Source organism: Arachis hypogaea, chromosome 16, assembly GCF_003086295.3.
Source record: "Arachis hypogaea cultivar Tifrunner chromosome 16, arahy.Tifrunner.gnm2.J5K5, whole genome shotgun sequence".
Classification (NCBI taxonomy): Eukaryota; Viridiplantae; Streptophyta; class Magnoliopsida; order Fabales; family Fabaceae; genus Arachis; species Arachis hypogaea.
In genome coordinates, this window is record NC_092051.1 from 141,813,482 (window position 1) to 141,884,737 (window position 71,256).

Below are 71,256 nucleotides of genomic sequence, written 5' to 3' on the forward strand. Positions count from 1 at the left end.
AATTATTTAGATACCGACGGCTTCTTTGTCTGTATTTTTTTGTCTATTTTATATTTAAAAAGCGACAACGTTACCGTCGATTTTAATAGCTATATTTTTTATTTTTTTCTATTTAAAAAAATAGTAGACAATTAATACAAATAAACTTTTAAATATAGAAATAAAATTTATACAAAATATTAGATAAATAAACTTCTAAATATAAAAATAAAATTTATACTAAATATTAGATAATGAGTTTACAAACTTATCAAAATAATAAATAATCCTCTAACATAAAGACTCAAGGGCTTATCCTTAAACGCTCCTTGTTAAGTAGGGAGTATTGCACGCCTTGTTAGTTGGTTAAATCTGAACTCTTCATTTATTATATTTTATTTGAATGGCATGGATTTAAAAAGGCAACCTGTTAATCAGGTTAACCACTTTTTTTTTTTAAATTTAAATTTTTTTTGTAAGTGTTACATATTGGGCTAAAGTCCAAAAAAAAAATAAGCATATGAATATTAATTATAACATGTTTGTACAAAAAATAAATTTTTGGGCTTTAGAATTAAAATAAATAATACATAAGAAATAAGTTAAGAATTCATACACCAAATTCATAAAAAAAAGATATATTAGAATCTTAAAAAAATTAATATTAAATATATAATACGTATATAATATTAAAATTTAAATAAATTTTATTTTATGTAAAAAAATTGTAATATTAAATATAAATACAATGATAAAATATTTTGTGTTATATAAATTTAATTAATATATATATATATATATATATATATATATATATATATATCATGTAAAAAACAAATAAATATATAATGATTTTATTTTGTGCAAAACAAAATTATAACATTCAATATGAAAACAATGATAAAAGATTTTTTTATTATATAAATTTAATTTAAAAAATATATATACTCACTTAAAAGTATAATTTGTTTTTCTTATTTACACTTTAAATAGAGATAATATTTTTATAATATACTAAAATTAAATTTTATAATTTATTATCTAATAATAAAAAAAATTCATACCAAGATGACTTTAAAATCTTTGTTAAAGTATTTACTTTTTTCATAAAAAAAAATTGAACAATAAGTTGTGTAATGATGTTTTTTGGCTTTACCAGGTAAGAGGATTAACTTACAATGATTTCAAGAAAGCAATGACGGTCATCAGACCAAACTTAAAGAAAAGCAAGTGGGAAGAGCTGGAGCGCTGGAATGAGGAGTTTGGCTCTAATTGAACTTGCTTTTAACTCATCCTCTGGTGCATTATCATGCATGAATGTGCATATAAACCTCTATTTACTTTAACCGAATCAAACATGACAAGGATATCAATTATCATGGTTGGTAGCTAAAATCATGATCAAATCAAGGTGCTGCTAATTTTATAAATGGCAACCCTAAAATGGAATAGATACCATTATTATTTCAAGCTTCATTTGTACATTTGTACAATTTGTACATCTTTCTAAGGACAATAAATTTGGTTTTTAGGGCTCCAAGGTTGCCCATTCGAGCATATGAACATTGAAACGATTATAGTTGATTTTATTGTAAACAAAGCCAAAGTATATTAAGCGTGTTTTCTTTTGGCAATAAACAACTTTAATACTCGTTGATTCTTTATCTTTAGCATGTGCCTTTTTTCCATTCTTTTTTTGAGGAGCAAGTGTCCATTTAACAAAATTGATCATAAATATTTATTTGTGTTACAAGATGTGATTAAAGTGTTATTTTTAATTTCCATTTGTTCCTTGAGCATTTTTTTTAATCTACGTACAATAATTATTTTATAATTTTTAGTATAGGAAATTCTTATAGCTAAGACCTGTCAACATATCCCATATACAAGGTGGATTAGATTAACAATTAATGCTTCTAGCGAGGTAACGATCTCCTGATTCTATATTGGCAACTACCTTGCTAAAAACTCAACTACCATTTTACGTTGTTAAGGAAAATGTACACAAGGCAGAGAAGTAAAAAACACAGATTGGCATGATTCAAACTCACTGTTTCAAAGAAAACAGTACTAAATTGTTTCAGCTACAAGAATGTAACCATGATCATCGAAATGAAACTGAGGTGGTGTATCACTTCATCTTAGCCTCTGTAAAGAGAACATGGCAGTTAACCCTTGGATCGTACTAGCGAAACTCGAGCTTCTCTGTGAACTGCCTTGGCTTCCTCTTCACATAGAAAAATCCAGTCCCAGCAGCAGACACTAGTTTGACAAACATTTGAGCCTTCTTCTTCTTGTCCCCCATTCCTTACTCTAAACACAACGAAATCATTTACTTCAGTTTTTTTCCCTCCTCTTTAAATAAGAATTTGATTTTAATGAAATATAAAACAGATTCACACTTGCATTTAATTATATCTCGTCATGTCAATAAAAAACAACTATCTTTTACACCCACCATGTGAATAATAATCCAAAAAGAAGATTGTAATTATATGATTGAAAGGTGAAATAATTAATAATGCACACATTTGGTAAAGTCTATTTTATCTTCAGATCCTTTCTTTCCCTCAAAAACCCTAACTCAAGAAGCACACTTTGGAAATTTGATACAGCAGCAACATAATACCTTTAAATACAATAATTTCCTATGATATCAATGTACAATAGATAATGAGTTCCACAAGATACCACATCAAATCTGAGTGTCTTGCGGGGAATATCATGAATTTTATTCTGTTTCCAACAAACACAGAGGTAAACGGTAATTTCTATTCTATTTTTTGTCTGCTTATTTTTCTTTCGTAAATTAAAATTATTAAAGAATGTTAATATGTTTATTATGATGACAATATAAACATGTTCGTAATGAGAAAATTACAAAAGCATGATTACCAAATGGTCAATCCCACTGAATGCTCTATAAAATATGCTTAGAGATCATGGTTTCAAAAATTATAGATACAATGAAACCGAACGAGAAAGAGAGAGAGACCTTAATTGTGTGAGGCAGTGGCGTGGGGTGTTGGCGCAACTGCAATGAGCGACGGCACAATGAGATGTTTTATTGTTTTAATATTTTAGGGGTTTTCCGTTTTCACTTTTCAGGTTCCAAAGGCCAGAGCCACATCACATTGATATATTCAATTCATGGATGCATTTTAATATTGATTTGTATTAAATAGAATATATAATACATCAAATGGTGTCGTGGTGTAGTTGGTTATTACGTCAGATTAACACAGTGAAGGTCTCAGGTTTGAATCCGGGCGACGCTAATTTCTTTCTTCTTTTGCTTTTTGATACACTGAAGGCATGATGATGTGTTACTATATTTTTGCTCATGTTGATTAGTAATTACCCATATTAAATAATTCTTGCATGAGTTATTTTTTAAAATTTTATTTGTCAAATATTTTTCTTTTTACTTTTTCTTTCTAAATGTGTATAAATTTAATTTAATTTTTGGTAATTATATATACAGAATAAAATTCAAAAATAACCAATTAAGTAGAATTAACTAGTTTTTGCTGTGGTGTACGTCATAAGATTGTAGAAAGAAGTGAACTCGATATTCAGATATGAAATGAACAAACTGAAGGTTATGATAGGCTTAGAGAAGGAGGAGTTGAATCTATGCCTTCCTTTTAAGTTACTGAAATGACCCTTTCAAACAATCTTTCAATTCTGATTCTGTTTGAACTTAGCAGCGGAATTTTATGAGACAATTTTTTTGTCTCATGAATATCAGAAAACAGAACACAGCAGAGAAGAGAGAAGCTAACACCAGCATGTTTGAACTTCTTCAAAGAACACTTCACAGAACAAAACCTCAATACACTGATTATCTCTCCTTACTTCTGAATGAACAGAAAATCTTCTTTTATCTCCTTGCATGTTGCTTGGTTGCTCTTCCTAGGTCAACTTCTTCAGCCTTGAGCTTCACCAACCCACTGTCTCACTTTTTCCTATTAATCCTCACAATGGAAAATTTGTTTCTGACTTCTCTATCTTGACCGAAAGCCATAAAGCAGCAACCACAAAAGTCTTCCAATGGTAAATTGAATCTGAACCCTTGAAAACCAACTTGGTCCCCAAGAATCACTTGTGACCGTAGATACACAGCAGTAAAGAACAGAAATCCTCTTTTCCATATAACACAAAACGGAGTGGTAGAGAATTGAAGATGAAGAGAAGAAAGTGTGTTGCATGTTTAAGGAAATGGGTTACCTTTAACCTTCTGATCTTTTCTTGATGTGGTTTGAAAATGGTTGACTAGACCTTACCCTTCTTTGCTTAACCTTCTCTTTCCTTCTTCTTTCATGACTAGCTTAGGAACTAAGCTCTCTTTCTTACTTTTTCTGAGTTCTGTGATTTGATTGAGACAGGGGAAAAGAACGTTGCTTTGGAAGCAAGATGGGGAGATTTGAAATCAACTCGGGCTTGGATCGGATATCCATTAGGCAACCCTTTTAATTTCTTTGTCTTTGTTTCTTTTGGGCTTCACTTGATTAACCAGCCCACTAGCCTTGATGTTTTTATTTTCATTCCAATTTGGGCTGCTAGACAAAGTTTTGGCCTGCAATGTTTTAATAAATAATTAGCAACATACAATTATCAATAATCAAGACTAATTATTTATTTTGCCCAAAAATAATGTTTGTCATCACTAATTAATTTAGTTAATTTCTTAATTCAACACAAACTACTGCGGCCGTAAAGCTTTCCTTCATTCAAACTTTAATTTTGTAGTAATGGTTACTATCTTTGTTGATAAATTTATTTTTAATTGATTTTTTGCTATCTTTTCAATTAAAAATATGAAATAAAAGCGCAAGTATGAATTTTATTGAGAAAATCAGACAAATAGTATGATCTTTTGTAAAATAATTATTTTGTTTTTATATGTTAATGTGTTATGATTTCGTTTAAGTGAATTTTAATGAGAACAAATTCTACTTTATTTTTAAAATGGTTTCTTGAAGCTTAACTTATTACTCTGTAAAGTTTTTGCAATTACCATAGAGTATTAATATTTGTTTCTCAGTATCTATTGATTGGACAAAAGTACTTTTGTTTTTATAACTTTATATACTAACGAGTGTTCTAAGATAGCGCCAGATTATTAGTGTCGGTTTTGATTTTATTTTTTAAACGCTATAAGAATCTTTTACAGCCTGTTTGGAATGCATCTAATTTGAAATCATAGATGAATTGAATTCTATTCCTTGCTTTGGAATAGAAAAAAACATGAAGTTGAATTCCGGTGAGAATTCCAATTCTCATTTTACCCCCATTTACAAATCAGACCTACTTTGGTCTGATTTCAAAATCAATTCTCACCTAAATCTCACTTAAACTGTGCAATATCAAAAATACCCCTGTCCAAATTATAATATTCCATAATCCCTTCACTTTCTTAAACCCTATTTTGCTTATTTGTTGGAGGATTGAAGCTGCACACCATGAAGCCCTGTTTGTGTTCGTCAGGGTTGTTCGCTACTTTCACCATTCTCTGACAAGGTGCAAGCTCTTTGTTGCAGTGCCGTGAAGCCTTCCTCTTCGAGCAACGCAAACTCTTCACTCTGTCAATTTCTAGGAGCTAGAATTAGAGGTAGGGGAATGTTGATTACTTTGGCAAAAATTTGTTACCCATACTCTAGATTTCTGTATTTGTTTAATGTGCACAATCTGTTTGATGAAATGTCTAATTTGATTTCTAGTTCCATAAATTGTCATGATTTTTTGGCTTGTTATTGCTGATGGTCATAATTTTCAATCTTTGTTTTTATTTTGAGCACACGATTCCAAACTATGGAATTGAATTCCATTTCTTTAGGAATTCATTTCTTGATGGAATTGAATTCTAATTCCATCATTTAAAGGTGTCCAAACAGTCTGTTAGTCTCTTGAAATAGAATCTATGAAAAAACTTTAAAATTTCTTTTAAGTTTAACTTTATTTGAGTTATAAAGAAGGTATTTTGGTTTTTTTAAATGAACTAAAAGTGTAATTAACATTTCTTTAAATCAAAATTGAATTTTTAATTTCTAATACACGAGGGTGATAATGAGCATTTTGGACTTTGGTTGTTTGGTTAAGGTTCCTTTCCTCTAAACCAAACAGCGAGATTTTGGACTGTTGGGAGAAAATTGGCTGAATCCCAATTTAGTTTGACCGACCGACTGTGGTTTCTGAATCTTCCTGTTATAATATCTAACTGATTCGTTGTTTCCACCTGTTTATGATTCGATCAGCCAGTTTGAACTCTCAGAACCTTGCATTACAGTAATAACTAGATAAGAATATATGTATATCATCATATAATATATATATATATAATGTTTAATATTGTTGACAATAATAATAATAATAATAATAATAATAATAATAATAATAATAATAATAATAATAATAATAATAATAATAATAATAATAATAATAATAATTGATCCGTCACCTTATAACTCAGTTTTTATTATGCATTATAAGTTATAACTTGGCATTAACTATCATTCATTCTTTTGCTTGTAACTGACACCTTCATTACCAACTTAATGACCATCATTTCTATCTTAATGACCAAACGGTCATATCACCAATTCTATTCATCAATTCTATGCCTATAAAAGGAACCTTCTATATCTAATCTCGGAGGGCAACATGATAAGTTCTATATCATGTCTTACATTCTATATTCATAGAATTATTACACACAACACATGATAACTTATATTTCATTTCTTACATTCTATATTCATAGAATTATTATATACCTCTTAAACACTTACTGACTTGAGTGTCGTAGTGTCTTTTGCAGGTACCCACCCCCTTGTTCTCTTATTGCCGACGTATACCTCATCTTGACGGAGAGCTTACAAGTATTCACCGGCGGACGAGTTATACACCGGACAATGTCAGCAAGAACAATTGGCGCCGTCTGTGGGGACGAGTAAAATAATTCCTACTCCCCTCAAATTCATAAAACTTGATTTACATTCAAATTTTTGAACCAATCTCAACAATCTTGTTTAAGATTTTATTTAATACCTCTTATTAAATTTTAATCTATCGTAACTTTTTATAAAGTATGTACTTTATACATTCGAATTGATTTACTTTTACGTATCATAATATTTCACATATCATAATCGACAATGACCTAATTCGAGAACAAACTCGTCTTTTAATCAATCCGAGAACAAACTCGGTTTTCAATCAATCCGAACACAAACTTGCTTATCAATTTTTCTTACTTTTTCAAAGTTCTCTATTTACACAAGTAAAATTATATATTTTATTCACACATATTTTTGTATTTATATTTTGTATAACTAATGTTTACTAATTTATTAGTTATATTCAAACCTCAATATCTGTTCTATACAATAATGACATATAACAACCATGTCAATTGAATTTTTATTTCATCATGTATTATATTCTTATTACTTGATGATTTTATTTATACAATTAAATGACAGTAATGATGAGTTCAAATCTTAAAATTGGATTCTATAAAAAATCAATTGTATATAACTATTATACTATTTACTTTATGCTATTAAATTTTATGTTACTATTGATTTAATATAAAAAGTTAAGTAAAAATACGTGCAAACATTCAAAATTTACTATTATTGTACGAGAAATATCTCTCGTCATACTGTAACTGCTAAAAATATTATATTAAATGTATTATTCAATGACTGTTATTTTATTGCTTTATTATCAAATTAAAGCATGTCCTACACAACGAAATTCAAATATTCACATTTGATATGTATGACATTCATATATGTCGTCTTCTTCTCTACAATTATCAACTTTCAAGGTATATTTTTCTACTTTGATTTTTACAATATATATTATTCAATATATGTTGCGACTTTGTACATATTCATTTTCTCAATTTATCTTATTCATGTCATATGACCTTCACTATAAATTGTAAATATTCAATAACTAATTGCTTTGAGCGAGAAATTTATCAATAAGTTGTTGTGGGTTGGAAAAATTTCCAAGACAATTAACCATTATATCCTCGGATCATACAATCGATTCCGTCAATGGATATCTATCTCTGAACTTTTCAGTTCATATACAATCAAATGCTAAAATTGTTCTTAAGCGGAAAAGTATCCCCCACACAACTATCTTGATTGAATGACTCTTATCACTCAATTATTTTTTGAATAAGTACCGACACAATAACCCGACTAAGCTTGGGGGCTCACCATATCATTATTCACTTATCTTTTAACCGAGTTATAACTCATTATATTTTCTAAGCTTAGCCTGGATCATATGATCGGCGGACAAAGCTTGGGGGTTGTGATCCGTCACCTTATAACTCAGTCTTTATTATGCATTATAAATTATAACTCGGCATTAACTATCATTCATTCTTTTGCTTGTAACTGATACCTTCATTACCGACTTAATGACCATCATTTCTATCTTAATGACCAAACGGTCATAACATCAATTCTATTCATCAATTCTATGCCTATAAAAGGAACCTTCTATATCTAATCTCGGAGGGCAACATGATAAGTTCTATATCACGTCTTACATTCTATATTCATAGAATTATTACACACAACACATGATAACTTATATTTCATTTCTTACATTCTATATTCATAGAATTATTATATACCTCTTAAACACTTACTGACTTAAGCGTCGGAGTGTCTTTTGCAAGTACCCACCCCCTTGTTCTCTTATTGCCGACGTATACCTCATCTTGACGGAGAGCTTACAAGTATTCACCGGCGGACGAGTTATACACCGGACAATGTCAGTGTCAGCAACAACAACAACAACAACAACAACAACAACAACAACAACAACAACAACAATAATAATAATAATAATAATAATAATTTATTTTGTATATAAATTTATGAATTTTCTTCTAACGAAATAAGTTTGAGAAAATAAATAAATTTAATAACTTTATAAATAAGTAATCTTTAAATAATATTAGTCAAATTTAAAATTGATTTTGTTCATATAATAACAACCTATTTTCTTAATCTTATTTTGTTAATTTAAATTTATTTATTATATACATTTTACATGTTAAATAACTTAGCATATTTTATTGTTTAAAATTTGTTTTCAATTTTAATGTTAAATTTGTAATTTTAAGAATTAAAATATAAAATTAAGTATGTTACATATCTAATTAATTCGTTTAAAAGAAAACTAACAACAAAAATAGAAGAATTAGTATTGATTATTTTCCACACAATACATTTGTTGTGTCAAAATTGTTTTTTACATGATATATATTTTAAATATTTTAAATAATCTCATGTATATAATCATATGTATGGTAAGGTAGGTTATGTTAATTAATCTATAGTGGATGATCCCGAACTATATATATATGTATATATGTCATATTTTATTACTGACGAAATTCAAACCAAATAGAAAATAAAACCAAATATTTAAGTTTACTTTTATAATTGGTCTTGCAAATGAAAATTAAATTTAATGAAAAAATGCATATAAAAAATATTGATATAACTTTTAACAATTTTTTTTTATTTAAACGTGTTATTTACTATATTTAAAATATTGTATTTAGAATAATTATGTTACTTTAATTAATATATATTATTCAAAAGGACATTTAAAATTTATTATGTTGTATTAAAAGAATTAATAAATATAGTTTATTAGTTTCTCTTAAAATAACATGTTATTTTCTTTGGTTAATCGAATAATATGACAACAAAATTTTTATAATAAATGAATAAAATGAAATGTGCACAATGAAAAAGTACTCTTAATTATATATTAAAGGAAAATTTGCAAGTGAATGGGTACATGACTATTTCAGGATCAATCATAACATATATATAATTAAAATCAATGGTTAAAAATTATTGAAATACCGTTGTATTGTTATATTTAAAAGTTTTTTGATATTAAATAGAATAATTATTTAATTATATTTCTATAGAATTTTATTTTATATTGAATAGCTTCAAATTTTAATTTCTTTTTGAATAAATTAATAACAACGTAATGCAGTGAATAACTGTTTACATATAATTTCATTTTAATTTTTGATTCTGTTACCCACTTATGTGAACGTTGTGGATCTTTTGAAATAACAGATAATAGACTTGTTGTAACTGCCATGTATTCTATGCTTTGACCGCGTCATGCGCTTCGTGTAACTATTAGGTGCTCTTAGTGGGCAGCATCATAACTTTGCATACATAAGAATCTCTGAACCGTGAAAAATATTTTCATTCCCGCTTAAGAATGGAAATTGACAATAATACCTCCAAGTGTGTTGATAAAAGTATCAATGAAAACCAATCTGGTCAAGTTGAAATCCTCCACTCCAACAGTGTTGTTGATGGTATAGTTGCCTCTTTGAAGGTGCGATGTGTAAACACCGCTAAAATCGGTAAATTATTAGCTAATAAATTAAATCTTTATTAGGAAAGCTAAAAATGCAAAACTAATATCAAAATAGGATAGAGCTCGTCGAAACGAGAATTTTGATACCAATTTTAAAGAATTTGGCCCGAGATTGGACCAAACGGGCCGAACCGGTTGAACCGGATCCAAAATGGGCCCAAGGCCCAACCCAACTCAGCATAAAACACTTAAAAGAACCCCTCTCTCCTCTCTTAATCATCAAAAACGCTGAATGCAGCCATGGGAGGGGAGAAGAAGAAGCAAACCCTAACCTCATCTTCAAACCTTGATAACTTTTGATCTGGAGCACCGATTGACGAGCCATTTGCGGCCACGCGTCGGGCTCGTCGAGCTCTTCAATTCTATTTAAACAAAACAGTAAGTGAATTGCTTTTTTCTAGCTCCATTTCTGCTGGTATATGATTTTCGGGTTTAAGGTTTGAGAAACTCAATTCCTTGATGATTTTCATGTTTTAGGGGTCCACTAGACTTGATTTCTTGTGGGTATTGCCCAAGGATCAGTGGATAAAGGTAAGAGATCTCAAACCCTAATAAAATTTCTGAATTTAGGAATTTGGGTATTGAGTTGTTATGTTTGGATGTGTTAATTGTGGTTTAGGTAGTGTGTATGTGAATGTTGATGCTTGTTGGAGGCTTGTTGGTGATCAAGCTTGGTTTGGGGCTGTTTGATTGAGCTTGGAGGGGCTGTAATTTTGAGTTGTGAGGCTGCCTTGGGTGAACTAAGTGATCGGCCAAGGTATGGTTTAAGTTTCGTACGTTTAATATTTACGGTGGTGTGAAAACTTAGGTTAGAGGAACCATAGGATAAGTTGAACTGTTAATTGCATTTAATGAGTAGTTTGTAATGTTGTTGGAGTAAATTGTTGATGAACATAGATTAGAATTATGAGGTATTGAGGTTATTAATTTCATGCTTTTGGACTTGCTTATAATGGGTTGTATTGACGTTGATATTGATGAATTATGGTTGGTGATTGTTAATAAATGGTTGTTATGTCAAGTTGATGGATTAACATGTATGAAGAGTTGAATTATGTTAATGGCATTTAATTGATATATGTTGATGGAAGGTTGATAAATATATGATGAGAATTGGTATAGGTGAAGAATTGATGTGAACAAAGGAAAGGTTATTGATGTATGAGGTAAAAGTGGATAATTTTTTATGTTCTAGGTTGGTTGAGTTGATTAAAGCTTATATTAGTAATGGTTGTTGATGAATTGAGTTGATATGGTTTTACAATGCAAGTTTTAAATGGTAAGAAACTTAAGTTGGATAAAAAGAGGTTTTGTTGAAAGTGGTTAAAACCAAATTTTGATGAACTTTGGATGTCCATAATATTCTCCTCAAATTTTAGATTGGATTGTGGTTTGTTGCAAATAAAAGATAGTTTCAAGAGCTTTTGATTGATACCAACTTTGTGGAAAATGGAATTTTGTGGAGAAAGTTATGGACATTGCAAGTTTAGTGTTTAAATCTGAGTTCAGGGTGACCAAACCGGTTTTGACTGTTTTTAAACCAATTTTTCACTACTAAACCTCCATTTTCTTCCCTTTAAGGCTTAAAGTATGGTTCTAGGTCCAGTAGATAAAAGAAGCTAGGAAAACAAGATAACTTGAAGGTGAAGAAAGTTGTAAATAGTGGCTTTATGAAGAAAATAAGGATGTTAATGAAGTTTAATGTTAAGGTTTGATACTTGATGATGTATTGATGATAATTGCCATGGCTTATGAATAATGATATCTGAGATAAGAGTTTCCCTGGGTAAGAACCGTGGCTCGCCACCAAGTGTTCCAAGTTGAATCTCGATACTCTGTTGACCCTACGTCGTAAGGGTGACCGGGCACGTATAAATTCCCGGGTATGGATAGCCCCCATTGAGTGATTATATGATGATTAAATGTGAACTCTATGCATAGACTCTTGAGGATGCACGACGGGGGACAGTCTAAGGTTTTCGGACTTGTCGGGTTGGTTGGATAACCGACAGATGGGCCCCATCAGCCATAGAACAGGCATGCATCATATGCATTTGTTTGTATTGATTGCTATGCATTTCCTGGGTATGCCTAATTGATATATATTACCTACTATTTGTTATACTTGCTATTTGTACTATTTGATCATTACTTGTGCGTGAACTTGTTTGGTTGCTTGTTTCTGTTGCATTTTGAATGATGAAAGGATGGAGGAAATGGAGGAAATGGTTTGGTGTTAGGTTAAGTTTGAACTTGAGTAAGTTAGGCAGATTTAGAATACCTACCCATGTTTATGGCTTCTGTTTAGTACTTAAGTTGGATAATTGAATAACGGAGTTCTAGGATTGCTTATGGCATTCTCAGGACCGTATTTCTTATGCGCGTGGCACTTTTACCATGCTGAGAACCTCCGGTTCTCATTCCATATTGTATTGTTGCTTTTCAGATGCAGGTCGAGAGGCTCCTCGCTAGACGTCTGGATCTTGGGAAGCGAAGTAGTCCTTGGGTGTATTTTGATTTTTGGTTGTATATATGTATATATTTGTTTAGCTCACTCTCCAAGTAACTTATGTATGCTGCTCCTCTTAGAGGATTAGGGAGAGATAGGAGTTTACTTTGATTATTTGGGGATACTTAAGTATGTTTATATGTATATATATATATATATATATATATATATATATCCTCCGGCCAGCCTTAGCTTCGCAGGCTGAGTCAGGGGCTAGTTATGCTGTTACCTTAGCTTTCCTTTATTCTTCTGCTTATCTTTATCATGTTCCTATTAGGTTTCTTAGCACGCAAGTAATCCTATTCCTTGAGCGTTGCGCTTTTTATTTTGCGATTTTTGTTTACCCGTTTTGTTTCAAGGCTCCTAGTATATTATTTCTTTCAGTATTATATGTATATCTTTACTGTTTAGAGGTCTGTAATACCACACTACCTCTGTTCTACGACTTAAGCGTAAAACACTGTGTAGTAGGGTGTTACACGATGTGTTTCAATCTAAGTGTATCTGTTATGCACGATTGCAACTAAATTTTCTTTAATATTAATATTCTGTTTTACAGGATTTGCACATTAAAATAACCGACCTGGAGAGATTGTACAACAGTATGAAGGGAGAGATGGCCATTCTTCAAGTTGCAGTATTGGACCTTGGAGACTGCCCAACAGCTCCTGATCAAATGCCACAACGACATGTTCCAGCTGACGGGTCAAAGGGAAGGAAGTACCTGAGAAAGACTATGCAAACATAGAAGAAGATACTGATGTCATTCTTGGTGGAATCGAGCCTGAGAATACTAGTACTCCGCTGAATGGAAAATCTCAAAAGATAACTATTATCAACCTGGACGAAGAAATGATAGAACAATCAGGAAATGTGAATTATACTCGCACCTATCTTCGTGAAAAGGTATATCCTTATATTAGGTATTTGTTTTCATTTGCAGCATTCGTATACTTTAGTTATTATTTTTTTAGTTATTTTTTTATATAATTCGTGTAGGCAAAAAAAGCATCCAAAGCTGCTTTGAACTCGTCACCCAAATGTCACAACTCAAGTGAAAATGTCTGTTCTGGGCGAAAGAGGGGCAGACCAAAAGGATCTAATGGACCTAGAATATTATCAGCTGAAGTTGGTTGTGTACTCTCAGTTGAATTGAAGTCTAAATTTCGTCCAACTAAGGAAATGCAGTTGACACTACAAGAATGTCAAATGTCACTTTATGTATTTGGCCACGACCTATACGAAGGGTAAAAACATTCAGTTAGTTACTTAACAAAAATAAAACATAGATATAAATAAGTTAATTATTGATGTCGAATATTTATTTCTTTGTCTTTTGTATTTGTAAGTTTTTATACAACTACAACTTTGTTGTATCTACACAGGGAAACTCTGTTCAAAAATAAAAATACTGAGATGAGTCGAGCAGATTTTCAGTGTCTCATTCTTGGCAATGAAGTACACTCTAATGTAAGTAAATACGGTAACTTTTATTAGATTCGTGAAAAATATGCTTTAGTTATTTACATGTTTATTTTCATGTAGATTTTAATGTTGGCTGCCCTTAAAACAACAATGACACAATGTATTGATGATGCCTTTGAAGATATGTCCAACAAAATAACAACTTGGTCTCTACCACCATAATTTGGGGTAAGAAATTTCAGTAACTGACCCTCAGAAAATATATAGTCCCACTGAAACTAACGATTTATAATCTCAAAAATTAGGTTGATGCCCTTAACCTAGATATGCTACGTCAAGAGGTGTATGAAAAGTACAAAAATATCTAGATGCCGAAGTCTTCTACGTTAAAATATGTATTTTATTCTCACTCACTCTCTATTTGGATTTTTTTTTTACTCTAATTGTCCATGAATATATCTACACAGATATATGTTCCACTCATTGACGACATTTTTCACTGGTTCTTGATGGTAATATCTATTGACGAGGGAAAGGTGTACAAACTTGATTCATATCCAAACCCAAAGCGAGATATTTCCAAAAAATTCGTCATGAGATGAACGGTGATATATTTAATCTTCTTGGTGTATTTTTAGTTGTTGATAGTAGAGTAAACTATATATTTTCTAATATCACTTATTATTGCTTAGTAGTTCATATAATGCTATTATAAATGTATTATGTGTAATAGAAAATAATTTTTTAAACACAGTTTTTTATTTAATTTTAAATTTTTTCTGTAAACGTTATTTAAAGTTCATTCATCATTAATATGTTTTTGTAATTCATTTTGTTTTGAGCCATAGCTCGGTCTATTAGATTTCATTTTCTCTGGTCCGTACTCCAGCACTAATATATTAGACAAAAAAGCATTCCAATGGACAATTGGCCTCTCTGTAATGCTCGTGGCATCCCTGATTGCAACACAAGGTATACAGCCTATTTTATTGTGATATGCTTGTTAACTAGATCATGAATAGTAATTATCCTAATTATTTAAATGACTTGTATTTTATAGTGATAACTCCGCTGTTTGGTTGCTTGAGTGGATGGTGTAACACCCTACCACACAAAGCTTTATGCTTAAGTCGTAAAACAGAAGTGATGTGATATTACGACCTCTAAAATAAAATGAGTTTATATAGTAACAGAAGAATTATAATATGCTAGGAGCCTTGAAGAATAGAGGGAACAAAAATCGCAAAATAAAAGCACAACGCTCAAGGAACGAGTTGACTTGCATGCTAAGAAAACCATAACTACTAAACATAAGATGACAGAAGTAGGAATAGAGTGCCAAAGATACAAAATAACAAGTTTCTGACTCAGTCTGCAAAGTCAAGACTGGCCGGAGAATATTTACATATATATACATACATATCCAAAACCCAAAAGTACATATACACAATCCTACCTCTCCATAAACCTCTAAGAGGATCAAAAGAACAAGTTATGCGGAGAGAAAGCCAAGTACATATATATATATACATCATAGCATAACAAAATAACCCTGTAATCACTCTACTTCAAGAGTCTAGACGCCTAACGAGATGCCTCTCGACCTGCATCTGAAAAACAACAACATAGTATGGAATGAGAACCGGAGGTTCTCAGTATGGTAAAGGTGCCACACACATAATATATAAGGTCCTGGGAATGCCAGAGGCAATCCTAGAACGCCGACACTCAGATTATAGAGCTTAAAGTATTAAACAGAAGCCATAAAAGGTGGTTTTCTAAAAATATTTAAACCTAACTTAACTTAACCTTAAATCTAAGTCTCATACTGCCATTCTTCCATACCTCCAACTCCTTCATGCATTTTCACAGACAAATAGACAGATAAAGGCAAGCACAAGAAGGTTACAGTTATTACAGGTAACAACTACACATTTAGCATGGCAAGTACATATAGGCACACCCAATTAAGGCACAAGCAAGTAATTCAAGTAATATGCATATGATGCATGCCTGTCCTATGGCTGATGAGGCTCATCTGTCGGTTATCCAGCCAACCTGACAAGTCTGAATTGTCCTTAGACTGTCCTCCGACGTGCATCCCCAAGAGTCTATGCATAGCTTTATCTCAAATAATCAATATTACTCAATGGGGGTAACATTCCCGGGAATTTATATAGTGCCCGGTCACACTTACGTCGTAGGGTCAACAGAATATCGAGTTTTCAACCTGGTACACGTGGTGGCAAGCCACGACACTTAATCCAGGGAATCTCGTATCTCAGATCATTCAAATTCATAAGCCATATAAATAATTCAATTATAATTCATCAACATCCACATCATTCTCAATCGCATCTCATTCATCATCATACATCAATCATATTCAATCCTTATCCTTCATTATCACACCTCCCATTCTGTCCATCAATAGTTCTAATTCAAAATATAATTCATTCTTTTCTAAATGAATCAAACTTAAAACATACTCATTTTCTTAATAACTCAAAATCAAACCATATAACCTTTGAATCTAAATCTTTTTAAATAATCATATAAACAAAATCTCTAATCTTTATAAAATTTCGGCAGCATCTCCTCTAAAACTCGGACTTTGCCACCTTTTTCGGGTCCAAACCTGCATTCTTTTCAATTCAACATACCCTTTCTCGTCATCATAACAATCACCACAATAAATCTACCTCAGATCAACAATTATACTCATACAATATTTAAATCCAACAACCAAAATTCAACTAAGAATCATAGTTCACAAATCCTAGGCTTTTAACACAAAATACCTCATTTTTCATTAGAAATTTCCATTCCAATTATTTTCAAACCTATTACCACCAATCCAAATTGCCAACAATAATCCTCAACAAGCTCCTTATCTTTTCAACAATCATCATTCAACCAAACCAAAATATAGCCATATAATCAACAATTCAATCACATATCCTTTCAAAGATCCAACTAGCAACCAATATCATCTTACAAACAAATCACCAAACCAAACCAAGCATATTCATCAACCCATTACTAAACATTAAATATACACCTGCATTTCAACTTATCCTATGGTTATCTAGCCTAAGTTTTCATAGATAATTATATATTAAATGCAAGAAACCTAAACCATACCTTAGCCGATTCCCAAGTATTATTCCAAGACAATTTTCCTAAAAGAACACAGCCCTCAAAACCTCAACTAATCCGCTTCCTCCAAGTTCCAGTATTCACAATTTCAAGCTCCAATTATTTATTCATAACCTAATACACATTCATAACACAGATATATCCAATTTAATACTCAAAACTCAAATTCAATGAAAATAAAATAGAATTATCGTATCCTCACCTTACCCAAGCTTCACATAAGCAAGAGTGAACGTTTTCCTCAAGCTAATTGGATCCTAAAACATCAGAAATCAAAGAAATTCAACCTTCCCATTAAAAATTTGAAAATTGAGGGAAAAGAGGGCTGAGAGTGATTAAATAAGTTACTAGTAAAATTGTTCCGATAGAAATGTAGAGTTCGACGCGGTGAACACGTGGCCGCAAACGGTGCGGCGATTGGAGCTCAGACGAAAAAGTTACGGGAGTTGGAAATTCACCGTAAGGGTTGGGGAGTGTTTTCGTTCTTCTCCTCCCTGGGAAGCTGAACGTTGCTGAAATGAGGGAGAAAGCAATGCTTGGGTTCATTTAATAGGTCGGTCCGGTTCAACCGGTTTGGCCCATTTGGTCTAATCTTGGACCGATTTCTTCGAAATTAGTGTTAAAATTCTTGTTTCGATGAGCTCTATCCTAATTTGATATAATATTCACATTTCTAATTCTCCTTATTAAAAACTAATTTATTGACTAATTATCTACTAATTTAACCGGGGTTTACAGATGGTAATGGAGGACATGTTTCAACCCAATCTCACTGCTAGGGTAAGTTAACAAATTTCTACCTTGTGTACTTTTTGTTTCTTTTGACATACTAATTAATTTAACTTCTACTTTTTGTAGCCTCCTGATTCCAAAATTCGAATGCTTGCGGCATGTGCAACTTTAAATGGGACTCACAATGAATATAATGACATGGTCAGACATCGTTCTACAACTAGGTGGAAAGCATTGGTTGGCAATTAGATGATCACGCTGTTTATTATTAGGAAAAGATAGAATGCATTTGATTTGATTGTTTGGTATTTATGTTATTTGTTATGGGACCTATTTGTTAGATCAATTACTTTTTTTATTTAGCTTTTATACGTACTCCTTAATATTTAGGATTTTTTAGTTACACAGCTTTTATATAGCATATTATTTTGTCGTTGAAATTCAATTATGTACTTCCCAATTCTATCTTACTCAAATTTATTTTCTTTTTTCTTTTCCAAATGTAATATACTAGTAGATAAAATAATCTGTAGCTATATGGCGGTAAAATAATATATATATATATATATATATATATATATATATATATATATATATATATATATACATATTCTCATTACAAAAGGTTGTGTTTTAGTAAACCAATTATTTTTTCATTTAGCAAGTATGTTGTTTAGAAAACGGAAAGATAATTTAAATAGTAATTTTGGAATGTTGATTATGTCATTTGTGAATAAATTTGTGATTATTACAAGATTTATCTATTATAGTAAACTTAGAATATTCATAGATTTAAAATTTATTTGGGTGAGTTTATATAAAAAATTAATTATCTTTCAAATAAAAAATATTTTTATTCATTAATTATATGTAAATACAATAATATAAAAATATTTTTTATTTATTATTATGTGAAAAATATTTTTTAAAATAAAGTAATTTTAAATTGTGTAATTTTTTAGATGAATAACAGAAGAAAAACACAAAAATTTTGTTAAAAGGCACAAAAAAATTTTGGTTCATTCCATAATACATAAATTATTTTTAATTATGCAGATTGTTTAGTTGAATAATACCAAAAAAAACCATACATTTTAATAAAAATACAAAATAATTAATTAAAAAAATAAAAAATTAATTGAATAATACAAAAATATAATTTAAGTAACACAAATTATAATCATAAGTTTTTAATTCAAGTACGTATGATATAAGACATTGTATAAGATATATTTTGCATTATATTAAAGAATTAATATGACAACTACGATATTTTTTAGGAAGAGCGGATAAAAGCAACAAAATATTTAATTATTATATTTACTGAAAATAATTAAATTTTTTTTATACTATGTAAGTATATGTGATTTCAGATTTAATTCAATAACATAGAATTTAGAAAAGATATTCTCGTCCCAATGCGTGTATTCTATAAGTGATTGTCGTTACAATTTAAATTTTGTACATTTCTATAAAACTATTATTAAATTTAATTATAAAATATATCAAAATTAAAAATAATTTGTATTGGACTTAAATTAAATTTTAGGTTTAACTTTCAAAATTTATTTAATCTAATTCAAATAAATTATTTTTTGTTTTTATAATTAAATTTATATCTCACTTATAATATATTCTTGTTTTATGAAGTAATCTTACTAAATTTTTTAAAAAATTAAAAAAATATAAAAATAAAAAGATAGATAAATATTATTTAAGAAAATATTTTTTATAAATTATATATATCTTAGATATAATGCTAGAAAGTTTATTATAATTATATTTTAGGTACAATGCACTCAATTTATACATGGGCTTTTAATTATAGCATTTTAATAGTTGGCTATTTTTGTTGTTTAGATTTTTTTATCTGTAACATTGAATATTGAAAATAAATATTATAAAAATTGAGTGCCTTAGTGTATTTTACATCGTAGTTCAGATTAGTTATAAATTTTCTTACTAAAAACAATAGCTATTGCCTATGGGTATGATATTAAAACTCAAATTCAACTTAAAAAAAATATATAACGTATAAACTAAAGAAAGGTGAACAAACGGTGGTAGTACAATTCTGTTATTTGTTTAGTATAATTGTCTCTCATTTCTACCTTAATAAAATAACAAACCCGTTATATACATTGCAAAAAAGCTAATTAACATTTTCTCTTTCTTATATCATTCCCCTAGCAGACACAACACCCATCAATAATTTTGTGACTCGAATGGAATATCGGTATATTTGCATCTGTACCGTATAATTCACCTTTTAAAATCCATATTCATCTTTCATCTAAGGCTAGCCAGTAATAGCTAATGATACTTGCCTTTCTGATTACCAATGGTCACATCAAAATCCTACAAGAACAAAAAAAACTAAAATTAGACAACCATGTAATTAATAAGAAGCAATATCTTAAATACTCACCATTTCTTCGATCCCCTCCTCATTGGTTTGACTAGACCAATTGTCATCATCTTCGGGACCTCCTCCATCTCCACTTTTTATTTGATTATGGTCATCTCCACGGCGACAATTTCACCGATTGTGTCCTATACTATTACATCTGCTGCACCAAATCCTTCGCTTTTTCTTTTTGTTCCCAGCTTCTTTTGAAGTAGCATCCATCCATGTTTTGAATTTCTCACCCGCACTTTTAGAACCTCCCTCTCTATTCTTTTCATGTTTGGCAAATAATTCAGCCTTTTTGTTTCTGACCCACTCCATAACATCCTTAAAATCACCTAAATCTCCGCAAGCAGCAAATGGCAAGCCCTCCAGCTCATCATTCATAGCAGCAATCCTACTCTCATAACTTCCATCTCCAACTAATGATCCATGCTGCTCCAACCTTATAGGAGCCTCTTTTGCTTTCATGGTCCACCGCTTCAATATCAGTGACTCAGGTAATTCTGTAATTTGAAGATATATCAACAGACGAATGATATGAACACATGGAATGCCAAATGATTCCATTCATTGACATGAACACCTAAACTCACTGCTACCAGGCCAATAAGATACAACCCATTTTCATGTTAACTCACAATATTTTCGTACATCATAGTTCACACTACATGAAGTCTCTCGCCAATCAACTATTATCACACTTGACGCTTTCAACAATAATGATCAAAACAAGTAGAACACCTCCCTTGTATAAATACTTGCTCCTGATCGCTCCAATGCTTGCACCTGTGTTTGCATTATCGGACACCCGTATGAGGTGTAATAGTCAGCCTCAGCCTCATTATTCCGCAACAAACCCATCCACCGGCGGAAGTGATGGAGGAATTCCTTAATGCTATAGCCAGATTTTACAAACCTAGCAACTTACGAATGTAGTGCCTCACACCTCGATGTAGTTCTCAACCTGGCAAAGAACTTGCCTCTCATATGTGCTGTAGCCCACATATCTTTAATCCCATAAGTGGTCTCAACCCACTCCATGTCCTTAACCCCAAAAATATTAACCATTGATGCCCACCTCTCCTCAAACTCATCAATCTCATAATTGCCAAGCATGCATTTCCTGAATTGTTGGGTAAACTTGGGGTTGGAGACATTGGCTGTGGCATTTCTTAACAAATGCCATCCGCATAACCTATGGTGTGCATCTGGAAAGACCTTTTCAATTGCAAGCTTCATAGCCTTGGCACCATCAGTTATCACAGCATTTGGTCGTTTACCATTCATTGCTTCCACGAATCTCTGTAACAGCCATATGTAAGTTCCTTCTCCTTCATCAGCCACAATTGCACTGCCAAAAACTATTGTTTGAAGGTGATGGTTCACTCCTGAGAAAACTACCAGTGGAAACTTGTACTTGTTTTTCTTGTAAGTTGCATCAATGGCCATAACATCACCAAATACTTCAAAGTCAACACGGCTCTTCCTGTCCATCCAGATTAGGTGCCGAAACACACCATTGTTTATCCACCTCGTAGCTCCAGTAAAACTTTGGATCTAATTTCTTCCGCTTCTTTAGGTACTTCAATGTTTCGGTCACATCACTTTCCATCAATTGCCTTTGCTTTTCTATTTGGTTGTACATGTCTTTTCTTCGAAATCTAACATTCTCAAAACCACCAGATTGCTCGGCAAAATGCATATAGATTTGGGTTGTGGAAATTCCAGCATCTCTCATGTCGTTCATTCTTTGAATTTCTTGATCAGTCATTCTCCATTGCGATCTCAACATCCGGCTCAAAGTTGGGGGTACTAACTCATGATTATGTTCATTTTGAAATAATGTTGTATACCAACAGTCCCTGCCAACATCTATGTGAACTCACATTTGTGCTACACACCCACACCTAGTCTCTGGCTTTGGAGCTCTCTTCCTATTTGTTTCATCAACCCCTCTGAAAATACGATATCTTTGTCTCGAACACACAAATATTTGCCAGAGTATGCGCTTATCAATCTCACTTTGCCCAACCTTTAACTTCCTAATTGAAAATCCATTGACCTTCCCAAATGCATTGTAAAAGGCATAGGCAACATCAAGGTCTGAAAATACATACTTCTTAGCAGCATCAACGCTCAAACCTACGAATTTAACCCGACCGATACTTCCTGTACTATTCAGTAACAGGTCTTCAACATCATTGCCATCACTATCAACTAACAATTCGTCCATTTCCTGAAAGACATTAAACAACAATAGACCTCAACGTTCTAAATATACTTTCAAACAATAATAGAGCTTAACATCTTAAGTGTTGGAATAATCCAGCTAAAAAGATGTACCTTAGCTGAAACATTCCCTATTTGGCTATGCGATGACTCTCCGATCAAATCAACCATTTTTGTCGAATGCTATATTTACTGCATACTATTACAATAAAATAAAACAAAAAATATTTATATTTATGAAATGACACAAGTACAAAATATTTGACATATTCACAACTATGAAAGTAAGTACCATATAACAAAAATAGGCACAAGACACCACGAAATGAAGTCCAAAATTCTCTTCTTCAAAATACAATAATAATAAAATATAAAACAATTACAAATAAATCACAAGGATATATCACAAATAATAAATTTTTACCAACACAACATTCGCACTTCCAAAGTACAACAACCAAATCACGCAAACAGCATAATAACAAAACATAAAAATAGCACTCATGAATCAATATTACTATAAAATATATTTCCGTATTGCTTTTCGTTACTCCTAGCACTCTACTAGAGAAATGAATGCTACTCCACTTTCATATTGTTACTAGCTTCTTGCAATGAATGAAAATCATAATAAAATTATTATTCTGGTAAATATTTTGAAAATAGAGGCTTTGTGTTATTCAATATTATTAATATTGTATATTTCAAGTTTAAAATACTATTATAATGAAATGACTTGAAAAAAGATAAAGAAAAAAAAAGTAACATAGCACAAGTTCTTGAACTCTAGACCAAAATATGACTCGAAACAATACAATATGACTACATAAAAAAACTAACTAGTTTTTATTCTTCAAATTTTGCATGTAAAGTAGATAACCGACAATAAATTTAGCAATGTCGCGGAACTAAAGACGTGGCGAAACAAAAGTCTTCCTTAATGAGAAAAATTTTAAATGCCACAAGAATCAAACATAAAGAGTAAAAAGAATAAAAAATGTCATGAAAATGAAAAATTTGTAACAAAAATGCTAGAAAGATTCAAGTTTAACACAAGAGGTATTAGTTTATTAAATAGATAAAGAAAGAAGAGCTCCTAGCATCACAATTCTACAAAATTGTTGACTATACATTATAGCAGAGCTCCTACCATCACAAGGGGTATTAATTTATTGTATCACTATATGGGTTCTCTTTTAATAGATTAGAAATTTGAGAATCACATGGCAAGAAAGCCGGGACACATTTCCACAAATTCGTAACAACTCAACAAACAGTAAATTGGACAAGCCCTCAATCTTAATTGTTCCTTTATGCCTATAGAAAAATTTTATAAAAATTATAAAAAAAAAATTAGAGTTGATAATCTAACATTAGCCTTATACCATTTTTGAGCAAGCAAAATACCAGTTTGAACACTCTCATATCAGAAGAAAATGAACCATTCAAAATTTCAGAATTATTAACTGATAGAGAAATAAGAGCTCCTATCAACACAATACTACAAAATTTCTCATTAAAAATTATAGATTATAGAAGAATCCCTAGCGTTACAATCATAGAATTGCTAGAGATATGGGTTTATGGTCTGATCAGAATTCTATTTTAAATACACTATATATTTGTAATAGTACGTACCAAAAAAATTGTGCGATGCTCTGCTACAAAGTTGCCACGACTCAAACAACAAATCTGAAAATCCCTCAATCTTCAATTGTCCGGTTAGTCCTTTGTGCCTGTAAAAACAATATATAAATTTTACAGAAATTATACAACTAAATTGAACTTGACAATCTAATGTTAACTTCATAAAAAAAATCTGAGCAACCATGAAACCAGTTTGAACAAGACATATTCATATTCTCATACCAAAAGAAAATCACAATTTAAAATTTCATGACTAAAAAATGATAAAGAAAAAAGAGCTCCTAGTATCACAATTCTACAAAATTGCTGATTATATATTATAGAAGATCTCCTTGCATCATAAGGGGTATTAGTTTATTGTATCACTATATGGGTTCTCTTTCAATGAATTAAAATTTGCGAATGCACAATACCAAGAAAGCTGGGACACGTTTTGCCACAAATTTGTAACAATTTAACAAACATTAAATCGGAGAAGCCCTTTGTTTCTTTAAGTTTATAGAGAAGTTGTATAAAATGTTAAGCCAAATTATAAAAACTGAATTAGACCTGACAATCTAACATTAACCTTATACAATTTTTGAACAAACAAAATACCTGTTTTAACACTCCCATATCACAAGAAAACCAACCATTCAAAGTATTATAATCATTAGTTGATAAAGAAAGAAGAGCTCCTGTATGTTTTACAGAAATTATAAACCACTTGTTTGAACTTGACAGTACTTCATAAAAAAAATTTAAACAACCAAAAAATAGTTTAAACAAGACATTCACACTCTCGTACCAAAAGAAATTCAACACTTAAAATTCCATAATCAATAAAAGCTAAAGAAAGAATAGCTCTTAACATCACATTACTAGAAATATCATCAACCAAATCTATATGATATTATCAAATTACAAACTCAAAAATTACATAGTAAAAAGAAATATCTAAATATTAAATGGTTGTAGACAAAATACACATTGATATTGTGGTTTTCCATTCACTACTTCCAGAGGAACATATTTTCAAGCTAAAAATTAGAACCTTGTGACTGAGTATCTTAGAACTAGGAAGATTAGGATTAGCAGCATCATTTGCTTATTACCAGCAAATTGCTTATTGAATAATACTATCACCTATAACCAAAATCAATAAGTCATTTACAATGTTAAAAACAGCAGCAACACAACCAGAAATCAAATAATCATCCATAAAACCATAATTGAAATCAATAAGGCAGCATCTTTTGAACTCTTAACTCTTTATATTTTATACTCCTCACTTATTTTAGTTAAGAGATTCTTTTTTATGATTGTCTCAAGTTCTATAAATATCCCAAATACTCTTCTAACCTAATCTAAAGTCATCAAAGACCTCAGAAGGTATCTAATAATCTGAAGTATATCAAATTACTTTTTAAAAGTATTTAAGATTAATATTTAAAATAACTCCTCTTCAGATAATGATATTTTATTCTTTAACCATAGAAATTGTTTTAAAGGGCCTTTTGAACTATATGCTAACATATTCTAATAATAAAAGTTTAAAAGACTTGATAAATATTTATAGTTCACTTGCTTCAAAAAAAATTTCTTATAGCACGATTCAACCTCATTCTTATACCACATATCCAAAAATCAACAACTGAAATCAATAAGGCAACACCAAACCACACTAACAGCAGCTCTCAAAGGATAAATCCAATAAAAAAAACTATTACCAACAGCACAACAGATTCAACATTAAATTAATTTAAATGCACTAAACATTCTTGAAGTTCATTTTACTTTCTGTTTAATGAGTCTAACCAGCAAAATTCTAAAAATATGAGCGTACTGAAAAGAAAACCCGAAAAGAGAAATCTTTTTTTGGGACTTTAGGTAATTAAAATTCAAAAATGTAGCAGATCAGATCAGACTTCATTCAAACTTTAAAATTTAAAGAGAAAAAAAACAGAATAAGCAGAAATCAGTGAAAATAGCAGAATAATTTCAAAAAATCCATAGCTAGCAATAATTTCAACAACACAAAATCAATTATTTGATTTACATTCACTAATTCACATTTAGAAATCAGTCAAATACTTAAATCACTAAACAGAGCACAAAAGGAATAACTGAAAAAGTGAAAGCAGTGCCACTAACCTTCGATGGACAGCAGGATGGCGAGTGGAGAGACTACGGCGAGCGTCGAGGGGCGAGGGGCTACACGACGGCGAGCTGCTCCAAGCCTCGAACAGAGAAGCCAACGAGGATGAGGACGACGTGCCGAGCTAGGAGACAGGGCCTGGGTTCGGGACAAGGGGAAGGACGGAGACGCGGAGGCGCCGACAACCTCGGACGGCGGCGGCAGAACCTTTGAAGAAGCTAGGGTTTAATTTTTGTTTGGGGATTTTTTGAGATCGTGAGAGTGAACAGGGGGAGACTTGGAGCACGACCACAACACAGCGAACGATGGCAGTTTCTCACTCCCTGCGACGGTGGCCCCTGAGCACAATGGACGGTGGCGGCTCTGTCTCTCCTTACGGCGGTGGAGGATGTTATAACAGGGTTGAGAGTTCTTTTTTTTTTTAACATTACAGGGTTGAGAGTTGAGAGAGGGGTTTAGTTTTTTTGTCTGTATTAAGTTGTTTGTTCAGCCCATAAGAATAAAAAAAATTAATAATAATAAATAAATTTAATTTACCTGATAACTTTTGATAGCAGGTTACTTTTCAAGGAGTGCTGCACTCTCTACTTTGTCTGGAGTGCACTAGCTTTCGCCAGACTCAAGACAAGATAAATAACTAAACTTAGATTTATATTCGTTTAAACTGCAATCTACTAATAATATAAAATATTCAGAGCAAAGTAAATAATCCTACTCATACTCATCTAAAAAATGATGTATTATGTTTGGGGGACCCGTCAAGATTGTGTTTCTTCTTGTTGCAAGGTATGGCCTCCAGTTGGTATCAGCCACAAATTTCACCTGAATCCATATATTAGAAATGATTAACTAAAGAATAAGTTTAATAGTAATAATAAATATGAGAAAAACGAATTAGGGTGAAAAATAAATTTTATATTATACTGTAAAATACTGGTTAAGTATCTTGCCTATGAACTGTGAAGGCCTGAATATATTAGAATCTAACAAGAAGGTATCTCTATAGGCAAATACTATAATTGTTGATTCAATAGAAGTAAAGAATCACACACTATTAATCACTCAATTCATTAGGAAACCATGTGTTATTATTATTTTTTATCACAAGTACAAGAACCAGTTTGCAGCAGTGTTAAAAGAGATAATTACAAATTTTGCTACAAATGTTTTACTGCACAACAACTACAAATATTCATCACAGCTAAATTAATCAAAGAATATTATTACCTTGAATCATTATGCTAAGGAAATAAAATTGTCTTTGACTGATTCTCCAGGTATAGCTCTTCCAAACTCAAAATAATATCACATCTACAAATACAAAATTATTACCAATATAGAAGTATAGAAGATTTGGATAGAATGGAGAAATCAAACCGGAATTCCTTTTTGTTATCACGTGTGTGCAAAATCTTTCCCTACATCGCCTGTAAGATTACTAGTACTTTCTTCCTTAGAATCATTACCCAGAATCACTTGACTTAGCTAAAAAACAGAACCACTTTTCAACAAAATTAGCAGAGCCATATATACTTTGAACATGTGAAAAGCATGCTTTGAACAAATAACATGTGAAGGGGGCCTAATCATAAGTTATATAAGAAGGAAGAACATACTCTATAACTCATAGTTCAGACATGCATCTTAATTTTCTTTTGCAATGGCTGAACCCAAGTAACCAAACCCTCTTCGACACGTGGATTTTGATTAGGGAACTCTCCTCTGGGATGCATTTCATTATGTGCATAAGGACTGACCCAAAGATTGGGCTTCAAAAAAGCCGCTCTTCTCAGAAACTTGGCCTCTGGACGAGCCAAGGGTAAACAATTTGAACCAGGTACTAATTTGTAACCTGTTAGCTGTCCAGTGCGGTTCACTGTCCGTTATTTTGTTATTCCTAATGAAAAATCTGCTTTTACTAATAATTTAGTACATATGCCGATACAACAATTTTTAGTATGATAGTAAAGTGCGCATGACAATAATAGTAAAAGAATGAACTTTGATTTAACTTGACAATTAATGGTAGAAAATGAGTAATAATGTGTGAAATGATGACCCACCACTTGTAAAAATTCATCCCATGAATAGCTTTTCACCCCAAAATTTTCAACTTGTTGCTTTTGTTCTGGAGTAAACTTTTCGAAGCTCACAAGTGCTACAAAAAAGAAATAAATGTGATTGCTTCTTTATAATACAGAGACATTTTAGGAAACCTGTGTAGAGAATCAGTGAAAACTTACTCTTGAGAAATTTCGATGCATTTGGAAATGTCTTCAATAGCTGAGAAGTTTCAGAAATAAATATATGAAAAGGATTGATCACAGTTAATAAAAAATCATGCTTTGTAAGAAGACATTGATGTAACAAATAATTTTAGTAGAAGAACCTCGGGTATCTTCTTTTCTTCTACAAAAGCAATTGAGATCTCTGCATGGCATATAATAAACTCCACTGCTCCAGCACCTGAGCATACACATACATATGAATGCTGATAAAAGTCAAACTTTGAAAAATAAAGATTAAGATGCTAATACAGAAGATATTCTTGGTATGAAAAGAACGTAGGAATAAAAGTTATAAACACCAAGGCTTCTGATATAGTACATCTATTATCAACGAGATTCTGTGTTCTTTAAACTTGGGACAATAAATTCAAACTTAAAAGGATCTTTTAAATGATTAGTCATGGTAAAGAAGTTAAGGACTCACCTAATGTATCATACAAAGGAACATAATAAAGTCCATGAGCATTACAGGCCTGTAGTTATGTTGCACTTAGTCAACAAGAAACATTGAGAGGATGATGAAACAAAATGTGAAAGCGAAGAAATGAAAATGAACCTCCATGCTTATTATCCACCCAGGGCAATTGGCACCATAGATACCGCATTTCATTCCCTGAAAATTGGCATCATATTGATTAATCTTAGACTGCAAGAGATGATTCTTCCCTAAGAAAAATAAAATAACTAAATGATCATTTCTAAGCTCTTCATGAAAAGATAGCAGCAGCATATACCATACAAGAGCATTGATCAAAACAAGTGGAAAAAAAGGTTTCCTTTTGTGGTAAATAGGCATAGGTGACTTACTTGCCCGTAACCACAACTGTGGATAGAGCTTCCAACTTTCTGTATCACCTCGTACACTTCTTTGTAAGTTTGCCACTTGTACTTGCCAGCCTATAAATAGTGACACAAAATTCACAACACAATGGCATCGGGAAAGTGAACCGCACTGGACAATATTCCAAGAATTTTGTTGATAAGTGTCATTACACAATAACAAGTTTGTATTAAAAACATGAAAATTTAATGTTTTCTAAATTCCAGTGCCATTTATTGAATACAAAACTTTGAAATAGGGACAAGATTCTTACTGTTGTTGTTGTTTTACAACGTCCTTTAAGTTCCTTTACAGTCAAGCTATATCCAACAACCTGTAAAACTTTTCTTTTCTATTTTTTTTCCTAACAGTTTTTGTCTATACTCATGTATTCATTACAATAAGCTCACGGTGTGTAAGAATAAAGTCAACAATAAGCTACAAATCCATTGCATTCAAATCTAGTCAACAATCATATACGACCTACTTATCATCATCACATCAAAAGGTTAAAAAAAATAGCAAACTCATCAACAAAAATTACCCACACACTCTAAATTAGCAAAGATGGTAAGTTTTGACTCATTTAACAAAAGCAAAAAATATAGAAAAGCATTGAGAAGTATACAAAAACATAACTAACTTGCTTAGTTTAATGTTAAAAATATAGCAAAACTGAAAAAGGAAAATATCTGGCTACATCTAAATATCATCTAATAATAATACACGCGTGCACACATAAATGGATTGATGGACTACTAATATAAGCTTATTACCCTTCAACATTCTGTTCCTCATAGTAGCTTTCAAAGGAGATACAGACTCTTAATCAAAACAACTTACTGAAGGTGCCTTGTTAACACTGCTTCCATGTGTCCAGTCACTTGAGCTGTGCAAGAATGATTAGCAAACTTTGTAAGAGACTAACAGAAAGAAATGATCAGTAAACTTTGTATATAACTCACATGTCCTTTATGAAGAAGCTTAAAGTGTCTCTAATGTCTCTAATAAAAAGCGTTGCAACACACTGAAGTTCTTTACAGATTTCTTCAGCATAAAACGAGGTTACATATAGTTGATTCGCACATTGAATCTAACTTAATAAAAAATTAGAGAACTAACACCGAAAATAGAGAAGAATCCTATAAATCCATGTCAGTCATGAAGAAAGAATACAAAATTGTAGGATAACACAGAAAAATGAACAAAAGTAGTGATAAAACCCGCAATGCCTTTCTTCCTTCATCAACTTTTGAATTGAAGACCTATATCATTGAGAAAAGTAGTGAATCATTTACAAATGCTGAGCAAATTTTTTAATGATGAAAAAAAATCAATTGAAGAACGAAAGAGAGAGTAACTGATTTTGATTGAGCACGGTCAATTGAAGGCAGCAGCAACAACGGCACAGAGAGATGAAGCGATTGATGAAATGTGATGAATTGATTATGCTAACTAGGTTTCAGTAATATTGATGCGATTGTCATTAACAAATGCAAATTCAGAATTTCATTATGAAAATAGTAGATACAAGAACTGTAAAAATAAATATAATAATCAGAGAGAATGAAAGGAACTTACATGAAGAGGATGGCGCGGCAGCGGGCTCGGCAGAGGAGGAGAAGAAGAAGAAGCTCTGCTCTCCGACAAAGGACGGCGGGTTTTCTCAGTCGTCGGAGAAGAAGAAGCTCTACTGATATGCTCTTTACCTCTCTCTGTGACGGTGACTCTGTCTCTGGTCTCTACTCTCTACTCTAAGGCGTTGGAGAAGAAGAAGAAGAAGAAGAAGCAGCTTCACTCTGAACTTTGATTATCTGGAGGTTTGTGGTTAATGTTTGGGAAATTTATTGAAACGAAGGACGCGGGTAATAAACGCGGGCATAACTTTTTGTTGATAAAAATCGACGGTTTAGTTAAAACAAAAATTAACATATTAACCGTATATTTTATATAATAAATTTATACCATCAATCGTATAAATTTATTGTCGGCAAAAATTGTCGATATTATAATTATTAAAATAGACAACTAATCCGTCAATTTTAAAGAAAAATAATTATCACCTATTATCTCGTCGGTAATGTGACGATAAGATGAAGGTGTTGAAAGTTGCTAAAATAATAGATAGCATTGTCGTCGATTTTAATATTTTATTTTTAATAATTTCTTTTTTTGTTTTAACGATGCCAAGCCGTCAAAAAATATCGACGGAATATTTGGCCGTCGATTTTTGGCGTCGATAATTACATTATTTCTTGTAGTGGAGCATGCGAGAAATGTTTTCAATATATATTAAAAGTTGGTTCCGAATATTGTTCATCGAACTGTATATTGAGTTCAAACAATCTGCAGCGGACCAAGATATTGAATTGGAAGATTATAATACTAATAGTAAGGAAGAGTTTAAAAGTAACTATGAGGTTGTTGATCCAGGTGTAGACGAAGATCAAGCTGACGACACTATGGAGGCAGATGTGGCAGATGTGGCAAATGCACTAGCAAACCAGCATTCATTTGAGGAGTCGACTTTCATGCGATCATTGGATTTGGAAGCCATGCATGCACGGAAGTTTTCTCAATATATAAATGCAAGTATGTAATAATTATAATTTATGATTTATACATAAATTTTGACGTTTGAGACAAATATTTAATAGTTATTTAAATAGGTAAAATATAGTGTATAATTACCTGTTTAATGTTCATTTATTAAGTATTTATATATGTTGAGGAATTTATTATTTCATATTTTTGCATGGTTATTAATTTATTAAATAGCATTTGATGACTTAATTTATTAATTTATTAATTTTTGAATGATTTATACTTGATTTACAAATCATAGATAGATTTTATTATTAAGATACGTATTTAAGAATTATTTATCAAAATATAAATTTCGTGGTGTGATTGCCGCTAGGGGTGTTCAAATCCAAACCGATCCAAATTAAATCGCTCCTCCAATCCAATTCAAATCGAAAACCGATTAAAACCGTACTAATTCGAATTTGATTGGATTCTATTTTTTGCAAACCGCTGGATCGGATCGAATTTCGGATCTACTTTTCATAACCGATCCAATCCAATCCAAACCGCACAATGTGCTATAATATTATTATTTTATTATTATATTTACAATTATACTTATAATATGTTCAACTTTTTATACATTTTTATATTATTCATGTATATATTATTATTATTTAATAAATATTTTATGTTTAAAATGTTATTTATTTATTTTAACTAATCTACAATTTTATTTCTATTATTATGTTATCGTTGGCTTTTTAAAATATTATTGAAACTTGTTATGTCATTGTTGATTATTTAAAATTTGATGTTGAGACATGTTATATGTATTTAATTTTTTTAATTTATAAAACCGCAAATCCAATCCAATCCAAACCACTTGAAACTGGATCAGATCGGATCAGAATTTTTTAAAAGCATCCAATCCAAACCGCACCGCAAACACCCTTAATTGCCGCAGAACTTGGTGAATTCACCGTGGAATGGAATTCAGTTCTAGGGAGGCAGTGATTAAAGCGATGAAAGATTATACCATCCATAGAGGTATAGATTATCAAGTGTATAAGTCAAAACCAATGACATTTTATGCTAAATATACCCAATACGGCACAGGTTGTGATTAGTTGATCAGAGTTAGCAAAATGTACAAGAAGTACTGTTAGAAGATAAGGAGGTACAATGGTAGTCACACCTGTACTAGGGCCACCATTTCTCAAGATCATTTGAAACTGGATTCCAACACAATTGCAGAAGCAATAAAGTCGTTGGTAGAAGTTGCCCCATATATAAAGGAAAAATTAGTGATTACGGAAGTACCGTCGAAGTTTAACTACACCATAAGTTATCGCAAAGCATGGTTAGTAAAGCAGAAGGCAGTGAAGTCAATTTTTAGAGGTTGGGAAGCTTTGTACGAAGCTTTGCCCATATGGTTTGAGGCCATGTGTTACAAGAAGCCATCAGTAGTCGTTCCTTTTGAAACAATGCCTACGTATCAGGGGGATGACTTGGTTCCTAATATCCGTGTACTACACAGAGTTTTCTAGAATTATTATCCTTGTATTAGAGCATTCAGATATTGCAAACCAGTAGTGCAGGTAGACAGGACTCATTTGTATGAAAAATATAAGGGTTATTTGTTGGTTGCAGTTTCACAGGATGACAATAACAACATCGTGCCTATTGCATTTGCAATAGTGGATGGAGAGACATCCGAGGTGTGGCACTTTTTTCTTAGTAATTTGCGACATGTGGTGACACGTGATGGTATGAGCCTTATCTTCGATCGGCACGAATCCATCAGGTCAGCTATTACTCGTAGTAACGGAGCTAGATTTCCTCCTAGAGCTTTCCACATGTTTTATATCAGGCACATAGAGTCCAACTTCTTGAATAAGTTGAAGGCTCCGTACTTGCAGAAACTTATCTTCAACATCAATAAATTTGCATAAAATGAAATTTGTTATTGTTATAATTACTGTTATAATGAATTTTGTTTATAGTTAGCCTTTTTTTATCACAGGATATTCGAGAACGGTTCGCGAGTACGAGATGTGTTATCAGCGATTACGCGAGTGGGGTGAGGATTATACCAACTGGTTGAACCGGATCCCACGTGAACAGTATACTTTGGCATTTGATGGTAGATACCGATGGGGTCATATGACCACCAATCTAGTGGAATGCATCAACTCAGTCTTGAAAGTGGCGCACAATCTTCCAGTCACTGCACTTGTTAAGGCAACACTTTACAAGCTTAATGAATTGTTCACCCTAAAAAAAGCCGAGATTGAGGCTCGTATTAATGCTGGACATGTGTTCTCTGAGCTAGTGACCTCCAAATTGCATGTGAATTAGCGGACATCGGGAAACATCCAAGTTACATACTTTGACGGACATAATGTGGCACTCGAAGCACGTGAGATGCCCAATGGTGTGGAGTATGCAATTGACCTACATCGACAACATTGTGACTGTGGTGAATTCCAGGTAAACCGGCTTCCGTGTCGACATGTATTTGCTTGTTGTGCAAATCAGTGGCTAGATTGGCAACTGTACGTTCATGATAATTACAAGATGGACCAAGTTTGAATAGTATACAGAGCTAGGTTGAGGCTACTAAGGAATCCCACAACATGGCTTGTTTATCATGGACCTCGATTCGTAGATAATTCGTTCCTCAGACGGATAGCCAAAGCTCGGCCAAGGATAACCCGTTTCTTGAATGAGATGGACACTCGCATGTTACGTGGTCTTAAGCGATGTAAGCAATGCGAGCCGAGGGCCACAACTATAGCAGATGTCGTCAACAACTCAACATGGTGGTGCAAGTGCAGGTCCGACCACCCAATAGAGCTACTGTTGTTGTTGCATTTCGTTTGTCATGTTATTTTATGACTTTGGCATTTTTAGATATTGTTGGCGCATTTCGTTTGTGATGTTATTGTATGACTTTGACTTTTTTATATATGGAATTGAAGTAGTTCTTAGTCAAAGCATAAAGTGAATTCACATAGTTAATGACCTAAAGTGAATTAACATAGTCATCATCATCGTCCAACAAATAACAAACACTTTCTAACTAAAATAGTCATAGACATTCTAACTAAAATAGTTAACAGTAATAAACATATTATTTTTTTATCACCCACTTTACATCTTTGTATAATTTTTTGCACTTCTTTGCAATCCTATTAAAAACGGACGAGATAAACCGATTAGCATTCCGACGTGGAGGATCAACTCTAAAATTGTAGCTTTTTCTTTTTCTGCTTGTAGTTGTACCTATTAAAATACAACATATTCAATAACCAACTAATTAAACCAAAAATACTATTAGATAGTATTCTATCAAAATTACTTTACCTAAGAAATTATTTTACCTACACTAAGCACTAAATTATCGCAACGGTCTTCATCATCTTTACCGGCCGGCTCATCATTCTCATCCTCATCCTCATCCTATTTATCTGCCAGCTAATTCATGCATCAAGCTTCCAATTGCTTCATCCATACCTTGTTATGCCAAGAGTGATAAAAGCTCAAAGTTAAGTTTTTTCTTTGTGAACGAAGCGGAGTGAGGTGAATCAGAGAAAGGGTAAGTGGTTACAAAGAAAAATAAATTAAAATTAATATCAATTAAAGAGTAGTATTATGATTAGTTTTTATTGCAATAATATATACAAAAACTAAATTATATTAGGTATCATTAATATTAGAAACGTTACATCCTAATAATTAAGAATAACTATAATTAACATGTGGAAAGAATAAAATTTGTGATAATTTGTGTGATAAGTGGGTGTGATAAAAATTTAATATGTATTCTAGCAATATAAATAAACTCAATTTTAGAAAGTTATGACTGATTATGCGTAAAATATTTTAGTTCTAATATTTTTTATTTTATAAAATACTATAAAATTTAAGTTTGGTATGGTAAAATTTTTAAAAAATGTATTTATGTTTGATAAATAAAAAAGACTTTGTAATTGTACTTATAGTTTATAAAAGATCAGAATACTTTTAAAAATATCTAAGGTAAAATTTTTAAAATTAGTTTGTACTTTTTAAAATTTAAAAGTCCAATATAATTTTATATATTAACTAATTTTTAAATTTAATGTTTAAATTTATGTCTTTTATAATATTTTTAAATTTTAAAAATTATTTTATCAAACGTAATTATTATTACTTGTATTTATTAAAAATTATTTTTAATTTAATTTATTAAATATAAATATTGTACTTTTTAAAAAATTATCCCTTAAAAATTACTTTTAGAAAATAAAAAGTTTATCAAACTAGAGAAAGCTGTGACATTAAAATTTAGTAAATATTTAAAAAAAAAATAGCCGATGATGCTAATATCCTGAATTTCTGGTGTGGTTAGAACTTAGAACTTAGAAGCAGTGACATTCCAAACACTCGTCACTTTATAGTACTTTGCAGCGTTACTTAATTGGGAGAAGAAAAGTAGAAAACCCCTACAAACCTGTCTTTCCCCTTTTATTCTTTCTTTCTTTGTTTCCTTTCCTTGCCTCTCTTGCGAACCCAATTGCCCTTCAAAATTCAACATTGCAACTTCTAAACACCTCTCTACTACCAACACCACATCAAACCCAGATGCAAATTGCAAACGGGATCTCTTCAACTCCGGATAGCTATTCCCATTGACTGAATCTTAAAAAACAAAAAATAAGAAAAATGGGTAAATGGGATCACCGTCGCCCGCGTAGGTTCTTTCGCCGCCAAAGATCTCCGCTCCATCCCTCCGTCTTCTACGACATCAATGCTCCGCTTCCTGGTAACCTCTTACCTTACCAATTTTTTTTTTTTTAAATTTTCTTGTGCGACCTTCATATTCTGGTCTCAATTGTTTTCCTTCTTTTATGTTATTTGTTTTTAATTTTAAAAAATTGTTGCACTGGTAACAGCAGGATTTATTTTTAGTGTATTATAGTGAATTAGGGTCAAATTTTCGTTTTCAAATTACTGTTTTATTACTAATAATCACTACTTCTTGTTGTACTCTTTTCATAACTAAAGAATTCTCAATTGTGAAAACATTTAGTGAAAGTGACAAATTTTTTCCCCTTCAGACTCTTCCTTGAAACTTAATACACCTTATTTCTGCATAGATTCTGTGACTGTGAGCATAGGGTTTTGTTCTGGCAGATTCTTAATCATCAAAAGGTTGCTTCGGAAATTGGAAGTTAAATAAGTTAGATTTGATTGGAAATAAGTTAGTTTTTTTATTGTCTATTTCGGATGTTGTTGTTTACATGTCACTGAATATGCTCGCTCGGTTTTTCTTTCTGTTGCATTCCTTTGAGTTTTGTTCTGTTAAATTATTTTGTAAATATCCTCTTCCTTCAAACATAAAAAAAAAAAAAAAAAAGAGCAGCCTAGTGCAGAAGCATCCTGTGTTAACACAGGTTCCGGTTAAGGACCGTAATGTACGCAACCTAACTGATAGTTACATCAAACAACAACAACAAAGCCTTGTCCCACTAAATGGGGTCGGCTTGATAGTTACATCAAACATAAAGGGAAAAATAAAAAGTAAAATAAACTCTAATAAACTGGATGCTGCATTTCATGAATGTTGCATAGGTTGTTTGATTTAGTGGATTCCAAGCTAGCCTAGAGGTAGATAAGACTTCTAAATTCAGTATTGATATTGAATCTAGTGGTCTTATGTAACTCTATTATTTAATGGTCTATTTCAGCGATTTTCCAGAGCTAACTTTCACTGGCTGGACATACTAACATGATGGAGGGCATTGATTCTTTATCTGCATTATGTTACGTCTGAGGAAGAATTTACTATGATGATATTTATTATAACTCTGCCAGTGTAACTTAAATAGTTCATCTACTGATTATGTTGTTTTCGATCATTTTAGACTTTTCGCAAGACGGTGTACCTTTATGGGAGAAGAAATACTGCACTTTGATAGGATCAGTGCCATGGCAGAAGATAGTTGATTCAAAGTATAGTATCAACTGTCATGGTAATGTGCTCAATTGGAATGATTCAGCTGCTGAAGAAGCATTCCACAATGCCAAAAACCTTTACCAGGCAAGGATGAACAACCTCCCCAGCGATATTTCTCTGCCTGATCCTAATATGTACGTTGATCAAATAGATTGGAACCCGTACATTGATCCCAAACTGATCAAGGAAGTGGATAGTACTTACTTTCCTGTGCCTGGCGATGAAAAAGAGAGTTCTAACAAAATCAAACGAACAAAAATTTCAGTGGATGATGAAGATGCTTGGGATTGTGCTGGTGATACTTCTCCTAGCAGAGCTTTTGAAAATAGAGTGCAAGACAGCCAGGAGGATTATGATGTTGATGATCCTGGAAATGTGGATAACACCGAAAATCCTTGGGAGAGGAGCATTCCTCAACAAAATGGAGGGTTAAATAACAATGCATGGGAAGGTGGCTGCGTTAATTCTTCAAGTTGGAACGAAAGAAGGGACCCTAACATTCACTCTGAGGTTTGGAAATCTGGATATACTGCTTGGGGGAATGACTGTAAGGGCTTTCTTTCACAGAAAGATAAAGGATGGGGTAATGTTAGGGATAATTCATGGTGTCAACAGAAATCGGATAATTTGGTTGTCGGCAGCAACACTTGGAATTGTAAATCGAGTCAGCAGAATGCAACTTCTGGGAGCACAGGATGGGGTAATGTTAGGGACAGTTCGTGGTGTCAACAGAAGTCAAATAATTCGTTTAACAGCGGCAAACCTTGGAATTGTAAATCTAGTAAGCAGAACGCAACTCCAGGGAGCACAAGATGGTGTGATGATAGAGACAGTTCATGGTGTCAACAGCATTCAAATAATTTGGTTAACAAAGGAAACCCTGGGAGAAACAACAATGCAAATATGCAAGGATGGGAGCAATGGGAAAATTCTCATGTTTCAAGTAATTCACAATTTAGACGAAACAATGGAGGTACGACACCCTGGAATCAGAGGTTTCAAAGGAAGGAAGGCTATGATCAACAAACTTTTGACCATAACGGTTCTCAGTTTCAAAGAGATGATCGCCAAACAGGTCAATACTGGAGGAGGGAAAATAGTAAAAAGAGGAATTTTGCATATCACTAAGGATTTTAGAATATACTGTGCCTTGTATTTTTTGTGAGCAACACATTTTTTGTTACACTTATAATATTCTGATGCACTGGAATGGCACTGCTTCTGGATTTTGGTGGGAAGCTGGAGTTGCTGAGTTGTACAAGAGTAAAGGATCATATATGTCAAGGATAAGAGAAATAATTACATCTCAATTTGGGGGGAATTGTCTTATTCTTGATGCATAATCTCTATTTCACTGCTATGTATAATTTTTTGCTTTTCTAGCAGTACCCTATATATGGTATGGCAAATTTTGGACTCATTCCATGCACTTGTCATTCAAAATACTTGAATTAATTGGCTGACATTTTAAAATAATTTTACACTGTCTTTGTGTACAATTACTAGTTAAACTTTATTTTTCATGGTTCTGAGAATGGCTCGAATCAATTGGTTTGACCAAATACCGGTTATCAGTTATCAGATTGATAACTGGTTCAGGATAAAAAACGGTTATTAGTGAACCTGTAGAAAATTGGAAAAAATAGTAAATCGAGTGAATCGGTCCGATTATTTAGTGGTTAGCATATTTAAAAATAGTAAAACACAAACAATTTTTTTTTTTAAAAAATAGTTTTTCTATTCATAGATATATATTTTTTTATTATATTTGGTTAAATTTCAATTAAATTTTAGTTGAATTTTTAAATCTTTAAAATTCTAATTTTACTGATTTATCAGTTCGGTTTTTAGAACCTTGTTGTTTTGTTTGTATTGTAGCTCAACGATTTCAAAGGGTTTGGAGCACTAGTGCCCTAAATTTTTCTTTAATTTGGAGCATTTTAAAAGCAGTTTGCTCAGATGAATGTCATTTTAAGCTGGAGGCCATCTGAATCTTTGAACAATGCCTCAGTGAATTTATCCTTCTCAGTCTATAGTTGGAGCAAGTCATAACCTGTTTTTCAGAGTTAACACATATCTTGAGGTAATAGGATTATGGGAAGGCTTATTCGGCTAACATTTGATTATACCGTGCCTTAAAAATAAATGATGTTGGTCCAAAATTTAATTATAGCATGCATGGTTGCATACTAGTTCCCTCATTCCTTATTTCCTTTTAGTCTTTTACCAATACTCGTGCCTGGGGGAGTTAAGAACACACCACAATGGTGCATTACACAATCAGCTCTGAACTCTCCATGAAATGGCGTCCTTTAGTCCTTAGTTTTTGTTATGTTGGTTTAACTTTTAAAATTAATTTTAAGAAAAATTATTTTAACTTTTTTAACAAATTGATAGTGGCCAAACTAGTCTTTGATCACCAATTCACCATTTATAAGAATATGTATAGGCACATACTTATTGTTCGGAACCTTTTAAGGATTTGCTCTTATCACAAGAAAATAGCAATGATCAAATTATTTTACTAATGTTATCGTGTAGAATTAAATCTATATATACACACCCCTCTTTCTCATCAAGCCTTCTGAATAATAATATTTTACCTCTAAATCTGTAGAAAAACATTTTACATGATTAATACTTTACAAGTAGGAACACCATGGCAAGATACATAAAATTAAGATAATCATTGCAACAACAAACAAAAAGCAAAAGCTTGAAGAAAGATCCTTCTTCTCTTTCCCTCCTCATTCTGATTCTGATAATCTATCTACTGCAACAAGATCAACCTGAAAAAAATTGTAATTCAAAGGCCAAAAGGGTGAAAGTTAAGCTTCCCTTATAGGCCTGTTGCGAGAACGCGGAAGGGCAGGTTCTTGTTGTACAGGAGTTTCTGCATCATCATCATCATCATCATCATCATCATCAGCATCATCATAATAATCTTCATCTTCGTAATCATCATCGTCATCTTCATCAGCTTGCATGATAGCTTCATTCATTGCCATCTGGTATTTGAAAACAAAAGGATAAAATACTGTTCTAGTCCTAACATTTGACCTAATTCCTAATCCAACAAATTACAGGGGGAAGCATCTTTATTGCCTAATACCAATTTCTTTATGACAATCATAGTTATCTTCCAATAAAGCATTAGCTAAGAGTTGATTAGAAACTAAGAATTGCATGCAGAGGATCAATGAACTCATGGAAATTAAGACCAGAGTTTAGATTCTAATCTGAAATCTTGCAGTTTTGACCGAAAGACCTTGTTCAAAATCGCATTACCACAACAACAAATTAGGGCAGCAAAAGTAGTGTTTTGACAGCACCAAAAATCTTCATAAACTTGTTCTAACAACTTAACCTTCAAATTATCCCGAAGGAAGGAGGGGAAATAAGCATAACTGATCATTTAATCCGCAAAATTTTATGCATTCTTCATTTGAATCTCCAGAATTTTCTTGAAACTCTTTTAGTCCTAGAGTTACTAAAATAACATCCTTTTATCATTAATCATTATGATTATTATTATTGGTGGTTACCTCCTCAAAAAATTGTTGGTCGAGTTTATTGGCAATTCGAAGGGAGGTGAGGACGGTGACAGCGAGGAGAGAGAGAGGGAGGCCGATGGCAAAGGCGATGCTACTTGAGCTGGGGCCCGCACGAGCGGGGGCCACCGTGGAAGGCCTATGTTTCCAGCGAAGCGGCGGAGGAATGCGGAAGAAAGGAAGCGGGGAAGAGAGTGACTTGGAGAGGTGAAAGAATGTCGCCATGTTTGGGTTGAGGATAAGAGTAAAGTACTTTTCTTTGGGTGTTTTAATAAAAATAAATTAATTAAATTCAATATTTACACACATTTCTACATTTTATGTTATTTATATTTTTTCACCCTGTTACTTATTTTATTTATACTAAATGCAAGATAATTATATACATATGTCGCTTATAAAAATAATAAAATGAGATTTAGATTATTTATTTAAAAACAAAATTATAATGGTAAAAAATTTTGATGTTTATATTATATAAAATTATAAATAGATTAATTCATCTAAAACTACACATTAATTTCTCTCATTTTTCTCTATTTTTTATAAATGGTTGATGAAGAATGTTTTGTAAACATATATCCAAATACAAACATGAGGGATGGTGAATTGGTGACGAGTCTTATTTGAATGTGTTTTATCTTATATTGATGTCAGGTAGGGCTGGCAATGGGTAGGGTATCCTACCCTACTTACGAGTTGAGAATTTTTTAATCCTAACTCTATCCACACCCTAACATTTTAAACTCTATCCTATCTTACCCGACTCGCAGAAATATCAAATTTTTTTAAAGTAAATATAAAATTCAATCATTTCGAATTTTATACATATTAATAACATAAAAAAATAAAAGACTAATGCTCTAAATTACTAAATTAACTAACTAGTTTTAATGGTTGTTCTCTTGTTGTAAATCATTACATAAGGGAGGTTGTAGGTTTAACTCTCACTTCCTTCACTATATACATAATTTTTATAAAATATGTATTATATATGAAGTGCGGGTAGAGTAGGGTAGGGTAGCGGGTCGGATAGCCTACCCTATTCGAACAGGTTGGACCAGATTGAGTACCCGCGGATAGAGTATGAATTGCCAGCTCTAATGTTATGGGTCAATAAAAAATTTTAACATAAAATTATATAATGACATTTATATTAAAATAAAACTTTTTTTAAAATTTGTCAAATATATGAAAAAAAATTATAAATAAAAATAATTTTAGGTTAGGCGTAATCCTATTTTGGTCCTTAAAGTTTAAAGTGTCTTATTTGAATCCAAAAAAGTTTTATTTAGCTTCAATTTAGTCCCACCGTGAGGTCAAAGATAAATAATTAACGAAATGTCCTACATGACAGCAGTATAAGAACAAGTTCGATAATTTGGAGAATAGGTACAAGCTCCAGAGGCACAAAATCAACCGTGGATATATCAATACATGTATTTAACATTTTTTTTAGTTTTATAGAAAATATTTCATTTTAATTATAAGAAAAATGATAAATAAATGTATTGATGCATCCATGGTTGATTTTGTACCTCTAGAACTTGTACTTATTCTCTAGATTATCGACCTTGTTCTTATACTGCTGTCATGTAGGACATTTTGTCAATTATTTATCTTTGACTTCCGGTGGACTAAATTGAAGCTAAATAAAACTTTTTTGGATTCAAATAGGACACTTTAAACCTTAAGAACCAAAATAGAATTACGCCCAAACATAAGGGACCAATTTAATACTTTACCCATAATTTTAAAATAACATTTTCTGAATGTTAAGTGATTTAAGATTTTTAATAATTAAATTAAAATAAAGAATTTTAGTATTTTTTAATATAAATAACCAAATTATCATTTAAAAAAAATCATCTTCTAAATTAACTTTAAAATAATTAATTTATTGTTGTTTTTATGGAGATCTTTAGTTTTTTTTTTTTTTTTTTTTGGTAGAGAGTAATATTGAGAATGTGTAAAGATTTTGTTAGTTTTCAATTAATTAGTAATTGTTATTTATTTGAAATAAAAAAAATGTATTGACGGTGTGAAAAAGCAATGATGTAACATAGGAAACAATAGAGTACGAGATTAATAGGAGATATAAGAAAAGAAAAACTATAGCCAGTTGAACTAATCATATCAAATAAACATCTAGTACTAGTAATTTTATAAAAAAGTCGGGGGCCCTCCATTGTTAATGCAAAAATTTGCCTCTGATTGATGCACACTCATGTAGATTCTTTAATTGAGTTGAAAACCTCGTACTTTATTTGAAAGAAATTAGAAATGTTGGGTACAGGAACGATTTTGATATCAGATTTTTTGGCTTGAAGTTGAAAACCATGAGTATGTATATGTTTGGATGGTGCTTGACTGTCAAAGAAAAATCTGATCCAACAAATGATGGAGATATTAAGAGGTGTATTAGGCCTTATAACTCTAGTAAGCAAGTTCTATTTGAAAACAATGATAAGAGGTTCAGCACCGTCAGAACTCAGAACCACCTCCCCTCCAATACCTTACTCTAATCAATCACAGAGACAAATTCCATATCAGACAATAAGTGCGGAGTTTAGACTGATGCACCAAACAATAGATACGATGAGTCTGAGTTTGTGTCTGATACCTTAATTATTTCAACAAGAACCAACTTTTATGACTCATCCCAATTCTTTCAATGGTCTCTCAAATTATTACAGCACAGATGAAGATTTCAAGTTTCATTTGAAGCATAAGTTTAGGAATAGAGAAATCATGTGTCGAATAAGGTCATAGAGTCCAACCAATTGAAATACCATTGACAGTATAAGCAATACTCATCGGGATATTAAAAAAGTCTTCATGTTTTATAGTAGAGGAAAGCTTCACATATACCAGTGTACTTGATTGGTATACTAGTATTCTTTGATTTTGAACAATTCAGATATTGAATAAAATATGTTAAAGGCTCAGATGGTGAGGAGATCACAAGTTGTCCCCTTAACCGAAAAATGAAGCTTGGAAATTCTGGGAGCATGCCCTCAGCGTACGACACACATCACGACTGCGGCTAAGCGGCTCTCTCCAAACAGCAGCTGTGTTTTAAAATACCTTTCAATTTTCAATAACTATATATATTTTTTGGCAGCCATCATCACTCATTATTTTTTATTTTAATATATATATATAAACTATCAAAATTACTTTCAATTTTTGAACACGATCACAAAAATATTTTTCACTATTATTAATAATAAAACATCTTCAAAATATTTTAAAACATGACAAAACTGCATGACGTTAAATATATATTCTCAAAAAATATTTTAGAAGTTAAATTTTGATTCGATTTTTTACAGGCTTGATTAGAAAAAAAAATCTTTTTGTCCTTAAAATTTTATACTTAGTAGATTTTTTTTATTAATATTTGTGATAAAAAATTTTAGAGATGAATTTTGTCTCTGATTGATATATATATATATATATATATATATATATATATATATTAAATAGTTATCCACGTACTTTTACAAAATTTTGGATCGAATGTCAAGCGATTTGTCAAATATAAAAATTGTTTGTCACTTATAATAAAAATAATATTTTTTATTATTTTTATCGTATTTTATAATGTTTTAACTTTTAAGAATATTTTTATCTTTATCAAAAGTAAAGAGTATTTTTATCATCATTTTAAAAAATAAAAGACCGTTTTAATACTTTACTCTTAATAATTTATATAAAATTTTTATTTTAATTTATTCATATATATCCGTGATATGTTTTTGCATAAAATTAAATTAATTTAGTATTTCACTCCAATATATACTAAATTGAAATAGTTTTTCACATTCATTATTTGATCATATTATAATAACACTTAAATTAATGACGGTGTCACATATATTTGGGAGACCAGAATAATATTTTGAGAGGGAGTGGGAGAGGGAGAGAGAGAGCCAAATTCAGTTACAACAGTTGAGTATCTGCAGTCAGTATATATATATGGTTGAACACATTACGAGGTGGCACTTTTAGAATTATACTCTTCTAATAAACTAATTCTATTAGATTACTATCACAACTAATACACTATCATAATCTCTATGTTCAAATTTTCTTAGGTGTTTTAAATTTTTTTGACTTTATATAAAAAGGGAGTTACAACTAGAGATATTGTCATAGTTTTTGTAACACCCTAACTTTTAACACTTTATGATCGTACTAAAAGTTTAGGCGTTATTTATCTTTAAATCTTTTTATTTTATACTATCTTTATTTAATATTGAACCTTCGCGAATACAAACCAAAATTTTAATAAAAAAATCGAAAGGAGACTTTATTTTAAATCACTTAACCACAAAAGTATATATTCACATAGCTTTATGTACATAAACTTATTCAAAGATCCTCAAATACAAGTTCTACCCCTCTAAAAATCAAAACAATAAATGGTGAGAGAAAAATAAAATCTAACAACCCAACTCGTAAACAAAATCTTCTAAGCTCCTGTAACTCCACACTAAACCTTCGTACATGTAATTGAAAGTGGTGGAAATAGGGGGTAAGAATTGGGGAGTTCTTAGTAGGATTGAAAACGTTAATATAAAATAAAAAGATTTAGAGGTAAGTGACGCTGGATAATCATGGGGTGTGTGTTTAAAGTAGGTGGCTGAATTTGTAGCAAATCAGGTAAGACAATTTCTATATCAAAAATGGAAATAGGAATAAAAATAGGTGTGTTAGAGGGTGCAAATGGAAAAAAGGATGGTGTGGGCGATAAAGATGGCTGTTGTGAGAAAGCAGGAGGAAGAGAGGGCAACAATGTGGGTATAGAAGAGAGAGCCTAGGAATTTGACAATTGATGTAAGTGGGAGGAAGTTGACTGGGAAGGCAACAAGAAGTGGGAGATGATCTTCTGAGGATAGAGATGATTGGAGCACTAACTAGAATGGTTGGTGTCAGATCAGATTGTTCGCCAAGAGAGGTAGCAAAATTGTTGTCTTTAAATGAAAACAGGTGCTCATTAAAGATAACATTCCTTTAGATTATCTGTTTTTCCTGCTCGGTAAGACACTTATAACCTTTATGGGAGCTGTTGTATCCCAAAAAGACACAAGAGAAAGACCGAAATTTCAATTTATGCTTGTTATAGGGTTGCAAGTGTGGGAAGCATAAGCAGTTGAAAGTCCAAAGACTGGTGTAATCAGCTTTTTTGCCAAACAGTTTCTCATACAGTGACTGGTTAGCAAGCACAGGCGTGAGTAACATGTTGATTAGATGCACTGCAGTGTTGAACGCTTTCCCGCAGTATTTAATTGGCATACCAGCTCCTGCTAACATGGTCAGTCCCTTTTTTCACAACATGCCAATGTTTCTTCTTATTAACGCCATTTTGTTGGTATTCGTGTGGACATGAAAAGCGATAAATAATTTCCTACATCTGTAAATCTTTTGAAAATATCACATATTCAGAAGCATTATCAGATTGCACCATTTTTATTTTTACATTTAATTGCAACTCAACCATTTGTTGAAAGCATTTAAGTAGTGTTTGTTTTGAGGTATTAGGACGAATACTGAGAGATTGAGACTCAGTATTATGTTTGTTAGTCTAGAAATTAGTACTAAAATTTCAATCTCTGTCTCCAATATTTCAGTACCTCCAAAAAGTGGGGATACAAGAGACTGGAGTTTTTGGGGGTGGAGACTGAAACTAATAACATTTTATGTCTAAAATACCCTCATTTCAATTAATTAATTCCAACTTTACTCTTTGTGCAAATTAAATTAGAGCTTCATTCTTATTTTAGTCTTTGTCTTCCACTTTATACCAAACACAATACTAAGACTTAATTCAATTTCTGTCTCTTAGTCTCTATCTTTTAGTCCATATCTCTCTTTCAAACACTACCTTAAAGACTGATTTGAGTTGTGAACGTGTTCTAACAAGAAATAAAGCCAAGTAAACCTGCTAAATAAAATTTATGAAGTAAAAATTTTCATAGAAATCAACCACTAGGACAGGTGTGTAAACTAATGTTAGGGGTGTAGTGTAAACTATATTAGAGATTGGAAATGGTAGTTGATGAGACTTTCCTAGACAATACACAGTACAAATAGATTTATTGGGGTCAACTACAATATCACAGGATTTTAGAACACTAGCTACTACACTATAAGAAGCATGACCTAGTTTATTATGCCACAAAAAAAAACTATCAGCAGTGGACATAGTTGAGACATAGGCTGCTGCATTAGTTGAGACATAGGCTGCTGCTGTTGCATTATAAAAAATTGTAAAACTTTAGATTTTGTTAGTTTAGAAATTATTAAATTTAAATATTTAAAATTATATATTGAATTTTTAAATAAATTTATAAAAAAATTAAAATATAAGTTTACTATCGAATTTATTGAGGGAAAAATTTGACGATAACAAACTCCAGAATTTTGCAAATAAAAGTTTATATCTGTTGCTAAATCAGCCGGTAATTAGCGGGCAGATAAAAAATTCTGCTGGCAAACAATTACCGGCGAGGTTTATACCATCGAATTTATTTTAATGCTAAATTCAACGGTAAATAGATTATCGACGAATTTTTTTTAATAAATTTGTCGAATAAATTCGACGATATCCAACAACTTTCTTATAGTGTTGGCAACTTGGCATGAAGAAGTAACCTTAAATTTTGAGTACGTTATTTAATTTTTTTTATGATAGTATATTATTTAGAATTAGTTTGGATTAATTTAAAAAATATATTTTTTATTTTTTAAAAAAGATATTTTTTAATAAATAAAAATTATTTCATATTTAAATATATTTTTTGAAAAGAATTTTATTTCAAGTATTAAAAACGTCTTTTGTTATTTTTATAAGTAAGGTATTATAAAAAAAGTTATTACTTTTTAATAAAAATATTATGATGTATCTAAATAAATTTAAAATAAAATAAAATATTTATATTTTTTTTAAAAATATATTTTTTCACTCAAAAAATCAATCCAAACCAATATTTAATTTGATTCAACTGAATACTATCTGGTTTATCTTTTACGAACAATTATCAATCCGTTTATCTTTTTTCATCTTGATTTAGCCAAATACAATAGTTTCGGTTAAATTGACTGCATGGCACATATCAATATTTGAGCTTGCATTTTTATGTAAAGATAACTTCCAACAACATCTATAGTTCTATACAGGTTTCACCATTTTATAATTGGCAAGTAGTTTTACATAAATCAGTTATTTATTTGAGATTTGTATTTTATATATCCACTAAAGAACCTTCTTCCGTAACGGATAAATAGTTGTACACGAAAGATTTATTTAGTTTAACATCTGTGTATAAACATTGAGATGAGATTTACAACGTAACAAATTAACAATATACAAATTATTGCTAACTAAATTTACAAATATCTCTTACTACTTAATATCCTTTCAATTTTGAAGGATTATCTCCATTTTCTTTCTCTCTTTTTTACAAACTTTTCCAAATCCACCTTTGTCCTTCTATTATTATTTTTTGAGAGCAATGGAAGCAGAAGCTTTGCTCACAAAAACGCTCACAATGTTTTCTCCCATTGTAATAATTTCTCTTATGATAGTTAGTTATTTCTTAGCTAGCTTGATTCTACGTAGTTACCATTGTTTCATGGCGAAGATCAAAGCCATAGACGAAGAAAGCCATGGATTTTTACGATCGGAAGATAATTATTGTTATGGCAAACCATCAAATGCCACATGTTTTCTCATCAATAGGGTTTTCAACACTAAGCAGATTATTGCAAGATTAAAATGTTCAATATGTTCATGTGATTTGGGTCGTACGGAGAAAGCAACAAAACTTTGGGTTACAATTTTGCCAAATTGTTATCATGTTTGCCACAAAGAGTGTATGTCAAAAAGGTTAGAATCAGAGAGAAAAGGAGGATGGCGACCATTATTTGAGTCAAAGAAATATAATTGTCCATGTTGTAATGGCAATGTTGATTTGAAGGAGTTGAAAGAGATAATGATTACTAGTAGACCATACAATAACAACATAAAGTAAATCATGGCTTGATTATTTTGTTCATCAATGCCTCTTGTATATATGTAAATATTTTTTTTTATTTTTTTGTGGATAATTTATGTCACTAGGAAATTATTGAAATCCAGCATGTTGATTTTCAATAGAAATGTATATTTGTGCCACTTCTTTTTATATATCTTAATGTAAATTTTCCTTTTTTTAGTTACAAAGATAAATCTAATGATAAGAAAAAAAAATGTGCATATTTTTCGTAGAGAAAAATAAAATATACTTTATAGAACTAATAAGGGTTTATTTGGTGAGCTTTTGAAAAAGAAATTTTTTTTAGTTATTTTTTTTTAAATTTAAAAAAATAAAAATAACTTTATATTTAGATATTTTATGTAAAAATATATTTTTATTTATCAATTATATTTGAATATAATAATATAAAAATATTGTTTTGTTTATTTATTATGTAAAAAAATATTTTTTTTAAGTAATTTTTTTTTTAAAAAAAGACGTAAATTATAGATTTTAAAAAAGAATTTTTTATTTTTTTAATATTTTTACTTTTACTATTAAAAATTAACTAAATACACTAAAAAATGAAAAAAATATTTTTTTCAACAACACAATGGTACCGAAACAATTTACAAAATTAAAGAGTAAATGATAAAACAGTTTATCAAATTTTACCTATTAGTTAATTAGTTCTTCGTATTTTCACCCAATCAAATTTGTCATCCAAACTAGCCAACATAAATATGTGAGTACTTAACCTAATTTTTGCCTTCAAACCGTTAGTCAACTGTTAATCAATTAGTTAAGTCTAGCATATCCAAACTACCAAATTATCTTAACATCTAATTACAAAATTGGTGATATTACATGAATAAGTGTTTTTGTAACCACCACCCTACCTTTATTGTTACAAAATTACCTTATTGTCATCACCAGCACCATATCCATTTTTGCCATCATTACCACCACCACCGAAACCAAAACCACCACCAGACCAACTACAACCCTGACCAACACCCCAATCTTTATGACAAGCGTTTGATAGTAAAAATAAGAAAAGAAATTCAGATATAGAGATAAAAAATTTGATGTTTTTGTACTATATTTGGTAGTAGCAGGGGACAGAACACCAACTAGATATGACTACATCGGAAATTTTTTCCGCTGCCAAAAAAGTCACCAAGGTTGGTGGTCAAAAAAGTGAGTCCTAGTTCTCAGTATACAGCCAGTGGAAAATCCAAAAAAAAAAAGAAAAGAAATCCAAATGCAATTAACCAAATTTACATTATTAACTCACAAACTTTTGGTTCAATTTACTGAGTGACGACATAAACACCATTGGAGAAAGGGTAAGCCAAGAACCTGTTGCACCTGAAAAGAATAATTTTTACCAATAGGTTGGTCCAAGTAGTAAGTAGCTCGGATTCCCTTAAGCAGGTCTCGAACTATATGCAGCTATCCCCACTGAGAGACTCATCCACCATAGCCAGGTGTGCGATCCGGGTCGGGTCCAGATTAGTCTGGGTGAAGCTCCGGATACAGGCAGGCAACCAAAAAAAAAGAAAGAAAAGAAAATTTTTAACAAATCAAACTAGTTAAGTACCTAATGGAACTCCATCTCAGTAGTCTCCCAAGAAAAAATAATCAATAGAGTTTAGCTACATTTATTTCATGTTTTAGTAACCAAAAGGACTATTGTCTATACGTGAAAACTTTGTATTTATGGAGATCCTGGCTGATTCCATGAACTGAACCAACTACAGCAGTCACCGTAACTATGAAACACATGAAGCTTAGAAGTTGAAGCATGCACCACTTCAATGTCCGTTTCTTTACTTGTCTTTGTCTAATGTGCATTTGTATGGGGAAGAAGACGACGAGAGGCCAGAACCCGATTGCTCCAAGAAGGGAAAGAATTTCATTGAAAAATGGCATTGCCATGGCAAGAATTGTGGACAATATCACAAATATTGTTCTCCAAATCAGCCTAAACAGGTTGAAATTGAATCTTATTTTGCCCAACTTGGTTGGATACTCTTTGTTTATGAAATCTGATTCTGGCCATACCATGTTAGCACCCATTTCAACTATTCTATAGAATGGTTGTGCCATCACCTGTAACAAAATGTAGATTTCCCACATATATTAAGCATGATGGTCTAACAAAAATATCATCGAAGAACAAGGTTAGTACTAAGTGTTAAATTTGTGTTTAATTTCTATGCTTCAAGAGTATAATGCAATTTTTCTATCAGTTAACAAATAAGCATAAAAGAAACTTTATACTATTAGATCAGTTTTATTGTTGTGCACTTAATAGTGTCATACACTGTCTGTCTATCACTCAATCGAATGCTTGTGTCTGTAAAACTTTTAAAGAGTGTGAGTGATTTTGTCAAACACTTCAACCAACGTGACAATACATAATTGAATTCATAAATTGAAATTTTAAAAAATTGAGCCAACCTGGTATGCTCCAATCATGTGGATCACGACAAACGTGTTCCCAAGGGCAACCAACCAAAAAGGTTCATAAAATCCGGTTAAGATGTTCCCCGGTGTGTGATCACCAAAAGCAGCATAGCCAAAGCCACTGCATAGCAAGAACAGTATTGTCATTGCTGTGACCCCCATCACATTAGCTTTTTTCATCTGTTTATTTTCTGGCGGATCTGATTTTAATGTGTCCTAAACAAATCACCAAATAATCAGATTCAATCAAATTTGCTATAGCGACTGCATCTCCTTCATTGATTTCAGTTTCTTCAAAAAGAAACCAGAGTAAGGGAATTGTATTTTACCATTATATCATAAATAACAGTGGAATAATTCGCAGCAAGTGCTATGTTTCCCAGTGAACTGAAAACCCTCCAAACTTTATCTTCTGCAGATAATTCCGGCCCTATTCTTGTTCCGGTTATACTAGTTGGCTGTCCTTTTCCTGCATAATTGGAAGAAAGCTTTCAGACAAATATCATCCATTACTATAATAGAAAAAAGTAAATATCATTTTCGGTCCTGATCATTTTGATAAGAGGACAAAGCGATCGTCCACAATTCAAAAATCACTAATCAGTCTCCAACCATCTAAGTAACTGGTCTAATCGGCTCATGTTTTTGGTCTAAGCAGCTTCTAACATGTCACCAAGTCACCGTTTACAATGGCCGTTTAGACCAGTTACCTGAACAACAATTTTCATATTTATTTATCCAAAACAAAAAAGACATTTCATGTATCTAGTTGAGCTAGAAAATGCATTGAAGAGTGTTGAACAATAATTTATGTTAGATGAAAAGTCAAAGCATATGCTTTTATAGAAAGATAACAGCTACGCCAACAATTAAATTTTGCAATTAATGTTGAAAGATTTTGTATCAAATAATAGGTAAATACCTGAGATGACAACCGAGAGGGAAAGCCCACTTGCAATAAAAGCATAACCAAAGGAGGTTATAGCAGCAATGGTTGAAAGCCATGTTAGTTCATGGAAGTTTGGGATTTGGGACAAGAAGATTTGCAAGGTCCCAAAACCAATCATGAAAGGATTATTAGAAAACTTGCAATAAGCTTGATGTCCCTCTTTGTGGAAGCAAATTGCTTTCTTAATGGCTCTGCCACAATCAAAACATCATAAATAATCAGAAAAGGATAAAAGCTTAAAAAAATTATTTGAAGATTCTTATAAATTGGAAAATTCAAATTGTCTTTATATTTTAAATGCTGCTTGTTAGGTTTATATGACTAGTCAATGGTTCTGTTGTGTTGGCCTTACATCGATGAGAAATTCAATTGTTAATATAGATTATTAGGATCGATTGCATTTTCTCATCAAATGTTGAAATTCTTCCTTTTTCCATTAGAAACCTTTGCAATTGGGGAGCCAGATTGAAAATTTTGATGACAGTAATCACAGGAACCAAATTCAAAACTTCTTAAGTCATAGGAATCCAATCATAAGAACATTTTAGGCCTCCTTGAAAATTGTTAGATAATTAAAGCAATAATAATGGCACTCAATCATCTCATCTGTACATATTAAACATATAAATTCAATAAGACATAACCATAAGTCTTAAAGGAAAAACATACACTAAGCTTGTGGCAGAGGTTATTGTGTAGCCCACAGTGATTCCAGCAAGCTTTGTGTATTGGACCAATCCACAAAACACATACATGGTTCCCCCTATTATGAAACAGTAATATGGAACTAGTTAAAATAGGTCATGAAACTTATTCAGATGCATGAACTAGAAGAGTTGTTACAAGGTCTTCATCAACTACGTTGTCGATTGTTAACTTCGAGATATATATATATATATATATATATATATATATATATATATATATATATATATATATATATATATATATATATATATACTGTCAGTGTATTACACGTGTATCCAAGCACAGAATAACACATCAACATAAATAATCTTTTTACATTAACTGCGTGAATGGTTATTCGAAAGAAAAATGTGATTCAACGACTCTGTGTAAAACATTTTACGCATCAAAATACTTAAAAGAATCTCGCTGATTAAATGATATAAGGGAAGAATACCTAAATATGCCTTGACAGCTTGCATGTAAGTGTAGTTTCTCTTGCCAGTAATGGGGTCTGGAAATCTATAGCAATCTGCTACAAGATTGTAAGTGAAAGTGGAGATGACTGCGAAGGCTATCATAGTCGCTATACCAGCTATCCACCCTAGCTGCGCCATGGCATACGCTAGAGCCAGAACCCCAGCCCCAATCACCACAGTTATTATGTGCGTGGTAGCCGTCAAAGAATTCCCTGCGACGCAGATAGCACGTTATGTTCAGCTTATTGATTTCTGGTAAAGATTGCTAGTATGCAAATTAATTAAGCAAGTTCAACTTATCCAAAGTACTAAAGACGGTTCAATTACTTCATTCATCAATCACAATCTGTCATGGAGGACGAGAATATCACAAACAGTTATGCCTCTGTAAAATCAGCTATACCGATATGTATCTAGAAGTTTCTAATGTTCAGAAAGTTTGTTAAGTTAGTTAGGAGATGATCCTAGCTGGCACTTAGTTCCTATCCACAGTTGGTTTAGTTAGTTACTCATTTACATCTACTTTCAAAATCAGATTCAAAGGAAGTTAGAGTAGTAACTAACCGGTTCTTTTGGCTCTGCCATCATCGTCGACTTCTCCTTCCATAAGGGCTCTGGTGATGACCATTAAGAAACTTCGATCCCCCAATAAGTTTCACAATTTTGAGGAATCTAATATGAGGAAGTTGAGTTGTGTGCCAGTAACTGACTCTTGAGCCGTGTGTCAGTAAAATAGATAACGTAAGACCAAACAAGCTCCAAGTCGAGTCAATAAACTTTTAAAATTCGAATTTTACCTTAAATATGTAATAACTCTTAAATAAAATTATAATTCGAATAAATTAGTTATTGTTTAAAATTTGAATTTCACGTTACACATATAATAATTCTTAAATAAAATTATTAACAAATTATAATTTAAATAACATAATTTTTTTATATTTATCTAAAAATTACAAATTTAAATTTTACTTTTATTTTTAATAAAAAATAAAAATTAAACCTTAAATAAAATTACAATAGAGATAAATTAGTGATTGTCTCATCGAAAGAAAATACCAAAAAAAAAAAAAGAGGGTAGGCGTGACCGCATGAGAGAGTAGGGACGGTGGATGGATAAAGCCAAAACCAAGACGCCACACAACACAAGCTCTCTCATCTTTTTCAATTTCAATATCAAATTTAAATGCTGACCAGCTATCAATCACATGCTTCCCCAAAAATCAATTAACAATTGGGGATGAATTATTTATTTTGATTTGATTTGATGATCATAGTCTCAATTGAACGACGAATGTGGGACCGCACAGGACAACACAACTTGTTTACTGTAAGATTTGTGGATTTCTTTTTTGAAAAAGACTTTTTCGATGTGATAAGAATGAGACGTGGATGCTCATTTTTTATATGAGACTTATATTTTTTAAAAAGAATAAAATTAACAAAGGTTTAAAAATATTCTTTCTGTATGTTTATAAATAGGAAGTCAAGCCTAAGTCTCCCTTGATGTTACACAATAACAAAATACTATTCTTTCTTTAAACACAGCTATAATAAAGCAAATACTTTCTCTCTCTTTTTTTTTTTTATATAAAACACTTTTTTATTTTTTTTTTCTTCACATACTACTAATATAATATTAATATATTATATTATTTTTTTTTTGGTTAAGGTAAGGGGCCAGAAGCCCAAACAACAAAAGGAACTACACTAAATTAATCATTCTGGGCCAAGAGGTGCCAGTAATATCACTAAGTACCCAAAGATCGCTCCCTGGAGGAGGGGAATTCCATACCATGAGGCTTTGTTCTTGTGCCGCTCCAAGATTGGCGAGAAAATCTGCACAACCGTTTGCTTCGCGATAAACGTGCTCAATCCTAACTTGCCAACCCCTGTCAAGGAGCTCGCTGATCCTGTAGTAGAGGACCGACCCAGAATTCCTCTTCAAGGAAGGGTTTTTGACACTGTTTACTACTGCACTTGAGTCACAATCAAGCCAAATTCTTCTGAACCCCATCGTCCAGGCTATTTCCAGGCCGGTGTATACCCCCCAAAGCTCAGCAAGGTGTGCGGAACAGACACCCAGATTTCTGGAAAAACCCATGATCCATCTTCCTTCACTATTTCTTAGAATACCACCGCATCCCGCCCTCCTTGGATTATCTTTTACTGCCCCATCTGTGTTAATTTTAATCCAATTACTTTGTGGGGGTTGCCACTTGATACTGATAGTCATTCTCCTGTGAGTATTGGTCCCAACGAGATACTTCTCAAAGGCTTTTTGAATGGTGTTAACATAATCCTGAATAAGATTGTACGCTACCACTGGTCTCTTGAAGGATCTTTGGAATATTTCCATATTTCTCCAATTCCAAATCCTCCAACAAGCAACCATATAGATACTAATCCATTCCGCTTGAATCGAGCAACCCCAATCCTTGTTCAAACACTCATGGAACCAATCAGACGTTGGAATGGAAAAGAACTCCAACGCTAACTCGCTTCTAACCAGCTTTTTCCAGATAACCTTTGCCCCCTCGCAATCTCTCAAAACATGCATAGTGTCTTCAACTTGATTTGTGCAATAATGGCAGAGGGGGGAAGTCCCATACCATTTACTCCTTCTGTAGTTAGTGATCAATCTACCATGTATGGCTTGCCACATGAATATTTTTATTCTTTGAGGGCCGTGCCATTTCCAAATCTTCTTCCACACATTGCTGGTACCAATAGGAGGTTGGATAATAGCTTTATAAGCTTCTCTAACTGAGAATCTTCCATCTGAGGAATTCTTCCATGCTCTGCTATCAGGAGGATCTGAGGGTCTAGGGGCAGGGATGGCTTTAATTAAGGGAATGCACTCTGTCTCAATTACAGAGTTGAGCACCTCCAAGTTCCATTCTCCCTCTGAGTTCACATAATTCTGGGCACTTGCATCCATATCTTCAATTTGCACGTTAGGCCTAATATGGTCCGCAAGGCACCCATCCATGTTAAGCCATTTATCCTTCCAAAATTTGGTATTTTCCCCGTTGCCAATTCTGTGAACAATATTCTCCTCAAAGGTTGGCCATACTTGCTGCAAAGCTCTCCAAAGGTTGGAGCATCCCACTGTAGGGTTATGAGGTCTATTAGTGTCCCCATTACAATACTTATACCATAACACCCTCGCCCACAAAGTGTCAGGATCTTCGTTCAAATTCCAACAAATTTTAAACAAGAAGGCTTGATTCATCACTTCCAGCCTTTTGAACCCCAAGCCTCCAGCATCCTTCGGGAGACAGAGGGTTTCCCAACTAATGAGATGCACCCTGCGGTGATTTTCGTCCGAACCCCAAACAAAATTACGTTGAGCTTTCTCCACTTTGCTGCAAATGCCTTTTGGCAATTTGCTGTGTTGCATCGCAAAATTGGCAATCGGGCCAATAGAAGATTGAGCTAGCACTACCCTTCCCGCTATGGACAAGCTTTTCTGCTTCCATCCCTTGAGTTTATTCTTCACCTTGTCTAGAATGTGCCCATAATTTCTCTTGCTATCCCGTCCCTCCACAATATAAGATCCCAAATACCTTCCAATCTCTTTGGTAAATACTGATAGTAGTGTTTTCTATTTATACTTTATTTTATTACTTCTTCTTTATTTTTAGTTGTTTTACAACACGTTATTAGCACAAGATTCTGATCAAATTTTTAGGAAGACTCAGGTAACAAATTTTTATTATGTCGAAACTCTCTCATCTTGAATTCAATACTGTTGATATATCTGGAAACAATTATTTATCATGGATATTAGATGTTGAAATCCATCTTTATTCAATGGATCTTTGAGATACCATTAAGGCTGAAAATAATGCATCCTAGAAGGATAAAGCCAAAGTCATAATTTTCCTTCGTCGTCATCTTGATGAAGGATTGAAAAATGAATATCTCACATTAAAAGATCCTGCAGATCTTTGGAAAGACCTTGAAGAAAGGTATAATCATAAAAAAACGGTGATACTTTCTCAAGCTCGATATGAATGGACGCACTTGCGTCTGCAGGATTTTAAATCCATAAATGAATATAATTCTGCAATGTTTCGAATCACCTCACGAATGAAATTATGTGGGGAAAAGATATCTAATAATGATATGTTAGAGAAAACTTTCTCGACCTTCCATGCCTCGAATGTGCTCCTGCAGCAGCAGTATCGAGAAAAAGACTTTAAAAAATATTCTGAGTTAATTTCTTACCTTCTTGTTGCTGAACGCAACAATGAGTTGCTCTTAAAAAATCATGAAGCACGCCCAGCTGGCGCCGCCCCATTTCCTGAAATAAATGCGGCAAATCATTATCCCAAAAGAGATAAATGGCAAGGTTTTGGTAACAAGAAAAATTATAGAAGGAAAATGAATTATGTTCAAAAGAGAGGACCTCACCAGAAGTGGGATAAAGAAAGAAATATTGGGTAAAATAAATCAATAGAGGATAAGTGTTTCCATTGTGGTGGAAAGGACCATTGGTCACGTACCTGTCGTACCCCAAGGCACCTAGTCGATCTTTACCAAGCATTTTTGAAAAAGGATGACAAAGGAAAGGAAACAAATTTTGTTTCAAATGATGCTAAAAATTTCACCACTCATTATGATGTATCTGATTTTTTTGAGGATCCTAAAGGAAATATTGGTCATTTGATCAATGATGGAATAGTTTAATATGTGAAATTGATGAATATTCATGTAAATAAATAATGTAAGAAACTTATTGTTAAGTTTTATTTTCTATGTATTTAAGTTTCAAATATGATGTATATAAATAATAAAATATTAATGTTTATGAGTTTTAAAATCATTAAATGTGTCAAGTTTTAAAATAAAATTTTAGTATATGACATTATTTTTATGTACAATATTTCTTAGAAAAATAATTCCGATCAAGTATTCAATTTAACTGTGCATATTACTCATTTTATTATTATTTGTCTTTGAAGAGAATGACAATGATATATAATGAAGATGTATGCCTTCGAATAGTGCAAGTTCGCACACCATTCTCAAAAGTGATATATATTTTACCCATCTTGTGCCAAAAGAAGAATGTGTTAATACTATTATTGGCTTAGACAATGTGATTGAAGGCTCCGGAAGAGCTATATTTTTGTTTTCCGGAGGAACAAAATTCATAATAAATAATGCACTATTATCTACCAAGTCTCTAAGAAACTTGTTGAGTTTTAAAGATATTTGCCGAAATGGATATCATATTGAGACTATGAATGAGGAAAATCATGAGTATTTATGTATCACAACTCATAATTTAAATAAAAAGGTTATATTAGAAAAGTTACCCTCACTTTCATCTGGGTTGTATTATACCAAGATTAGGGCAATTGAATCACATGCCACTGTAGACCAGAAGTTTATTAGCTCAAATGAATTCACTTGGCACGACCGATTTGGTCATCCGAGAACAACCATGATGTGGAGAATTATTGAAAATTTCCATGGACATTCACTAAAGAACCAGAAGATTCTTAAAACTAGTGAATTTTGTTATGCTCAGGGAAAGTTAATTTTAAGGCCATCACCAGTAAAGATTGGATTTGAGTCCCCTGAATTCCTAGAAAGGATTCAAGGCGATATATGTGCACCTATTCATCCACCATGTAAATTTTTTAGATATTTTTATGGTCCTGATAGACGCATCTTCGAGATGGTCACATGTATGCTTATTGTCTTCTCGCAACCTGGCGTTTGTGAGATTACTGGTTCAAATTATTCGATTAAAATCACAATTTCCAGAAAATCCAATCAAAGCAATTCATCTTGATAATGCTGGTGAATTTACTTCACAAGCTTTTGATGCTTATTGTATGGCTAATGGAATAAGTGTTGAACATCTAGTAGCTCATGTTCACACACAAAATGGGTTAGCAGAATCACTTATTAAACACCTCCAATTAATTGCTAGACCTTTACTTATGAGAACAAATCTCCCAACCTCGGTTTGGGGCATGCTATTTTACATGCCGCAGCACTTATTCGTTTGAGACCAACGAGTTACCATTAGTTCTCTCCTATGCAATTAGCTTTTGGCCAGCAGTCAAATGTTTCCCATTTAAGAATATTTGGGTGTGCGATATATGTTCCTATTGCACCACCTAATCGCACTAAAATGGGACCCAAAAAAAATTGGGGATATATGTTGGATATGATTCTCCCTCTATATTGAGGTATCTTGAGATACAAACTGGAGATGTATTTAAAGCCTGGTTTGCAGATTGTCATTTTGATAAATCAAAATTTCTAACATTAGGGGGAGAGAATAAGCTTCTTGAAAAGGAACTTAATTGGAATGCATCATCATTGATGCATTTAGATCCTCGATCAGGGCAATGTGAACTAGAAGTTCAAACGATTATACATTTACAAAGAATAGCAAATAAATTGCCTGATGCATTTTTCGATACAAAGAGGATAACCAAGTCCTATATACCAGCGGAAAATGCCCCAATTCGAATTGATGTCCCAGTAGGACAAGTAGCCACTGAAACAAATTCACGCTAGAAGCATGGCAGGCCTGTTGGTTCCAAAGACAAAAATTCTCGAAAGAGAAAAGAGGTTAATACTATTCTTGTTGAAAAAGACATAGTAAAGACACATGCAGTTGTCCGAAATTCTGATATAGTTTTAACCATTGTTCTGAAAACCGAATCGGACCGGCCAGTTCAACCAGGTTAACCGAGAATCCGTCACTTAACCGGTCCAGTCAGGCCTAAAAACCGTCTGGCAAAAAATCGGTTACAGAACCAGTCGAACCGGTGGTTAACCGACAAATCAGAAGAACCAACCGGTTTTTTGGAGGGTTTCCGATTCGAAAACAAACCCTCCAAAACGGTGTCGTTTTATTTATATAAAAAAAAAAAAAACAAAACGGCAAACCTGAAGTGAAACCCTAGTCCCTTTCATTGTTACTCCCTGACCCGTAAACCCATCTCCTCTCCTCTCTTCTCTGAACGTGAACGAAATCAACGAACCATAGAGCCACCGCAGCCCCCAATCGCCGCAGCCACCGTAGCGACAGTTTTGACCAACGCAGCCCCACAGTCCCCACCGCGTCGTTGTGTTCGCCGAGCTCGCCTTCTTTGTGTTAGCCGGTGTCGCGTCGTATGTGTTCGCCGTCGCTCGCCCTCCTCCTCGCCGACCTCATCTTCTCTTGTGTTAACCGGTAAGCACTGATTAGCCATCTCCTCGGCGTCTGCTTGCTGGTTTAGTGTTTAGGCGTTTAGCACTTGATTTGATAATACTTGTTAGTAATGATTTACTGAATAACTGGATTTTCTGAGGTTATTGCTTGCTGGTTAAGTAATTGTTTGCTGAGGTTATTGATTTATCATTTATTTATTATTTCTGATTTTCTATTCATGATTTTTTCCTGAGGTTATTGTTTGTTGAGGAACCTGCACTTCTCGATGGAACTTGGGTGTTGCTGTAGGTCTGAGCTGAATTTTATTCAACTATGCTTTTTTCCTGAAACTGAATTGTTGTACCACTCACTCATTAATATTGTGTCGATTGATCAGATCTAAGGCTGATGGATCAAGCAGCCACGTGGGACTTACTTATTGAGGAACTCTACATCCATCATGTGAGATGACCCCCACTTCTTTCCTAATTAGCTACACATATAGAACATCAAATATTTCTGGCCTCTAGTGACATCACAAGGGAATGCACATTCCATATGATTATATAAAAGTCAGAATTTACATTCTAAGAAAATTTATTTGAGAAGAACTCTGAGGATTAATAAGGAGGATCAAACTAAACAAACTTATGAATATTCTGAAATCTTTCTTTTATTTTTTTACCTCTCTAATCTTCCTTTCTTGAGTGGAAAAAGAGGTGGCAAGGCCCTGCTTTTGACCTGGGTGCAAATTGGAACATTAATTATTGGTCTAACTCTAATAGTAGTTGACATTGTTCTCTCTAACCCTTTCTTGATCCTCTTCACATGCTGCTCCTTATGATTATTATTATTATTGTTCCTGATGACCCTTCACATGCGTTTCACATTATTCAACATGTTTGTTAATGCATATTTAGTTACGAATAGTTGCAGCTCAAGTAAACTATGCTTCTCGTTGAGTAATAAAATTTTGATTTTGATTGATATGATCGTTGCATGTTGTTGTGTAAATGAAAGCAATTTGGGTCATGCCTTGGAGATATGGTTATTTTTTTGTTATGAACATTGATGATTGAAGTTGTTTGTGAACTTTTAATATTAAATTATGGATAATTTATTATGTGAAATTGTGAAATTTTGAATTTTATTAAAGTAGAAATTATTGAATTTATATATTCAAAATTATATATAGATTTTTTAATAATTTTATTTAATATTTAATTAAATCGGTTGAACCCCGGTCGAACCAGTGAACCATTAAACCAGTGATCTCACCGGTTTATTGACCGGTCCGGTTCTCGCAACCTTGATTTTATCGCCAGAAGACGTTCAGGTACCTGAAAATTGTGAAAATGACGAGATCTCGATAAATTATGTCTTTATAGGAGAGAAATGAGATCGAAATAAGACAATTGTCAATGAAATATTTGCATATAATGTGGCATTAAATATCATACATGAAAGTAAGGATCTTGAGCCAACATCAATCGAAGAATATCGACAAAGGAATGATTGGCAAAAATGGAAAGAAGTCATGAAGGCTGAATTAGACTCACTTGCAAAATGTGAAGTCTTTGGACCTGTAGTCCGTACACCTGAAGATGTAAAACCTGTTGGATACCGACGGGTATTTGTGAGAAAACGAAATGAGAAAAATGAAGTTGTGCGCTACAAAGCCCGACTTGTGGCACAAGGTTTTTCACAAAGACCCGGTATAGATTATGAAGAAACGTATTTTCCTGTAGTGGATGCGATAACATTGCGCTATTTGGTTAGTTTATCTGCATATCATAAACTCCATATGCATTTAATGGATGTGGTAACAGCCTACTTATACGGCTCATTAGATCGAGATATCTATATGAAAGTCCCTAAAGGCCTAAAGATATCTAAACCATCCAATGAATATTCACAAGGGTTATACTCAGTCAAATTGCAAAGATCTTTATATGGTCTAAAGCAATCTGGACGAATGTGTTATAATCGTCTTACTGAGTATTTGGCCAAAAACAGATTCAAGAATGATGATATCTGCCCCTGTGTTTTCATAAAGAAAACTGCATCTGGATTTATTATAATTGCTGTGTACGTTGATGATTTAAATATCATTGGAACTCCTGAAGAGATTCCAACAATTATAAGAACTCTAAAAGAAGAGTTTGAGATGAAAGATCTTGGAAGGAGTAAATTTTGCCTCGACCTGCAGATTGAGCATATAAAAAATGGGATCTTTATTCATCAAACAACATACACAGAGAAGATCTTGAAAAGATTTTATATGGATAAGTCACATCCCTTGAGTACCCCAATGATCGTAAGATCTTTGAATGTGGAAAATGATCAATTCCGTCCTAAAGAAGAAAATGAAGATATCCTTGGTCCTGAAGTACCATATCTTAGTGCTATTGGAGCACTAATGTATCTTGCTAATAATACACGACCTAATATATCATTTGCTGTGAATTTACTAGCAAGGTATAGTTCCTCTCCAACCAGAAGACATTGGAGTGGAATCAAGCAAATCTTTCGATATCTTCATGGAACGGTTGATATGGGATTGTTTTATCCCTATGGATCCAAGTCACAATTAGTTGGCTATGCAGATGCTAGATACTTGTCTGATCCACATAAAGGGAGATCTCAAACAGGATACCTATTCACATATGGTGGTACAGCTATATCATGGAGGTCCACGAAACAGACGATTGCAGCAACAACATCCTCTAATCATGCTGAAATACTAGTGATACATGAAACAAGTCGCGAGTGTTTTTGGCGCAGAAGTTTGATCCAATATATCCTATCATCATGTGGACTGATTGATCATAAGATAGCCGCAACTGTCCTATTTGAAGATAATACAGCATGCATTGCTCAACTTAAAGGCGGATACATCAAAGGCGATAGAACAAAGCATATTTCTCCCAAATTCTTCTTCACTCATGATCTTCAAAATTAAGGGACAATTGATATCCAACAGATCCGCTCAACTGACAATCTGGCAGATTTATTCACAAAGTCACTCCCAGAATCCTCCTTTGAAAAATTGGTACATCAGATTGGGATGCGTCGATTTCGAGATATTAAATGATGTCGACAAGAGGGGGAGACTGTACTCTTTTTTCCTTGGTCAGGTTTTTTCCATTGAGTTTTTCTTGACAAGGTTTTTAATGAGGCAATCCTCATCACAAAAGATATTGTACTCTTTTTCATTCACTAAAGTTTTTCCCATTGGGTTTTCTTTAATAAGGTTTTAATATAATGGGGCATATTGCTAAATGGTCATCCAAAGAGAAGTGTTGTGATAAGAATGGGACGTGAATACCCATTTTCTATATGAGGCTTACATTCTCAAGAGAGAATGAAATTAATGAAGGTTGAAAAATATTCCTTCTGTATGCCTATAAATAGGAGATTAAGCCTCCGTTGATGTTACACAACAACAAAATACTATTCTCTCTCTTTATACACAGCTATAATAAAGCAAATACTTCCTCTCTCTCTCTTTCTTATATAAAACACTTCTTTACTTTCTTTCTTCACATACTACTAATATAATATTAATATATTATATTTATAGTAGTATAATAGTATTAGTAAATACTGATAGTAGTATTTTTCTATTTATACTTTATTTTATTACTTCTTTCTTATTTTTAGTTGTTTAACATTCTTGATATTTTTTAGTTGAGAATTTAGACTGATAATTAAATTAATAAACCTGGATTTTATTAATCAATTTCGCTATCTCGCTAATTTTGAGCCAATTTTGTAATACAATCTCGTGTGAAGTGCGTTTTGAAGCAAAAAAAAAATGTTACAAAACATATGGTGTGAACTTGGGACTTCGGAGAGATGGCTAGGGTTAACATTTTTTATTTTTTTTCCCCTTAAAATCACTTGAAGTTGTAGGTGCCACTGCCGACTGCCAGTTAATGATTTATTCTCCAATAAAATAACTGTACAATTATATTTATACATATATAATTACATATAAAATAAATAATTAACAGAAAGTATTGTAATTTTAAATAAATTTTAATAAATATATAAAATGATCATTATTTAATTAGCTACTATAGTATCATAGTTATTTAACATTGTTATTAATAAAAATATAAAATTATTTTGTTCTGTATTTTTCTCATAATATAATCATGTCATATAATAGGTTTTATCAAAAAAATATAAAAGATGTATTTATTATTATTGTATTAAATCTTATTTATTCTTAATATTTTATTTCATAAGATAAAATATTTTTACTTGTTATAAAGATATTAAATTTAAATTTTTTTATATATTTCATGATTATTAATGTAATGACTTTTATTTAGTTTTAATATTTCATCACATAATATCAAATAATTTAAATTGTTATAAAAATATTTAAGTTAACACTTTTCATATATTTAATGAATATTATTTCAATAAATTTTATTTATTTTTAATATTTTATCATTAATCAAGAGTTATATTAAAATTTTAAATTTTTGTAACCAGTTAAAATATTTTGTATTATGTGATAAAATACTGAAAATAAATAAAATTTTTTGTTATTGTCGTTATCAATTAAATAATTATTACTAATATATATATATATATATATATATATATTGATCCACAAGTTGTTAAATATTTTATTATAATATAAGCATATGTTTTGAAATTAAGTATGAACTATCTTGTCGCAAGTGTCTTAACTTTTTTAATATTCTATCAAACAATCATTGTTATATACATACAATACTACTACACATACAAACTTTTTTTATTTACAAGTCCTACAAGTTGTGCCAAACTCAACAAAAAAGATGTTCACCCATACGAGCATATTAACACTGTGCTACTCAACAATTTTTATAGCACGCTCACTCACCATTATAAAAGGCGATTCTTCTTCTTCCTTGATTAAAACCACAACCATCGTTTTTTCTTTGCGTTCCTCTTCCTCCTCCTCCTCTTCCTTCTTCTTCTCCTTCTTCTTTGCGTTTCTCCTCTTTTTTTTTTTCGCGTGTTTTATCTTCATCGTCGTTTTTTATTATTGTTGTTGTTGCTGCATTTTTTTCTTCCTTCTCTTTCTATTGATTTTGCAACATTATGTATCTTTTTTCTTTGTTTGATTTTTTTCTCCCAAAAAGAATTATGAGAATATGAAATAAGAAGATGAAGAAGAAGAAGCAGCAGAAGATGAGGAAGAGGAAGAGGAAGAGTTTTGAATTATGCAAAACTTATCAGTACATATACACCGAAAATTCTTAAACAATACACCCAAATTTACTGCAAATACAGAAAAATATTTCCTGTAATGCTGCATTTTTTTCTTCTTCTTTTTTTCCTTATTTCTTTCTTTCTTTTAGTTGAACAAATGTAAGTTCATCTTCTTCCAAGTAATTTTGTACCATTATATGTTTCTTCTTCTTTTTTGTTTGATTTTTTTATTCTTGTTAAAAGAGTAAAATAAGAAGAAACTTAAGAAGATAAAAAGAAAAAAAAAAGATGAATAAGAAAAAAAAAAGATGATGATGATGATTATGATGATTAGGGGTGTTTATGGGCCGGGTGAAACCGGGTTTGTCCTGACCCATACTCGGCCCTAAATATACACAGAGTCTATTTTTTAGACCCTAACTCAGTCCTAGACCCGATGAAACCTAAACATTTTCGGCCCACAACTATACCAGGTCCAAATCGGGTGAAAATCGGGTCTTTAAAATTTTAACAATAATTTATAAAGAAACTTATTTATAATGCACTTATTTATAAAGAAGAAACTTATTACCGAAAAGTGGATATCCATATTTGAACTTGAATTTGTCCATAAATTCTAATTTAATGTTTCTTTGATCTATTTTCTAATTCAACAAGTGTAATTAAAAATAAAAAATAAGCTTATAATTAATATAACATAATATTAAAATTAATTTAAAACATATATATCTTTTTTAGTTGCTTTAAGGTGCACATGGGTCGGGAGAAGCCGGGTTCGCCTTGACCCGACCCGGCCTGAAATAATGACCAGGTCTATTTTGAGATCCTTACCCGACCTTAGACCCGGTGAAATCACACCAAATTAGCCCCTAAAATGTTCGGGGCCGAACCGGGTCTTTGGGCCCAACCGGGCCATGTGCACTCCTAATGATGATGATGGAAAAGAAGAAGAAGAAGAAGTAGCAGAAGATGAGGAGGAGGGAGAAGAAAAGTTTTGAATTATGTAGAACTTATCAGCACACATACACCAAAAATTCTTAAACAATACACCCAAATACAGAAAAATATTTTCTTTAATGTAGAATTTTTACATTACATTCAATTCTAACCATCAACAGTGAACAACAATTTTCATAAAAAAAATATTATTCACCAACAGAATCATAAACTATTAATGAAAACATTAACTAGGATCGAACCACACCTCAGCCACTTGATTGGATTCAAAATAATCAATTTCGTTCTGGTTCAATTGACAATCTAAACTTAAATTGTTCATTTTCTTCAACAACGAGATAACTGATGATGGAGGAGAAGGAGAAGAAGAAATTCCAATAAAAAAAAAGAGGAGGAGGAGGAGGAGGAGGAGGAGGAGGAGGAGGAGGAGGAGAGTAAAACAAGAAGAACTTGAGAAGATAAAACAAAAAGAAAAAAGATAAATAAGAAAAAAAAGAAGAAAAAGATGGTGATGATGATGAAAAAAAGAAGAAGAGACAGCAGAAGATGAGGAGGAGGAAGAAGAAAAGTTTTGAATTATGCAGAACTTATCAGCACACATACACCGAAAATTTTTAAACAATACACACAAATATTTTCGTGTTACACCCAAATTTGCTGCAAATACAGAAAATATTTCCTCTAATGTTGCATTTTTTTCTTCTTCTTTTTTTTCTTATTTTTTTCTTTCTATTAGTTGAACGAATGTAAGTTCATCATTTTCCAAGTAATTTTGTACCATTATGTGTTTCTTTTTCTTCTTTGTTTGATTTTTTTTATTCTTGTTAAAAGAGTAAAACAAGAAGAAACTTGAGAAGATAAAACAAGAGAAAAAAGATGAATAAGAAAAAAAAGATGATGATGATGATGATGATGATGGTCAAAAAGAAGAAGAAGAAGTAGTAGAAGATGACGAGGAAGGAGAAGAAGAGTTTTGAATTATGCAGAATTTATCTGCACACATACACCGAAAATTATTAAAGTATACACCCAAATATGTTCTTGTTACACCCAAATATCTTCGTGTTATACCCAAATTTGCTGCAAATACAGAAAAATATTTTCTTTAATGCAGAACTTTTACATTACATTTAATTCAAACCATCAACGATGAAACATTATTACCTACATAATCATAAACTACTAACGAAAAAAATTAATTAGAATCGAACCACACGTCAGCTACTTGATTGGATTCAAAATAATAACCAATTTCGTTTTGGTTCAATTGACAATCTGAATTTGAATTATTCATTATCTTCAACAACGAGATAACTAATGATGGAGGAGAAAGAGGAAAAAGAAAGAGGAGAAGAAATTCCAATGAAAGAAGAAAGAGAAAGAGGAGGAGGAGGAGGAGGAGGAGGAGGTAGTGGTGTTGGTGACAACGATAATGAGAGAGAACAATAACGAAGAAGAAGAAGAACGTACAATAACGACACGAAGAGAAACGTGCGCGCATGAATATAAATGACTTGTATGACTTGTATGGGAAAAACGCTTGTATGTGGAGAATAATTCATATACATAATCAATTTGGGTTGGCCTAATAGTTAATTCAAAGAATAAATATTGTTTTGGTTTCTAAAATTTAGAGTCAAAATCAAATTTATTGTGATAAGTGTGAAGTGGATGACCATTGACCACCTATGACTTGGATGGCTTAACTTTCCTATAGTGAAGTGCCATATTCTAGGAAGCACCGATACGACACGCGATACGGACACGACACGACACGGATACGCCGACACGTTCTTTTTATAAAAAATTGGATACGACACGTTTAGGATACGTTGTGAATTAAAATTTAAATAATATATTAAATTAATAAAATAGCATATTGTAAATATAAGAGGAAACATAGTTGTATAAAAAAGTCTAAAAATTATGCAATTATTAAAAAAAATAAAAAATTTTCATCTACTCTTGCCATCTCGCTAACAGAAAATGTATCAATTTCTTTTCCTCCAAGTCCATCATCCGCAAATACAACAGCTTCTATGTTTGGTTCATCTAAAGATAAATACGAAACCCCACTCAGATCTGGACTGTTGTCATCAACTCTGACATCCCACATACTGGTATCTCCTTTTTTATAATCTTCACTCATTCTAGATAAAAGTCGGAGATTAGTACGAACATATACCAATTTTTTTTTAAAATTTAAATTTTGATTTGTTTTAATTTTAAAATATTTTAAAATTAAAAAAAATCGGTTAATTGGACCATAAAACCACAAAATCGGATCGGACTCATTCGGATTCGTGACAGCTTCACCAAAACTCTGCACCGCAAGAAGACACGCCACCGATACGCTCGTTTGAAGTATCCGTCGAGTGTCGGTGTCGGATTCGTGTCCGACACGGATACGCCGACACCATAGGAGAATCCGTGCTTCATAGGCCATATTACCAAGAAAAGTACATTTAATGAAAGAGGAAAAAGAGGACTCTTGTACATGTATAAATAGGAGGTTAAGCCTCTGTTAATTACACACACAAGCAATAAGAATTCTCTCTCTCTTTATATTGTCTATATACAAAATTCTTCCTCTCTTTCTTTCTTTCATACATTAATACATATATATAAATATATAAGTATCATATTTTTTATATTGAGATAATAATTGTGGTTAATATTGTTATCTAATCATATTTCTTTACTTTATGTTTGTTACCTCTTTCTTATTTATTTATTTATTTAGTTATTTTATAACACGTTATCAGCACGAAGCTCTAACGAAATTTTAGGAAGACTTCAGGTAACAAATTTTTATTATGCGAATCTCTTTTATCTTGAATATAATGCTTTTGATATATTTGGAAACAATTATTTACCATGGATACTAGATGCTAAAATTTATCTTGATTCAATGGATCTTGAAGATACCATTAAGGTTGAAAATAATACATCCCAGAAGGATAAAGCCAAAGCTATGATTTTCCTTCGTCATCATCTTGAAGTATGATTGAAAAATGAATATCCCACATTAAAAGATCCTGTAGATCTGTGGAAAGACCTTGAAGAAAAGTATAATCATAAAAAACGGTGATACTTCCTCACGCCTGATATGTTAGAGAAAATTTTCTCAACCTTCCATGCCTCGAATGTGCTCCTGCAGCAGCAGTATCGAGAAAAATAATTTAAAAAAAAATATTCTGAGCTAATTTCTTGCTTTCTTGTTGCTGAGCGCAACAATGAGTTACTCTTAAGAAATCATGAAGCGCACTCAGCTGGCGTCGCTCCATTTCCTGAAGCAAATGCGGCAAATTATAACCCCAGAAGAGGTAAATAGCAAGATTTTGATGACAAGAAAAATTATGGAAGGAAAAGAAATTATGTTCACAAAAAAGGATCTCACCAGAAGTGGGATAAAGAAAGAAACAATGGGCAAAGTAAATCAAT

At 32.1% G+C, this 71,256-nt stretch overlaps 5 protein-coding genes, 2 long non-coding RNA genes and 1 pseudogene across 10 annotated transcripts; 2 read left to right on the top strand and 6 right to left on the bottom strand.

Annotated features, from left to right (window-relative positions):
• Positions 1 to 2,110: 2,110 nt before the first annotated feature.
• On the bottom strand, positions 2,111 to 3,073 carry LOC112754117 (uncharacterized; annotated as a pseudogene).
• A 7,569-nt stretch (positions 3,074 to 10,642) lies between these two features.
• Positions 10,643 to 18,728, top strand: LOC112755410 (uncharacterized). Of its 3 annotated transcripts, none has more exons than XR_011873697.1 (11): positions 10,643 to 10,806; positions 10,906 to 10,959; positions 11,048 to 11,185; positions 13,497 to 13,843; positions 13,937 to 14,184; positions 14,323 to 14,407; positions 14,483 to 14,590; positions 14,668 to 14,967; positions 15,211 to 15,334; positions 18,260 to 18,301; positions 18,380 to 18,728. XR_011873697.1 is itself a non-coding variant. In XM_025803490.3 (8 exons), exons 4-7 carry the CDS (start codon positions 13,790 to 13,792, stop codon positions 14,582 to 14,584), a joined length of 489 nt encoding a protein of 162 aa, XP_025659275.1. In that variant the 5' UTR covers positions 10,643 to 10,806; positions 10,906 to 10,959; positions 11,048 to 11,185; positions 13,497 to 13,789; the 3' UTR covers positions 14,585 to 14,590; positions 14,668 to 15,128. The 3 variants fall into 3 exon arrangements, 1 of the variants encoding a protein (XP_025659275.1); XR_011873698.1 differs by having other exon boundaries at positions 14,830 to 14,967; XM_025803490.3 differs by lacking the exons at positions 15,211 to 15,334; positions 18,260 to 18,301; positions 18,380 to 18,728 and having other exon boundaries at positions 14,668 to 15,128.
• LOC140180396 (uncharacterized) lies at positions 15,668 to 18,041 on the bottom strand. Its single transcript, XR_011874610.1, has 4 exons — positions 17,870 to 18,041; positions 17,724 to 17,778; positions 17,507 to 17,635; positions 15,668 to 15,972 (listed from the first exon to the last, which is right to left on the bottom strand). It is a non-coding gene; the product is annotated as an uncharacterized lncRNA (long non-coding RNA).
• Positions 18,729 to 20,261: 1,533 nt separating the features above from the next.
• LOC112755412 (long chain acyl-CoA synthetase 5) lies at positions 20,262 to 30,685 on the bottom strand. The gene is made up of 13 exons (XM_072221365.1): positions 30,628 to 30,685; positions 29,772 to 29,861; positions 29,521 to 29,577; positions 29,389 to 29,437; positions 29,066 to 29,142; positions 28,920 to 28,959; positions 28,740 to 28,834; positions 27,904 to 28,535; positions 26,673 to 27,498; positions 24,531 to 24,628; positions 23,007 to 23,091; positions 20,682 to 22,899; positions 20,262 to 20,611 (listed from the first exon to the last, which is right to left on the bottom strand). The coding sequence occupies exons 3-8, from the start codon at positions 29,572 to 29,574 to the stop codon at positions 28,308 to 28,310; spliced, it is 543 nt and encodes a 180-aa protein (XP_072077466.1). The 5' UTR covers positions 29,575 to 29,577; positions 29,772 to 29,861; positions 30,628 to 30,685; the 3' UTR covers positions 20,262 to 20,611; positions 20,682 to 22,899; positions 23,007 to 23,091; positions 24,531 to 24,628; positions 26,673 to 27,498; positions 27,904 to 28,307.
• Positions 30,686 to 30,721: 36 nt separating this feature from the next.
• On the bottom strand, positions 30,722 to 31,625 carry LOC140180397 (uncharacterized). The gene is made up of 3 exons (XR_011874611.1): positions 31,366 to 31,625; positions 31,146 to 31,239; positions 30,722 to 31,049 (listed from the first exon to the last, which is right to left on the bottom strand). It is a non-coding gene; the product is annotated as an uncharacterized lncRNA (long non-coding RNA).
• Positions 31,626 to 36,689: 5,064 nt separating this feature from the next.
• Positions 36,690 to 39,790, top strand: LOC112755413 (uncharacterized). Of its 2 annotated transcripts, none has more exons than XM_025803492.3 (2): positions 36,690 to 37,120; positions 38,223 to 39,790. In XM_025803492.3, the coding sequence occupies exons 1-2, from the start codon at positions 37,021 to 37,023 to the stop codon at positions 39,440 to 39,442; spliced, it is 1,320 nt and encodes a 439-aa protein (XP_025659277.1). In that variant the 5' UTR covers positions 36,690 to 37,020; the 3' UTR covers positions 39,443 to 39,790. The 2 variants fall into 2 exon arrangements, with proteins under 2 accessions (XP_025659277.1, XP_072077467.1); XM_072221366.1 differs by having other exon boundaries at positions 36,725 to 37,120; positions 38,046 to 39,790.
• Positions 39,791 to 40,882: 1,092 nt separating this feature from the next.
• LOC112755414 (uncharacterized) lies at positions 40,883 to 42,168 on the bottom strand. The gene is made up of 2 exons (XM_025803493.2): positions 41,860 to 42,168; positions 40,883 to 41,322 (listed from the first exon to the last, which is right to left on the bottom strand). Exons 1-2 carry the CDS (start codon positions 42,088 to 42,090, stop codon positions 41,143 to 41,145), a joined length of 411 nt encoding a protein of 136 aa, XP_025659278.1. The 5' UTR covers positions 42,091 to 42,168; the 3' UTR covers positions 40,883 to 41,142.
• Positions 42,169 to 50,960: 8,792 nt separating this feature from the next.
• Positions 50,961 to 55,693, bottom strand: LOC112755415 (amino acid permease 8). Its single transcript, XM_025803494.3, has 7 exons — positions 55,041 to 55,693; positions 54,455 to 54,688; positions 53,980 to 54,073; positions 53,284 to 53,501; positions 52,691 to 52,830; positions 52,356 to 52,577; positions 50,961 to 52,004 (listed from the first exon to the last, which is right to left on the bottom strand). Exons 1-7 carry the CDS (start codon positions 55,102 to 55,104, stop codon positions 51,582 to 51,584), a joined length of 1,395 nt encoding a protein of 464 aa, XP_025659279.1. The 5' UTR covers positions 55,105 to 55,693; the 3' UTR covers positions 50,961 to 51,581.
• Positions 55,694 to 71,256: the final 15,563 nt, after the last annotated feature.

Bases quoted from the DNA above. Each gene is read 5' to 3' on its own strand.
- LOC112755410 (XM_025803490.3), top strand. From the start codon at position 13,790: ATGATAGAACAATCAGGAAATGTGAATTATACTCGCACCTATCTTCGT. The intron at 14,185-14,322 runs GTAAAAACATTC...GTATCTACACAG, and splicing joins GGCCACGACCTATACGAAGG to GGAAACTCTGTTCAAAAATA. The intron at 14,408-14,482 runs GTAAGTAAATAC...ATTTTCATGTAG, and splicing joins GCAATGAAGTACACTCTAAT to ATTTTAATGTTGGCTGCCCT.
- LOC112755412 (XM_072221365.1), bottom strand. From the start codon at position 29,574: ATGAAATGCGGTATCTATGGTGCCAATTGCCCTGGGTGGATAATAAGC. The intron at 29,438-29,520 runs GTTCATTTTCAT...ACATAACTACAG, and splicing joins GGTGGATAATAAGCATGGAG to GCCTGTAATGCTCATGGACT. The intron at 28,960-29,065 runs GTTCTTCTACTA...GAAACTTCTCAG, and splicing joins AAGAAAAGAAGATACCCGAG to CTATTGAAGACATTTCCAAA.
- LOC112755413 (XM_025803492.3), top strand. From the start codon at position 37,021: ATGGGTAAATGGGATCACCGTCGCCCGCGTAGGTTCTTTCGCCGCCAA. The intron at 37,121-38,222 runs GTAACCTCTTAC...CGATCATTTTAG, and splicing joins CATCAATGCTCCGCTTCCTG to ACTTTTCGCAAGACGGTGTA.
- LOC112755414 (XM_025803493.2), bottom strand. From the start codon at position 42,090: ATGGCGACATTCTTTCACCTCTCCAAGTCACTCTCTTCCCCGCTTCCT. The intron at 41,323-41,859 runs GTAACCACCAAT...TTCAAATACCAG, and splicing joins ACCAACAATTTTTTGAGGAG to ATGGCAATGAATGAAGCTAT.
- LOC112755415 (XM_025803494.3), bottom strand. From the start codon at position 55,104: ATGGTCATCACCAGAGCCCTTATGGAAGGAGAAGTCGACGATGATGGC. The intron at 54,074-54,454 runs GTATTCTTCCCT...GTTTCATAATAG, and splicing joins AGCTGTCAAGGCATATTTAG to GGGGAACCATGTATGTGTTT. The intron at 52,005-52,355 runs GTTGGCTCAATT...ATTTTGTTACAG, and splicing joins ACATGATTGGAGCATACCAG to GTGATGGCACAACCATTCTA.